Genomic DNA, 69,426 nt, shown 5'->3' with positions numbered 1-69,426 from the left:
CACCTCCTCCACTTACTCAACTTCTTGCAGTTCCTCCACTACCTCCACTTCATCAACTTCGTCCACAACCTCCACTTCGTCCACTTCGTCAACTTCGTTCACTTCGTCTACTTCCTCCACTTACTCCACTTCTTACAGTTCCTCCACTTCCTCCCCTTCCTCCACCTCCTTCACTTCCTCCACTTCCTCCACTTCCTCCACTTCCTCAACTTCGTCCACTTCCTCCACTTCCTACACTTCGTCCACTTCGTCCACTTCGTCCACTTCGTCCACTTCGTCCACTTCGTCCACTTCTTCCACTTCGTCAACTTTCTCCACTTCCTCCACTTCCTCCACTTCCTCCACTTCCTCCACTTCGTCTACTTCGTGCACTTCGTCTACTTCGTCAACTTCTTCCACTTCGTCAACTTCCTCCACTTCCTTCAATTCCTCCACTTCCTCTACTTCATCCACTTCGTCCATTTCCTCCACTTCCTTCAGTTCCTCCACTTCGTCCACTTCCTCCACTTCGTCCACTTCGTCCACTTCGTCCACTTCTTCCACTTCGTCCACTTCGTCCACTTCGTCCACTTCCTATCATTCGTCCACTTCATCCACTTCGTCCACTTCGTGAACTTCGTCCGTTTCGTCAACTTCGTCCATTTCGTCAACTTCGTCCACTTCCTTAACTTCCTTCACTTCCTCCACTTCGTTAACTTCCTCCACTTCCTCCACTTCCTCCACTTCCTCAACTTCCTCCACTTCCTGCATTTCCTACACTTCGTCCACTTCCCCCACTTCCTACACTTCGTCCTCTTCGTCCATTTGTTCCGTTTCGTCAACTTTCTCCACTTCGTCCACTTCCTCCACTTCGTCTGCTTCGTGCACTTCGTCTATTTCGTCCACTTAGTCAACTTCTTCCACTTCGTCAACTTCCTCCAATTCCTCCACTTCCTCTACTTCATCCACTTCGTCCACTTCCTCTACTTCATCCACTTCGTCCACTTCGTCCACTTCCTCCACTTCCTCCACTTCGTCAACTTCGTCCACTTCCTCCACTTCCTTCACTTCGTCCACTTCGTCCACTTCCTCCACTTCGTCCACTTCGTCCATTTCGTCCACTTCGTCAACTTCTTCCACTTCGTCAACTTCTTCCACTTCCTCCACTTCCTCCACTTCCTCCCCTTCGTCCACTTCGTCCATTTCGTCAACTTCGTCCACTTCGTCAACTTCGTCCACTTCGTCCACTTCGTCAACTTCGTCCACTTCGTCCACTTCCTCGACTTCCTTCACTTCCTCCACTTCGCAACTTCCTCCACTTCCTTCACTTCGTCCACTTCCTCCACTTCGTCCACTTCGTCAACTTTGTACACTTCGTCAACTTCGTCAACTTCGTCAACTTCGTCAACTTCCTCCACTTCCCCCACTTCGTCCACTTCGTAAGCTTCATCCACTTCCTCCACTTCCTCCACTTCGTCCACTTCGTCAACGTCGTCCTCTTCGTCCAGTGTGTCCACTTCGTCAACTTCTTCCACTTCGTCAACTTCGTCCCCTTCGTCCACTTCGTCCACTTCGTCCACTTCGTCCACTTCGTCAACTTCGTCCACTTCCTCCACTTAGTTCAATTCGTCCCCTTCCTGAACTTTGTCCACTTCGTCAACTTCGTCCATTTCCTCCACGTCGTCCACCTCGTTCATCTCGTCCACTTCCTCCACTTACTCCACTTACTCTACTTCTTCCACATCTTCCACTTCCTCCACTTTGATAACTTCGTCCAGTTCGTCCACTTCGTCAACTTTTTCAACTTCGTCCACTTTGTCCACCTCCTCCACTTCCTCCAATTACTCCACTTCTTCCACTTCGTCCACTTCGTCCACTTCGTCCACTTCGTCCACTTCGTCAACTTCGTGGATTTCCTCCACTTGAGTCCACTTCGTACACTTCCTCCACTTCGTCCACTTTTTCCACTTCTTTAACTTCGTTCACTTCGTCAACTTCCTCCACTTCCTCCACTTCCTCCACTTCTCCACTTCGTAAATTTCTTCCACTCCGTCCACTTCCTCCACTTCGTCCTCTTCATCCAGTGCGTCAACTTCCTCCTTTTCCTCCTCTTCCTCCATTTTCTCCACTTCCTCCACTTCCTCCACTTTGTCAACTTCGTCCAGCTCCTCCACTTACTCAACTTCTTGCAGTTCCTCCACTACCTCCACTTCGTCAACTTCATCCACTTCTTCCACTTCGTCCACTTCGTCAACTTCGTCCACTTCCTCCACTTCCTCCACTTCGTCCACTTCGTCGACCTCCTCCACTTCCTCCACTTCCTCCTCTTACTCCACTTCTTGCAGTTCCTCCACTTCCTCCACTTCGTCAACTTCGTCCACTTCCTCCACTTCGTCCACTTCGACCACTTCGTCCACTACCTCTACTTCCTCCACTTTCTCCAAATCGTCCACATCCTCCACTACCTCTACTTCCTCCACTTCCTCCACTTCCTCCATTTCGTCAACTTCGTCAACTTCCTCCATTTCGTCAACTTCGTCCACTTGCTCCACTTCGTCAACTTCTTCCACATCCTCCACTTCCTCCACTTCGTCCACTTCGTCCACTTACTCCACTTCATTAACTTCCTCCACTTCCTCCAAATCGTCCACATCCTCCACTACCTCTACTTCCTCCAATTCCTCCACTTCCTTCACTTCCTACACTACCTCCACTTCCTCCACTTCCTCCACTTCGTCAACTTCGTCCACTTCCTCCACTTCGTCAACTTCCTCCACATCCTCCACTTCCTCCACTTCGTCGACTTTGTCCACTTACTCCACTTCGTCCACTTCGTCAACTTCGTCCACTTCCTCCACTTAGTTCACTTCGTTCCCTTCCTGAACTTTGTCCACTTCTTCCACTTCGTCAACTTCGTCCATTTCCTCCACGTCGTCCACCTCGTCCAATTTGTCCACTTCCTCCACTTACTCCACTTACTCTACTTCTTCCACATATTCCACTTCCTCCACTTTGATAACTTCGTCCAGTTCATCCACTTCGTCCACTTTTTCAACTTCGTCCACTTTGTCCACCTCCTCCACTTCCTCCAATTACTCCACTTCTTCCACTTCGTCCACTTCGTCCACTTCGTCCACTTCGTCCACTTCGTCCACTTCGTCAACTTCATGGATTTCCTCCACTTGAGTCCACTTCGTACACTTCCTCCACTTCCTCGACTTTTTCCACTTCTTTAACTTCGTTCACTTTGGCAACTTCCTCCACTTCCTCCACTTCCTCCACTTCTCCACTTCGTAAATTTTTTCCACTCCGTCCACTTCCTCCACTTCGTCCTCTTCATCCAGTGCGTCAATTTCCTCCTTTTCCTCCTCTTCCTCCATTTTCTCCACTTCCTCCACTTTGTCAACTTCGTCCACCTCCTCCAGTTACTCAACTTCTTGCAGTTCCTCCACTACCTCCACTTCGTCAACTTCATCCACTTCTTCCACTTCGTCCACTTCGTCAACTTCGTCCACTTCGTCCACTTCGTCCACTTCGTCCACTTCGTCGACCTCCTCCACTTCCTCCACTTCCTCCACTTACTCCACTTCTTGCAGTTCCTCCACTTCCTCCACTTCGTGAACTTCGTCCACTTCGTCCACTTCCTCCACTTCGTCCACTTCGACCACTTCGTCCACTTTCTCAACTTCCTCCACTTTCTCCAAATTGTCCACATCCTCCACTACCTCTACTTCCTCCACTTCCTCCACTTCCTCCATTTCGTCAACTTCGTCAACTTCCTCCACTTCGTCAACTTCGCCCAATTCCTCCACTTCGTCAACTTCTTCCACATCCTCCACTTCCTCCACTTCGTCCACTTCGTCCACTTACTCCACTTCATTAACTTCCTCCACTTCCTCCAAATCGTCCACATCCTCCACTACCTCTACTTCCTCCAATTCCTCCACTTCCTTCACTTCCTCCACTACCTCCACTTCCTCCACTTCCTCCACTTCGTCAACTTCGTCCACTTCCTCCACTTCGTCAACTTCCTCCACATCCTCCACTTCCTCCACTTCCTCCACTTTGTCCACTTACTCCACTTCGTCCACTTCCTCAACTTCGTCCACTTCCTCCACTTAGTTCACTTCGTTCCTTTCCTGAACTTTGTCCACTTCGTCCACTTCGTCAACTTCGTCCATTTCCTCCACGTCGTCCACCTCGTCCACTTCCTCCACTGCCTCCACTTACTCCACTTACTCTACTTCTTCCACATATTCCACTTCCTCCACTTTGATAACTTCGTCCAGTTCATCCACTTCGTCCACTTTTTCAACTTCGTCCACTTTGTCCACCTCCTCCACTTCCTCCAATTACTCCACTTCTTCCACTTCGTCCACTTCGTCCACTTCGTCAACTTCGTGGATTTCCTCCACTTGAGTCCACTTCGTACACTTCCTCCACTTCGTCCACTTTTTCCACTTCTTTAACTTCGTTCACTTCGTCAACTTCCTCCACTTCCTCCACTTCTCCACTTCGTAAATTTCTTCCACTCCGTCCACTTCCTCCACTTCGTCCTCTTCATCCAGTGCGTCAACTTCCTCCTTTTCCTCCTCTTCCTCCATTTTCTCCACTTCCTCCACTTCCTCCACTTTGTCAACTTCGTCCACCTCCTCCACTTACTCAACTTCTTGCAGTTCCTCCACTACCTCCACTTCGTCAACTTCATCCACTTCTTCCACTTCGTCCACTTCGTCAACTTCCTCCACTTCCTCCACTTCCTCCACTTCGTCCACTTCGTCCACTTCGTCAACTTTGTCAAATTCGTCAACTTCGTCCACTTCGTCGACCTCCTCCACTTCCTCCACTTCCTCCACTTACTCCACTTCTTGCAGTTCCTCCACTTCCTCCACTTCGTCAACTTCGTCCACTTCCTCCACTTCCTCCACTTCGTCCACTTCGACCACTTCGTCCACTTTCTCAACTTCCTCCACTTTCTCCAAATCGTCCACATCCTCCACTACCTCTACTTCCTCCACTTCCTCCACTTCCTCCATTTCGTCAACTTCGTCAACTTCCTCCACTTCGTCAACTTCGTCCACTTCCTCCACTTCGTCAACTTCATCCACGTCCTCCACTTCCTCCACTTCCTCCACTTCGTCCACTTCCTCCAAATCGTCCACATCCTCCACTACCTCTACTTCCTCCAATTCCTCCACTTCCTTCACTTCCTCCACTACCTCCACTTCCTCCACTTCCTCCACTTCCTCCACTTCGTCAACTTCGTCCACTTCGTCCACTTCGTCAACTTCCTCCACATCCTCCACTTCCTCCACTTCGTCCACTTTGTCCACTTACTCCACTTCGTCAACTTCCTCCACTTCCTCCAAATCGTCCACATCCTCCACTACCTCTACTTCCTCCAATTCCACCACTTCCTCCACCTCCTCCACTACGTCCACTTCCTCTACTTTCTCCACTTCCTCCACTTCCTCCACTTCCTCCACTTCGTCAACTTCGTCCACTTCCTCCACTTCGTCAACTTCCTCCACTTCCTCCACTTCGTCCACTTTGTCCACTTACTCCACTTCGTCCACTTCGTCAACTTCCTCAACTTCCTCCAAATCGTCCACATCCTCCACTACCTCTACTTCCTCCAATTCCTCCACTTCCTCCACCTCCTCCACTACGTCCACTTCCTCCACTTTCTCCACTACCTCCGATTCCTCCACTTCGTCAACTTCGTCCAATTCCTCCACTTCGTCAACTTCCTCCACATCCTCCACTTCCTCCATTTCCTCCACTATTTCCACTTCCTCCACTTCGTCAACTTCGTTCACTTTCTCCACTTCGAGCACTTCGTCCACTTCGTACACTTCCTCCACTTCGTCAACTTCGCCCACTTCCTCCACTTTCTCCACGTCCTCCACTTCCTCCACTTCGGCAACTTCCTCCACTTCCTCCACTTCGACCACTTCGTCCGCTTCGTCCACACTCTCCACTTCGTCCACTTCTTTTAGTTCGTCAACTTTGTCCACTTTGTCAACTTCCTCCACTTCCTCCACTTCATCCACTTCCTCCACTTTGTCCCCTTCGTCAACTTCGTCCACTTCGACCACTTCCTCCACCTCCTCCACTTCGTCCACTTCCTCCACTTCGTCCACTTCCTCCACTTCCTCCACTTCGTCAACTTCGTCCACTTCCTCCAAATCGTCAACTTCCTCCACTACCTCCACATCGTCCACCTCCTCCACTACGTCCACTTCCTCCACTTGCTGCACTTCCTCCACTTCCTCCACTTCCTCCACTTCCTCCACTACCTCCACTTCCTCCACTTCCTCCACTTCGTCAACTTCTTCCACTTCTTCCACTTCGTCAACTTCCTCCACTTCCTCCACTTCGTCAACTTCGTCCTCTTCCTCCACTTCCTCCACTTCCTCCACTTCGTCCACTTCCTCCACTTCGTCAACTTCGTCCACTTCCTCCACTTCCTCTACTTCCTCCACTTCCTCCACTTGCTCCACTTCGTCCATTTTTTCCCCTTCGTCCAATTCGTCAACTTCGTCCACGTCCTCCACTTCCTCCGCTTCCTCCGCTTCCTCCACTTCCTCCACTTCCTCCACTTAGTCCACTTAGTCCACTTCGTCAACTTCGTCCACTTCCTACACTTCCTCCACTTCCTCAACTTCTTCCACTTCTTCCAATTCGTCAACTTCGTCCGCTTCGTCAACTTCGTCCACTTCCTCCACTTCGTCCACTTCGACCACTTCCTCCACTTCCTCCACTTCGTCCACTCTTCCACTTCGTCCACTTCATCAACATCGTCAACTTTGTCCATGTCCTCCACTTCCTCCTCTTCCTCCGCTTCCTCCACTTCGTCCACTTCCTCCACTTCGTCAACTTCGTCCACTTCCTCCACTTCGTCAACTTCGGCCACTGCGACCACTTCCTCTACTTCGACCACTTCGTCCAGTTCCTCTACTTCGTCCACTTCCTCCACTTCGTCCACTTCTTCAACTTCGTCAACTTCGTCCACTTCGTCCACTTCATCCACTTCCTTTACTTAGTACACTTTTCCACTCTATCCACTTCCTCCACTTCCTCCACTTCCTCCACTTCCTGCACTACCTCTACTTCGTCCACTTCTTCCACTTCGTCCACTTCGTGCACTTCGTCCAATTCGTCAACTTCCTCCACTTCTTCCACTTCCTCTACTTCGTGCACTTCCTCCACTTCCTCCATTTCGTCCACTTCCTCCACCTCGTAAACTTCGTCCACTGCCCCCACCGCCTCCACATCCTCCACTTCGCCCACTTTCTCCACTTCCTCCACTTCCTCCACTTCGTCAACTTCCTCCACTTCGACCACTTCGTGCACTTCCTCCACTTCGTCCAGTTCGTACACTTCCTCCACTTCTTCCACTTCCTCCACTTTGTCAACTTCGCCCACTTCCTCCACTTCGTCAACTTCGTCCACTTCGACCACTTCCTCCACTTCGTCCACTTTGTCAACTTCCTCCACTTCCTCCACTATTCCACTTCGTCCACTTCGTCAACTTCGTCCACTTCCTCCTCTTCCTCCACTTCCTTCACATCGTCCACTTCCTCCACTTCGTCAACTTCGTCCACTTCGTCCACTTCCACCACTTTGTCCACTTCGTCCAATTCGTCACCTTCGTCCACTTCCTCCACTTCCTCCACTTCCTCCACTTCCTCCACTTAGTCCACTTAGTCCACTTAGTCCACTTCGTCAACTTCGTCCCCTTCCTCCATATCCTCCACTTCCTCCACTTAGTCCACCTCGACCACTTCGTCACCTTCGTCCACTTCCTCCACTGCTCCACTTCCTCCACTACCCCCACTTCGTCAACTTCCTCCTCTTCCTCCACCTCCTCCACTTCGTCAACTTCTTCCACTTCCTCCACTTCGTCAACTTCGTCCACTTCGACCACTTCCACCACTACGTCCACTTCGTTCACATCCTCCAATTTTTCAACTTCCTCCACTTCATCCACTTCGTCCACTCTTCCACTTCGTCCACTTCCTCCGCTTCCTCCTCTTCCTCCACTTCGTCCACTTCCTCCACTTCGTCAACTTCGTCCATTTCGTCTACTTCCTCCAGTTCCTCCACTTCCTCCACTTCCTCTACTTCGTCCACTTCCTCCAATTCGTCCTCTTCCTCTAGTTTGTCCACTTTGTCCACTTCGTCCACTTCGTCAACTTCGTCCACTTCGTAAACTTTGTCCGGTTCCTCCACTTGCTCCACTTCCTGTACCTCCTCCACTTCCTCCACTTCGTCCTGTTTGTCCACTTCGTCCACTTCGTCCACTTCATCCACTTCCTCCACTTAGTCCACTTCTTCCACTTCGTCAACTACCTCCACTTCGTCCACTCTCTCCACTTCCTCCACTTCCTCCACTTCCTCCACTTCGTCAACTTCGTCCACTTCCTCCACTTTGTCAACTTCGTCCACTTCGTCCACTTCGACCACTTCCTCCATTTCCTCCACTTGTTGCTCTTCCTCCACTTCGTCCACTTCTTCAACTTCGTCCCCTTCCTCTACTTCGTAAACTTCGTCCTGTTTGTCCACTTCGTCAACTTCGTCCACTTCCTTCACTTCCTCCACTTCCTCCACTTCCTCCACTTCGTCAACTTCGTCCACTTCCTCCACTTGTTCCACTTCTTCCACTTCGTCAACTACCTCCACTTCCACCACTTCGTCCACTTCATCCACTTCCTCCACTTCGTCCACTTTCTCCACTTCGTCAACTTCCTCCACTTCCTCCACTTGGTCCACTTGGTCCACTTAGTCCACTTATCCACTTGCTCCACTACCTCCACTTGCTCCACTTTGGTCCACTTCGTCAACTTGCTCCACTTTCTCCACTTCCTCCACTGGAGGAGGTGGACGAATTTGACGAAGTTAAAGAAGTGGAGGAAGTGCAAGAAGTGGAGAAAGTGGAGGAAGTGGAGGAAGTGGAGCAATTGCAGGAAGTGGAGGAAATGGAGGAAGTGGAGGAAGTTGACGAAGTTGACGAAGTGGAAGAAGTGGAAGAAGTGGAAGAAGTGGAGGAATTGGAGGAAGTGGAGGATGTGGAGGAAGTGGAGGAAGTCGAGGGAAGTGGACGAAGATGACGAATTGGACGAAGTGGATGAAGTTGACAAAGTGGAGGAACTGGAGGAAGTTGAGGAAGTGGAGGAAGTAGAGGAAGTGGAGGAAGTGGAGGAAGTTGACGAAGTGGACGAAGTTGACGAAGTGGAGGAAGTGGAGGAAGTGGACGAAGTGGAGGAAAAGGATGAAGTGGATGAAGTGGACGAAGTTGACGAAGTTGACGAAGTTGACGAAGTTGAAGAAGTGGACGAAGTGGAAGAGTGGAGGAAGTGGAGGAAGTGGAGGAAGTGGAGGAAGTGGAGGAAATGGCGGAAGTGGATGAAGTTGACGAAGTGGACGTAGTCGATGAAGTTGAAGAAGTCGAAGAACTGGACGAAGTTGTCGAACTGGAGGAAGTGGAGGAAGTGGACGACGTGGAGGAAGTGGAAGAAGTGGAGGAAGTGGACGAATTGGACGAAGTTGACGAAGTGGACGAAGAGGAAGAAGTGGAAGAAGTGGACGGAGGAAGTGGAGGAAGTGGAGGAAGCGGAGGAAGTGGACAAAGTGGACGAATTTGACGAAGTGGAGGAAGCGGACAAAGTTGACAAAGTTGACGAAGTGGAGGAAGTGGATGAAGTGGAGGAAGTGGATGAACTTGAGCAACTGGACGAAGTGGAGGAAGTGGACGAAGTGGAAGAAGTGGACAAAGTGGACGAAGTTGACGAAGTGGAGGAATTGGAGGAAGTGGAGGAAGTGGAGGAAGTGGTCGAAGTGGACAAAGTTGACGAAGTGGACGAATTGGACGAAGTTGACAAAGTGGACGAAGTTGACGAAGTGGGGGAACTGGAGGAAGTGGAGGAAGTGGAGGAAGTGGACGAAGTTAACGAAGTGGACGAAGTTGACGAAGATGAAGAAGTGGACGAAGTGGACGAAGTGGAAGAAGTGGACGAAGTGGAGGAAGTGTACGAAGTGGGCGAAGTGGACGAACTGGAGGAAATGGACGAAGTGGAGGAAGTGCAAAAAGTTGACGAAGTGGAGGAGGTGGACCAACTTGACGAAGTGAAGAAAGTTGACGAAGTGGACAAAGTGGACAGAGTGGAGGAAGTGGAGGAAGTAGAGAAAGTGGAGGAAGTGGACGAAGTTGACGAAGTGGTCGAAGTGGTCGAAGTGGAGGAAGTGGACGAAGTGGACGAAGTGGAGGAAGTGGACGAAGTGGAGGAAGTGGACAAAGTGGACGAAGTTCACGAAGTGGAGGAAGTGGAGGAAGTGGAAGAAATTGAGGAAGTGGAGGAATTTGACGAATTGGACGAAGTTAACGAAGTGGACGAAGTGGACGAAGGGGACGAAGTGGAAGAAGTGGACAAAGTGGAGGAAGTGGAGGAAGTGCACGAAGTGGAGGAAGTGGAGGAAGTCGAAGAAGTTGAGGAAGTGGAGGAAGTTGACGAAGTGGATGAAGTTGACGAAGTGGAGAAAGTGGAGGGAGTGGACGAAGTTGACGAAGTGGACAAAGTGGAAGAAGTGGAAGAAGTGGAGGAAATGGAGGAAGTGGAGGAAGTTTACAAACTTGACGAAGTGGAGGAAGTGGAGCAAGTAGACGAAGTGGAACAAGTGGAGGAAGTGGAGGAAGTGGTGGAAGTGGACAAAGTTGAGGAAGTGGAGGAAGTTGAGAAGTGGACGAAGTTGACGAAGTGGAGAAAGTGGAGGGAGTGGACGAAGTGGACGAATTTTAACGAAGTTGAAGAAGTGGACGAAGTGGAAGAAGTGGACGAAGTGGTGGAAGTGGAGGAAGTGGACGAAGTGGAGGAAGTTTACAAACTTGACGAAGTGGAGGAAGTGGAGCAAGTAGACGAAGTGGAACAAGTGGAGGAAGTGGAGAACCTGGAGGAAGTGGAGGAAGTGGATGAAGTGGACGAATTGGACGAAGTGGACGAGTGGAGGAAGTGGACGAAGTGGAGGAAGTGGACGAAATGAAGGAAGTGGAGGAAGTAGACGAAGTGGAGGAAGTGGAGGAACTGGACGAAGTTGAGGAAGTGGAGGAAATAGAGGAAGTGGAGGAAGTGGAGGAAGTGGAGGAAGTGGACGAAGAGGAGGAAGTGGAGGAAGTGGAGGAAGTGGATGAAGTGGACGAAGTTGACGAAGTTGAAGAAGTGGAGCAACTGGAAGAGTGAAGGAAGTGGAGGAAGTTGAGGAAGTGGAGAAAGTGGACGAAGTGGAGGAAGTGGGGAAAGAGGTCGAAGTGGACGAAATTGACGAAGTGGAAGAAGTGGACGAAGTTGACGAAGTGGAGGAAGTGGACGAAGTTGACGAAGTGGAGGAAGTGGAGGAAGTGGAGGCAGTGGAGGAAGTGAACAAAGTGGACGAAGTTCACGAAAGTTCACGAAGTGGAGGAAGTGGAGGAAGTGGAGGAAGTGCACGAAGTGGAGGAATTGGAGGAAGTTGACGAATTGTACGAAATTGACGAAGTGGACTAAGTGGAAGAAGTGGATGAAGTGGAGGGAGGAAGTGGAGGAAGTAGAGGAAGTGGAGGAAGTGGAGGACGTGGACAAAGTGGACGAAGTGCATGAAGTGCAGGAAGTGGAGGAAGTGGACGAATTTGACGAAGTTGAAGCAGTGGAGGAAGTGGAAGAAGTGGAGGAAGTGCAGGAAGTGCAGGAAGTGCAGGAAGTGGACGAAATGGACGAAGTGGAGGACGAAGTGGAGGAAGTGCACGAAGTGGACGAAGTGGAGGAAGTGCACGAAGTGGACGAAGTTGACGAAGTGGAGGATTTGGAGGAAGTGGACGAAGTGGACGAAGTGGACGACGTGGTCGAAGTGGACGAAGTGGACGAAGTTGACGAAGTGGACGAAGTCGACGAAGTGGACGAAGTTGACGAAGTGGGGGAAGTGGACGAAGTGGAGGTAGTGGACGAAGTTGACGAAGTTGACGAAGTGGACGAAGTTAAAGAAGTGGAAGAAGTGGACGAAGTGGACGAAGTATACGAAGTGGACGAAGTGGAGGAAGGGGACGAAGTGGTCGAAGTGGAGGAAGTGGACAAAGTTGACGAAGTGGAGGAAGTGGACGAACTTGACGAAGTGGAGAAAGTGGATGAAGTTGACGAAGTGGACGAAGTGGACAGATACGACGAAGTGGAGGAAGTGGAGGAAGTTGACGAAGTGATCGAAGTGGAGGAAGTGGATGAAATTGACGAAGTGGAGGAAGTGGAGGAAGTGGACAAGGTGGACGAAGTTCACGAAGTTAAGGAAGTGGAGGAAATGGAGGAAGTGGAGGAATTGCACGAAGTGGAGGAAGTGGAAGAAATTGAGGAAGTTAACGAATTGGACGAAGTTGACGAAGTTGACGAAGTGGACGAAGTGGAAGAAGTGGAGGAAGTGAAGGAAGTGCACGAAGTGGAGGAAGTAGAGGAAGTGGAAGAAGTTGAGGAAGTTGACGAAGTGGAGGAAGTTGATGAAGTGGACGAAGTGGACGAAGTGGAGAAAGTGGAGGGAGTGGACGAAGTGGACCAAGTTGACGAAGTGGACGAAGTGGAAGAAGTGGAAGAAGTGGAGGAAATGGAGGAAGTGGACGAATTTCAACAAAGTTGAAGAAGTGGAAAAGTGGAAGAAGTGGACGAAGTGGTGGAAGTGGAGGAAGTGGACGAAGTTGACAAATTTGACAAAGTGGACGAAGTTGACAAAGTGGGGGAAGTGGACGAAGTGGAGGTAGTGGACGAAGTTGACGAAGGGGACGAAGTGGACGAAGTTGACGAAGTGGACGAAGTTGAAGAAGTGGAAGAAGTGGACGAAGTATACGAAGTGGACGAAGTGGAGGAAGGGGAGGAAGTGGTCGAAGTGGAGGAAGTGGACAAAGTTGACGAAGTGGAGGAAGTGGACCAACTTGACGAAGTGGAGAAAGTGGATGAAGTTGACGAAGTGGACGAAGTGGACAGATATGACGAAGTGGAGGAAGTGGACGAAGTTGAAGAAGTGGAAGAAGTTGACGAAGTGATCGAAGTGGAGGAAGTGGATGAAATTGACGAAGTGGAGGAAGTGGAGGAAGTGGAGGAAGTGGACAAAGTGGACGAAGTTCACGAAGTTAAGGAAGTGGAGGAAATGGAGGAAGTGGAGGAATTGCACGAAGTGGAGGAAGTGGAAGAAATTGAGGAAGTGGAGGAAGTTAACGAATTGGACGAAGTTGACGAAGTGGACGAAGTGGAAGAAGTGGATGAAGTGAAGGAAGTGGAGGAAGTGGAGGAAGTGGACAAAGTTGACGAAGTGGAGGCAGTGGATGAAGTGGAGGAAGTGGATGAACTGGAGCAACTGGACGAAGTGGAGGAAGTGGAGGAAGTGGACGAAGTGGAAGAAGTGGACGAAGTTGACAAAGTGGAGGAAGTGGAGGAAGTGGAGGAAGTGGTCGAAGTGGACGAAGTGGACAAAGTTGACGAAGTGGACGAATTGGACGAAGTTGACAAAGTGGACGAAGTTGACGAAGTGGGGGAACTGGAGGAAGTGGAGGAAGTGGAGGAAGTGGACGAAGTTAACGAAGTGGACGAAGTTGACGAAGATGAGGAAGTGGACGAAGTGGACGAAGTGGAAGAAGTGGACGAAGTGGAGGAAGTGTACGAAGTGGACGAAGTGGACGAACTGGAGGAAATGGACGAAGTGGAGGAAGTGCAAAAAGTTGACGAAGTGGAGGAGGTGGACCAACTTGACGAAGTGAAGAAAGTGGACAAAGTGGACAGAGTGGAGGAAGTGGAGGAAGTAGAGAAAGTGGAGGAAGTGGACGAAGTTGACGAAGTTGAAGAAGTGGAAGAAGTGGACGAAGTGGTCGAAGTGGAGGAAGTGGACGAAGTTGACGAAGTGGAGGAAGTGGACGAAGTGGACGAAGTTGAGGAAGTGGACAAAGTGGACGAAGTTCACGAAGTGGAGGAAGTGGAGGAAGTGGAAGAAATTGAGGAAGTGGAGGAATTTGACGAATTGGACGAAGTTAACGAAGTGGACGAAGTGGACGAAGGGGACGAAGTGGAAGAAGTGGACAAAGTGGAGGAAGTGGAGGAAGTGCACGAAGTGGAGGAAGTGGAGGAAGTCGAAGAAGTTGAGGAAGTGGAGGAAGTTGACGAAGTGGATGAAGTTGACGAAGTGGAGAAAGTGGAGGGAGTTGACGAAGTTGACGAAGTGGCAAAGTGGAAGAAGTGGAAGAAGTGGAGGAAATGGAGGAAGTGGAGGAAGTTTACAAACTTGACGAAGTGGAGGAAGTGGAGTAAGTAGACGAAGTGGAACAAGTGGAGGAAGTGGAGGAAGTGGAGGAAGTGGACAAAGTTGAGGAAGTGGAGGAAGTTGAGAAGTGGACGAAGTTGACGAAGTGGAGAAAGTGGAGGGAGTGGACGAAGTGGACCAAGTTGACGAAGTGGACGAAGTGGAAGAAGTGGAAGAAGTGGAGGAAATGGAGGAAGTGGACGAATTTTAACGAAGTTGAAGAAGTGGACGAAGTGGAAGAAGTGGACGAAGTGGTGGAAGTGGAGGAAGTGGACGAAGTGGAGGAAGTTTACAAACTTGACGAAGTGGAGGAAGTGGAGCAAGTAGACGAAGTGGAACAAGTGGAGGAAGTGGAGAACCTGGAGGAAGTGGATGAAGTGGACGAATTGGACGAAGTGGACGAGTGGAGGAAGTGGACGAAGTGGAGGAAGTGGACGAAATGAAGGAAGTGGAGGAAGTGGACGAAGTGGAGGAAGTGGAGGAACTGGAGGAAGTTGAGGAAGTGGAGGAAATAGAGGAAGTGGAGGAAGTGGAGGAAGTGGAGGAAGTGGACGAAGAGGAGGAAGTGGAGGAAGTGGAGGAAGTGGATGAAGTGGACGAAGTTGACGAAGTTGAAGAAGTGGAGCAACTGGAAGAGTGAAGGAAGTGGAGGAAGTTGAGGAAGTGGAGAAAGTGGACGAAGTGGAGGAAGTGGGGAAAGAGGTCGAAGTGGACGAAATTGACGAAGTGGAAGAAGTGGACGAAGTTTACGAAGTGGAGGAAGTGGACGAAGTTGACGAAGTGGAGGAAGTGGAGGAAGTGGAGGCAGTGGAGGAGGTGAACAAAGTGGACGAAGTTCACGAAAGTTCACGAAGTGGAGGAAGTGGAGGAAGTGCACGAAGTGGAGGAATTGGAGGAAGTTGACGAATTGTACGAAATTGACGAAGTGGACTAAGTGCAAGAAGTGGATGAAGTGGAGGGAGGAAGTGGAGGAAGTAGAGGACGTGGACAAAGTGGACGAAGTGCATGAAGTGCAGGAAGTGGAGGAAGTGGACGAATTTGACGAAGTTGAAGAAGTGAAGGAAGTGGAAGAAGTGGAGGAAGTGGAGGAAGTGCAGGAAGTGCAGGAAGTGCAGGAAGTGGACGAAATGGACGAAGTGGAGGAAGTGCACGAAGTGGACGAAGTGGAGGAAGTGCACGAAGTGGACGAAGTTGACGAAGTGGAGGAATTGGAGGAAGTGGAGGAAGTGGACGAAGTGGACGACGTGGTCGAAGTGGACGAAGTGGACGAAGTTCACGAAGTGGACGAAGTCGACGAAGTTGACGAATTGGGGGAAGTGGACGAAGTGGAGGTAGTGGACGAAGATGACGAAGTTGACGAAGTGGACGAAGTTAAAGAAGTGGAAGAAGTGGACGAAGTGGACGAAGTGGAGGAAGGGGACGAAGTGGTCGAAGTGGAGGAAGTGGACAAAGTTGACGAAGTGGAGGAAGTGGACCAACTTGACGAAGTGGAGAAAGTGGATGAAGTGGACGAAGTGGACGAAGTGGACAGATACGATGAAGTGGAGGAAGTGGAGGAAGTGGACGAAGTTGAAGAAGTGGAAGAAGTTGACGAAGTGATCGAAGTGGAGGAAGTGGATGAAATTGACGAAGTGGAGGAAGTGGAGGAAGTGGAGGAAGTGGACAAAGTGGACGAATTTGACGAAGTGGAGGAAGCGGACAAAGTTGACAAAGTTGACGAAGTGGAGGAAGTGGATGAAGTGGAGGAAGTGGATGAACTTGAGCAACTGGACGAAGTGGAGGAAGTGGACGAAGTGGAAGAAGTGGACAAAGTGGACGAAGTTGACGAAGTGGAGGAATTGGAGGAAGTGGAGGAAGTGGAGGAAGTGGTCGAAGTGGACGAAGTGGACAAAGTTGACGAAGTGGACGAATTGGACGAAGTTGACAAAGTGGACGAAGTTGACGAAGTGGGGGAACTGGAGGAAGTGGAGGAAGTGGAGGAAGTGGACGAAGTTAACGAAGTGGACGAAGTTGACGAAGATGAAGAAGTGGACGAAGTGGACGAAGTGGAAGAAGTGGAAGAAGTGGAGGAAGTGGAGGAAGTGCAGGAAGTGCAGGAAGTGCAGGAAGTGGACGAAATGGACGAAGTGGAGGAAGTGCACGAAGTGGACGAAGTGGAGGAAGTGCACGAAGTGGACGAAGTTGACGAAGTGGAGGAATTGGAGGAAGTGGAGGAAGTGGACGAAGTGGACGACGTGGTCGAAGTGGACGAAGTGGACGAAGTTCACGAAGTGGACGAAGTCGACGAAGTTGACGAATTGGGGGAAGTGGACGAAGTGGAGGTAGTGGACGAAGATGACGAAGTTGACGAAGTGGACGAAGTTAAAGAAGTGGAAGAAGTGGACGAAGTGGACGAAGTATACGAAGTGGACGAAGTGGAGGAAGGGGACGAAGTGGTCGAAGTGGAGGAAGTGGACAAAGTTGACGAAGTGGAGGAAGTGGACCAACTTGACGAAGTGGACGAAGTGGACGAAGTGGACAGATACGATGAAGTGGAGGAAGTGGAGGAAGTGGACGAAGTTGAAGAAGTGGAAGAAGTTGACGAAGTGATCGAAGTGGAGGAAGTGGATGAAATTGACGAAGTGGAGGAAGTGGAGGAAGTGGAGGAAGTGGACAAAGTGGACGAATTTGACGAAGTGGAGGAAGCGGACAAAGTTGACAAAGTTGACGAAGTGGAGGAAGTGGATGAACTTGAGCAACTGGACGAAGTGGAGGAAGTGGACGAAGTGGAAGAAGTGGACAAAGTGGACGAAGTTGACGAAGTGGAGGAATTGGAGGAAGTGGAGGAAGTGGAGGAAGTGGTCGAAGTGGACGAAGTGGACAAAGTTGACGAAGTGGACGAATTGGACGAAGTTGACAAAGTGGACGAAGTTGACGAAGTGGGGGAACTGGAGGAAGTGGAGGAAGTGGAGGAAGTGGACGAAGTTAACGAAGTGGACGAAGTTGACGAAGATGAAGAAGTGGACGAAGTGGACGAAGTGGAAGAAGTGGAAGAAGTGGAGGAAGTGGAGGAAGTGCAGGAAGTGCAGGAAGTGGACGAAATGGACGAAGTGGAGGAAGTGCACGAAGTGGACGAAGTGGAGGAAGTGCACGAAGTGGACGAAGTTGACGAAGTTGAGGAATTGGAGGAAGTGGAGGAAGTGGACGAAGTGGACGACGTGGTCGAAGTGGACGAAGTGGACGAAGTTCACGAAGTGGACGAAGTCGACGAAGTTGACGAATTGGGGGAAGTGGACGAAGTGGAGGTAGTGGACGAAGATGACGAAGTTGACGAAGTGGACGAAGTTAAAGAAGTGGAAGAAGTGGACGAAGTGGACGAAGTATACGAAGTGGACGAAGTGGAGGAAGGGGACGAAGTGGTCGAAGTGGAGGAAGTGGACAAAGTTGACGAAGTGGAGGAAGTGGACCAACTTGACGAAGTGGAGAAAGTGGATGAAGTTGACGAAGTGGACGAAGTGGACAGATACGATGAAGTGGAGGAAGTGGAGGAAGTGGACGAAGTTGAAGAAGTGGAAGAAGTTGACGAAGTGATTGAAGTGGAGGAAGTGGATGAAATTGACGAAGTGGAGGAAGTGGAGGAAGTGGAGGAAGTGGACAAAGTGGACGAATTTGACGAAGTGGAGGAAGCGGACAAAGTTGACAAAGTTGACGAAGTGGAGGAAGTGGATGAAGTGGAGGAAGTGGATGAACTTGAGCAACTGGACGAAGTGGAGGAAGTGGACGAAGTGGAAGAAGTGGACAAAGTGGACGAAGTTGACGAAGTGGAGGAATTGGAGGAAGTGGAGGAAGTGGTCGAAGTGGACGAAGTGGACAAAGTTGACGAAGTGGACGAATTGGACGAAGTTGACAAAGTGGACGAAGTTGACGAAGTGGGGGAATTGGAGGAAGTGGAGGAAGTGGAGGAAGTGGACGAAGTTAACGAAGTGGACGAAGTTGACGAAGATGAAGAAGTGGACGAAGTGGACGAAGTGGAAGAAGTGGACGAAGTGGAGGAAGTGTACGAAGTGGGCGAAGTGGACGAACTGGAGGAAATGGACGAAGTGGAGGAAGTGCAAAAAGTTGACGAAGTGGAGGAGGTGGACCAACTAGACGAAGTGAAGAAAGTTGACGAAGTGGACAAAGTGGACAGAGTGGAGGAAGTGGAGGAAGTAGAGAAAGTGGAGGAAGTGGACGAAGTTGACGAAGTGGTCGAAGTGGTCGAAGTGGACGAAGTGGAGGAAGTGGACGAAGTGGAGGAAGTGGACAAAGTGGACGAAGTTCACGAAGTGGAGGAAGTGGAGGAAGTGGAAGAAATTGAGGAAGTGGAGGAATTTGACGAATTGGACGAAGTTAACGAAGTGGACGAAGTGGACGAAGTGGAAGAAGTGGACAAAGTGGAGGAAGTGGAGGAAGTGCACGAAGTGGAGGAAGTGGAGGAAGTCGAAGAAGTTGAGGAAGTGGAGGAAGTTGACGAAGTGGATGAAGTTGACGAAGTGGAGAAAGTGGAGGGAGTGGACGAAGTTGACGAAGTGGACAAAGTGGAAGAAGTGGAAGAAGTGGAGGAAATGGAGGAAGTGGAGGAAGTTTACAAACTTGACGAAGTGGAGGAAGTGGAGCAAGTAGACGAAGTGGAACAAGTGGAGGAAGTGGAGGAAGTGGTGGAAGTGGACAAAGTTGAGGAAGTGGAGGAAGTTGAGAAGTGGACGAAGTTGACGAAGTGGAGAAAGTGGAGGGAGTGGACGAAGTGGACGAATTTTAACGAAGTTGAAGAAGTGGACGAAGTGGAAGAAGTGGACGAAGTGGTGGAAGTGGAGGAAGTGGACGAAGTGGAGGAAGTTTACAAACTTGACGAAGTGGAGGAAGTGGAGCAAGTAGACGAAGTGGAACAAGTGGAGGAAGTGGAGAACCTGGAGGAAGTGGAGGAAGTGGATGAAGTGGACGAATTGGACGAAGTGGACGAGTGGAGGAAGTGGACGAAGTGGAGGAAGTGGACGAAATGAAGGAAGTGGAGGAAGTAGACGAAGTGGAGGAACTGGAGGAACTGGAGGAAGTTGAGGAAGTGGAGGAAATAGAGGAAGTGGAGGAAGTGGAGGAAGTGGAGGAAGTGGACGAAGAGGAGGAAGTGGAGGAAGTGGAGGAAGTGGATGAAGTGGACGAAGTTGACGAAGTTGAAGAAGTGGAGCAACTGGAAGAGTGAAGGAAGTGGAGGAAGTTGAGGAAGTGGAGAAAGTGGACGAAGTGGAGGAAGTGGGGAAAGAGGTCGAAGTGGACGAAATTGACGAAGTGGAAGAAGTGGACGAAGTTGACGAAGTGGAGGAAGTGGACGAAGTTGACGAAGTGGAGGAAGTGGAGGAAGTGGAGGCAGTGGAGGAAGTGAACAAAGTGGAGGAAGTTCACGAAAGTTCACGAAGTGGAGGAAGTGGAGGAAGTGGAGGAAGTGCACGAAGTGGAGGAATTGGAGGAAGTTGACGAATTGTACGAAATTGACGAAGTGGACTAAGTGGAAGAAGTGGATGAAGTGGAGGGAGGAAGTGGAGGAAGTAGAGGAAGTGGAGGAAGTGGAGGACGTGGACAAAGTGGACGAAGTGCATGAAGTGCAGGAAGTGGAGGAAGTGGACGAATTTGACGAAGTTGAAGCAGTGGAGGAAGTGGAAGAAGTGGAGGAAGTGCACGAAGTGGACGAAGTGGAGGACGAAGTGGAGGACGAAGTGGAGGACGAAGTGGAGGACGAAGTGGAGGACGAAGTGGAGGACGAAGTGGAGGAAGTGCACGAAGTGGACGAAGTGGAGGAAGTGCACGAAGTGGACGAAGTTGACGAAGTGGAGGATTTGGAGGAAGTGGACGAAGTGGACGAAGTGGACGACGTGGTCGAAGTGGACGAAGTGGACGAAGTTGACGAAGTGGACGAAGTCGACGAAGTGGACGAAGTTGACGAAGTGGGGGAAGTGGACGAAGTGGAGGTAGTGGACGAAGTTGACGAAGTTGACGAAGTGGACGAAGTTAAAGAAGTGGAAGAAGTGGACGAAGTGGACGAAGTATACGAAGTGGACGAAGTGGAGGAAGGGGACGAAGTGGTCGAAGTGGAGGAAGTGGACAAAGTTGACGAAGTGGAGGAAGTGGACGAACTTGACGAAGTGGAGAAAGTGGATGAAGTTGACGAAGTGGACGAAGTGGACAGATACGACGAAGTGGAGGAAGTGGAGGAAGTTGACGAAGTGATCGAAGTGGAGGAAGTGGATGAAATTGACGAAGTGGAGGAAGTGGAGGAAGTGGAGGAAGTGGACAAAGTGGACGAAGTTCACGAAGTTAAGGAAGTGGAGGAAATGGAGGAAGTGGAGGAATTGCACGAAGTGGAGGAAGTGGAAGAAATTGAGGAAGTGGAGGAAGTTAACGAATTGGACGAAGTTGACGAAGTGGACGAAGTGGAAGAAGTGGAGGAAGTGAAGGAAGTGGAGGAAGTGGAGGAAGTGGAGGAAGTGCACGAAGTGGAGGAAGTAGAGGAAGTGGAAGAAGTTGAGGAAGTTGACGAAGTGGAGGAAGTTGATGAAGTGGACGAAGTTGACGAAGTGGAGAAAGTGGAGGGAGTGGACGAAGTGGACCAAGTTGACGAAGTGGACGAAGTGGAAGAAGTGGAAGAAGTGGAGGAAATGGAGGAAGTGGACGAATTTCAACGAAGTTGAAGAAGTGGAAAAGTGGAAGAAGTGGACGAAGTGGTGGAAGTGGAGGAAGTGGACGAAGTTGACAAATTTGACAAAGTGGACGAAGTTGACGAAGGGGACGAAGTGGACGAAGTTGACGAAGTGGACGAAGTTGAAGAAGTGGAAGAAGTGGACGAAGTATACGAAGTGGACGAAGTGGAGGAAGGGGAGGAAGTGGTCGAAGTGGAGGAAGTGGACAAAGTTGACGAAGTGGAGGAAGTGGACCAACTTGACGAAGTGGAGAAAGTGGATGAAGTTGACGAAGTGGACGAAGTGGACAGATATGACGAAGTGGAGGAAGTGGACGAAGTTGAAGAAGTGGAAGAAGTTGACGAAGTGATCGAAGTGGAGGAAGTGGATGAAATTGACGAAGTGGAGGAAGTGGAGGAAGTGGAGGAAGTGGACAAAGTGGACGAAGTTCACGAAGTTAAGGAAGTGGAGGAAATGGAGGAAGTGGAGGAATTGCACGAAGTGGAGGAAGTGGAAGAAATTGAGGAAGTGGAGGAAGTTAACGAATTGGACGAAGTTGACGAAGTGGACGAAGTGGAAGAAGTGGATGAAGTGAAGGAAGTGGAGGAAGTGGAGGAAGTGGAGGAAGTGGAGGAAGTGGACAAAGTTGACGAAGTGGAGGCAGTGGATGAAGTGGAGGAAGTGGATGAACTGGAGCAACTGGACGAAGTGGAGGAAGTGGAGGAAGTGGACGAAGTGGAAGAAGTGGACGAAGTTGACAAAGTGGAGGAAGTGGAGGAAGTGGAGGAAGTGGTCGAAGTGGACGAAGTGGACAAAGTTGACGAAGTGGACGAATTGGACGAAGTTGACAAAGTGGACGAAGTTGACGAAGTGGGGGAACTGGAGGAAGTGGAGGAAGTGGAGGAAGTGGACGAAGTTAACGAAGTGGACGAAGTTGACGAAGATGAAGAAGTGGACGAAGTGGACGAAGTGGACGAAGTGGAAGAAGTGGACGAAGTGGAGGAAGTGTACGAAGTGGACGAAGTGGACGAACTGGAGGAAATGGACGAAGTGGAGGAAGTGCAAAAAGTTGACGAAGTGGAGGAGGTGGACCAACTTGACGAAGTGAAGAAAGTTGACGAAGTGGACAAAGTGGACAGAGTGGAGGAAGTGGAGGAAGTAGAGAAAGTGGAGGAAGTGGACGAAGTTGACGAAGTTGAAGAAGTGGAAGAAGTGGACGAAGTGGTCGAAGTGGAGGAAGTGGACGAAGTTGACGAAGTGGAGGAAGTGGACGAAGTGGACGAAGTTGAGGAAGTGGACAAAGTGGACGAAGTTCACGAAGTGGAGGAAGTGGAGGAAGTGGAAGAAATTGAGGAAGTGGAGGAATTTGACGAATTGGACGAAGTTAACGAAGTGGACGAAGTGGACGAAGGGGACGAAGTGGAAGAAGTGGACAAAGTGGAGGAAGTGGAGGAAGTGCACGAAGTGGAGGAAGTGGAGGAAGTCGAAGAAGTTGAGGAAGTGGAGGAAGTTGACGAAGTGGATGAAGTTGACGAAGTGGAGAAAGTGGAGGGAGTTGACGAAGTTGACGAAGTGGCAAAGTGGAAGAAGTGGAAGAAGTGGAGGAAATGGAGGAAGTGGAGGAAGTTTACAAACTTGACGAAGTGGAGGAAGTGGAGTAAGTAGACGAAGTGGAACAAGTGGAGGAAGTGGAGGAAGTGGACAAAGTTGAGGAAGTGGAGGAAGTTGAGAAGTGGACGAAGTTGACGAAGTGGAGAAAGTGGAGGGAGTGGACGAAGTGGACCAAGTTGACGAAGTGGACGAAGTGGAAGAAGTGGAAGAAGTGGAGGAAATGGAGGAAGTGGACGAATTTTAACGAAGTTGAAGAAGTGGACGAAGTGGAAGAAGTGGACGAAGTGGTGGAAGTGGAGGAAGTGGACGAAGTGGAGGAAGTTTACAAACTTGACGAAGTGGAGGAAGTGGAGCAAGTAGACGAAGTGGAACAAGTGGAGGAAGTGGAGAACCTGGAGGAAGTGGATGAAGTGGACGAATTGGACGAAGTGGACAAGTGGAGGAAGTGGACGAAGTGGAGGAAGTGGACGAAATGAAGGAAGTGGAGGAAGTGGACGAAGTGGAGGAAGTGGAGGAACTGGAGGAAGTTGAGGAAGTGGAGGAAATAGAGGAAGTGGAGGAAGTGGAGGAAGTGGAGGAAGTGGACGAAGAGGAGGAAGTGGAGGAAGTGGAGGAAGTGGATGAAGTGGACGAAGTTGACGAAGTTGAAGAAGTGGAGCAACTGGAAGAGTGAAGGAAGTGGAGGAAGTTGAGGAAGTGGAGAAAGTGGACGAAGTGGAGGAAGTGGGGAAAGAGGTCGAAGTGGACGAAATTGACGAAGTGGAAGAAGTGGACGAAGTTTACGAAGTGGAGGAAGTGGACGAAGTTGACGAAGTGGAGGAAGTGGAGGAAGTGGAGGCAGTGGAGGAGGTGAACAAAGTGGACGAAGTTCACGAAAGTTCACGAAGTGGAGGAAGTGGAGGAAGTGCACGAAGTGGAGGAATTGGAGGAAGTTGACGAATTGTACGAAATTGACGAAGTGGACTAAGTGCAAGAAGTGGATGAAGTGGAGGGAGGAAGTGGAGGAAGTGGAGGACGTGGACAAAGTGGACGAAGTGCATGAAGTGCAGGAAGTGGAGGAAGTGGACGAATTTGACGAAGTTGAAGAAGTGGAGGAAGTGGAAGAAGTGGAGGAAGTGGAGGAAGTGCAGGAAGTGCAGGAAGTGCAGGAAGTGGACGAAATGGACGAAGTGGAGGAAGTGCACGAAGTGGACGAAGTTGAGGAAGTGCACGAAGTGGACGAAGTTGACGAAGTGGAGGAATTGGAGGAAGTGGAGGAAGTGGACGAAGTGGACGACGTGGTCGAAGTGGACGAAGTGGACGAAGTTCACGAAGTGGACGAAGTCGACGAAGTTGACGAATTGGGGAAGTGGACGAAGTGGAGGTAGTGGACGAAGATGACGAAGTTGACGAAGTGGACGAAGTTAAAGAAGTGGAAGAAGTGGACGAAGTGGACGAAGTATACGAAGTGGACGAAGTGGAGGAAGGGGACGAAGTGGTCGAAGTGGAGGAAGTGGACAAAGTTGACGAAGTGGAGGAAGTGGACCAACTTGACGAAGTGGAGAAAGTGGATGAAGTTGACGAAGTGGACGAAGTGGACAGATACGATGAAGTGGAGGAAGTGGAGGAAGTGGACGAAGTTGAAGAAGTGGAAGAAGTTGACGAAGTGATCGAAGTGGAGGAAGTGGATGAAATTGACGAAGTGGAGGAAGTGGAGGAAGTGGAGGAAGTGGAGGAAGTGGACGAAGTTCACGAAGTTAAGGAAGTGGAGGAAATGGAGGAAGTGGAGGAATTGCACGAAGTGGAGGAAGTGGAACAAATTGAGGAAGTGGAGGAAGTTAACGAATTGGACGAAGTTGACGAAGTGGACGAAGTGGAAGAAGTGGAGGAAGTGAAGGAAATGGAGGAAGTGGAGGAAGTGGAGGAAGTGCACGAAGTGGAGGAAGTAGAGGAAGTGGAAGAAGTTGAGGAAGTTGACGAAGTGGAGGAAGTTGATGAAGTGGACGAAGTTGACGAAGTGGAGAAAGTGGAGGGAGTGGACGAAGTGGACCAAGTTGACGAAGTGGACGAAGTGGAAGAAGTGGAAGAAGTGGAGGAAATGCAGGAAGTGGACGAATTTCAACAAAGTAGAAGAAGTGGACGAAGTGGAAGAAGTGGACGAAGTGGTGGAAGTGGAGGAAGTGGACGAAGTTGACAAATTTGACAAAGTGGACGAAGTTGACAAAGTGGGGGAAGTGGACGAAGTGGAGGTAGTGGACGAAGTTGACGAAGTGGACGAAGTTGACGAAGTGGACAGATACGACGAAGTGGAGGAAGTGGAGGAAGTGGACGAAGTTGAAGAAGTGGAAGAAGTTGACGAAGTGATCGAAGTGGTGGAAGTGGATGAAATTGACGAAGTGGAGGAAGTGGAGGAAGTGGACGAAGTGGACGAAGTTCACGAAGTTAAGGAAGTGGAGGAAATGGAGGAAGTGGAGGAATTGCAGGAAGTGGAGGAAGTGGAAGAAATTGAGGAAGTGGAGGAAGTTAACGAATTGGACGAAGTTGACGAAGTGGACGAAGTGGAAGAAGTGGAGGAAGTGAAGGAAGTGGAGGAAGTGGAGGAAGTGGAGGAAGTGGAGGAAGTGCACGAAGTGGAGGAAGTAGAGGAAGTGGAAGAAGTTGAGGAAGTTGACGAAGTGGAGGAAGTTGATGAAGTGGACGAAGTTGACGAAGTGGAGAAAGTGGAGGGAGTGGACGAAGTGGACCAAGTTGACGAAGTGGACGAAGTGGAAGAAGTGGAAGAAGTGGAGGAAATGGAGGAAGTGGACGAATTTCAACGAAGTTGAAGAAGTGGACGAAGTGGAAGAAGTGGACGAAGTGGTGGAAGTGGAGGAAGTGGAGGAAGTTTACACACTTGACGAAGTGGAGGAAGTCAGGCAAGTAGACGAAGTGGAATAAGTGGAGGAAGTGGAGGAAGTGGAGGAAGTGAACGAAGTGGACGAAGTGGACGAAGTTGACAAATTTGACAAAGTGGACGAAGTTGACAAAGTGGAGGAAGTGGAGGGAGTGGAGGAAGTGGAGAAAGTAAAGGAAGTGGAGGAAGTGGAGGAAGTGGAGGAAGTGGACGAAGTGGACGAAAAGGAGGAAGTGGAGGAGGTTGAGGAAGTTGACGAAGTTGAAGAAGTGGAGCAACTAGAAGAGTGGAGGAAGTTGAGGAAGTGGAGAAAGTGGAGGAAGTGGGGAAAGAGGAGGAAGTGGACGAAATTGACGAAGTGGAAGAAGTGGACGAAGTTGACGAAGTGGAAAAAGTGGGCGAAGTGGAGGAAGTGGAGGAAGTTGACGAAGTTGAAGAAGTTGAAGAAGTGGTCGAAGTGGAGGAAGTGGACGAAGCTGACGAAGTGGAGGAAGTGCACGAAGTGGAGGCAGTGGAGGAAGTTGACTAATTGAACGAAATTGACGAAGTGGACAAAGTGGAAGAAGTGGAAGAAGTGGAGGGAGGAAGTGGAGGAAGTAGAGGAAGTGGAGGAAGTGGAGGAATAGGACAAAGTGGATGAAGTTGACGAAGTGGAGAAAGTGGATGAATTGGAGGAAGTGCATGAAGTGCAGGAAGTGGAGGAAGTGGAGGAAGTGGACGATTTGACGAAGTTGAAGAAGTTGAGGAAGTTGAAGAAGTGGAGGAAGTGGAGGAAGTGTAGGAAGTGCAGGAAGTGCAGGAAGTGGAGGAAGTGGAAGAAGTGGAGGAAGTCGAGGAAGTGGACGAAGTGGAGGAAGTGCACGAAGTGGACGAAGTTGACGAAGTGGAGGAATTGGAGGAAGTGGAGGAAGTGGACGAAGTGGACGACGTGGTCGAAGTGGACGAAGTGGACGAAGTTGACGAAGTGGACGAAGTGGACGAAGTGGACGAAGTGGACGAAGTTGACGAAGTGGGGGAAGTGGACGAAGTGGAGGTAGTGGACAAAGTTGACGAAGTGGACGAAGTTGACGAAGTGGACGAAGTTGAAGAAGTGGAAGAAGTGGACGAAGTGGAAGAAGTGGACGAAGTGTACGAAGTGGACGAAGTGGACGAAGTGGACGAAGTGGACGAAGTGGACGAAGTGGTCGAAGTGGAGGAAATGGACAAAGTTGACGAAGTGGAGGAAGTGGACCAACTGGACGAAGTAGAGAAAGTGGATGAAGTTGACGAAGGGGACAGATACGACGAAGTGGAGGAAGTGGAGGAAGTGGACGAAGTTGAAGAAGTGGAAAAAGTTGACGAAGTGATCGAAGTGGACGAAGTTGACGAAGTGGAGGAAGTGGAGGAAGTGGACAAAGTGGACGAAGTTCACGAAGTTAAGGAAGTGGAGGAAATGGAGGAAGTGGAGGAAGTGGAGGAATTGCACGAAGTGGAGGAACTGGAAGAAATTGAGGAAGTGGAGGCAGTTAACGAATTGGACGAAGTTGACGACGTGGGCGAAGTGGAAGAAGTGGAGGAAGTGAAGGAAGTGGAGGAAGTGGAGGAAGTGGAGGAAGTGGAGGAAGTGCACGAAGTGGAGGAAGTAGAGGAAGTGGAAGAAGTTGAGGAAGTTGACGAAGTTGAGGAAGTGGAGGAAGTTGACGAACTGGAGAAAGTGGAGGGAGTGGACGAAGTGGACCAAGTTGACGAAGTGGACGAAGTGGAAGAAGTGGAGGAAATGGAGGAAGTGGACGAATTTTAACGAAGTTGAAGAAGTGGACGAAGTGGAAGAAGTGGAGGAAGTGGTGGAAGTGGAGGAAGTTGAGCAAGTAGACGAAGTGAAATAAGTGGAGGAAGTGGACGAAGTGGACGAAGTTGACAAATTGGACAAAGTGGACGAAGTTGACAAAGATGAGGAAGTGGAGGGAGTGGAGGAAGTGGAGGAAGTAAAGGAAGTGGAGGAAGTGGACGAAGTTGACGAAGAGGAGGAAGTGGAGGAGGTGGAGGAAGTGGATGAAGTGGACGAAGTTGAAGAAGTTGAGCAACTGGAAGAGTGGAGGAAGTGGAGGAAGTTGAGGAAGTGGACGAAGTGGAGGAAGTGGGGAAAGAGGAGGAAGTGGACGAAATTGACGAAGTGGAAGAAGTGGACGAAGTGGAAAAAGTGGGCGAAGTGGAGGAAGTGGAGGAAGTGGAGGAAGTTTACGAAGTTGAAGAAGTCTAAGAAGTGGTCGAAGTGGAGGAAGGGGACGAAGCTGACGAAGTGGAGGAAGTGGAGGAAGTGGAGGCAGTGGAGGAAGTGAATAAAGTGGACGAAGTTCACGAAGTGGAGTAAGTGGAAGAAATGGAGGAAGTGGAGAAAGTTGAGGAAGTGCACGAAGTGGAGGAAGTGGAGGAAGTTGACGAATTGGACGAAGTTGACGAAGTGGACTAAGTGGAAGAAGTGGAAGAAGTGGAGGGAGGAAGTGGAGGAACTGGAGGACGTGCACAAAAAGGACGAAGTTGACGAAGTGGAGAAAGTGGAGGAAGTGGACGAATTTGACGAAGTTGAAGAAGTGGAGGAAGTGGAAGAAGTGGAGGAAGTGCAGGAAGTGGAGGAAGTGGAAGAACTTGACGAAGTGGAGGAAGTGGAGGAAGTGGAGGAAGTGGAGGAAGTGGACGAAGTTCACGAAGTTAAGGAAGTGGAGGAAATGGAGGAAGTGGATGAAGTGGAGGACTTGCACGAAGTGGAGGAAGTGGAAGAAATTGAGGAAGTGGAGCAAGTTGACGAATTGGACGAAGATCACGAAGTGGTGGAAGTGGAGGAAGTGGAGGAAGTCTACAAACTTGACGAAGTGGAGGAAGTGGAGCAAGTAGACGAAGTTGAACAAGTGGGGGAAGTGGAGGAAGTGGAGGAAGTGGAGGAAGTGGAGGAAGTGGACGAAGTTGACGAATTGGACAAAGTGGACGAAGTTGACAAAGTGGAGGAAGTGGAGGAAGTCGAGGAAGTGGAGGAAGTAGAGGAAGTGGAGGAAGTGGAGGAAGTGGAGGAAGTGGAGGAAGTGGAGGAAGTGGAGGAAGTGGAGGAAATGGACGAAGTTGACGAAGAGGAGGAAGTGGAGGAAGTGGATGAAGTGGACGAAGTTGAAGAAGTTGAAGAAGTGGAGCAAGTGGAAGAGTGAAGGAAGTGGAGGCAGTGGAGGAAGTTGAGGAAGTGGAGAAAGTGGACAAAGTGGAGGAAGTAGGGAAAGAGGTCGAAGTGGACGAAATTGACGAAGTGGAAGAAGTGGACGAAGCTGACGAAGTATAAAAAGTTGGCGAAGTGGAGGAAGTGGAGGAAGTTGACGAAATTGAAGAAGTTGAAGAAGTGGAGGAAGTGGAGGAAGTGGTCGAAGTGGAGGAAGTGGACGAAGTTGACGAAGTGTAGGAAGTGGAGGAAGTGGAGGAAGTGGAGGAAGTGGAGGCAGTGGAGGAAGTGAAAAAAGTGGACGAAGTTCACGAAGTGGAGGAAATGGAAGAAATGGAGGACGTGAAGGAAGTTCACGAAGTGGAGGAAGTGGAGGAAGTTGACGAATTGGACGAAGTTGACGAAGTGGTCTAAGTGGAAGAAGTGGAGGGAGGAAGTGGAGGAAGTAAAGGAAGTGGAGGAAGTGGAGGAAGTGGAGGACGTGGACAAAGTGGACGAAGTTGACGAAGTGGAGAAAGTGGAGGAATTGGGCGAAGTGAATGAAGTGCAGGAAGTGGAGGAAGTGGAGGAAGTGGACCAATTTGACGAAGTTGAAGAAGTGGAGGAAGTGGAAGAAGTGGAGGAAGTGGAGGAAGTGCAGGAAGTGGAGGAAGTGGAAGAACTTGACGAAGTGGAGGAAGTGGAAGAACTTGACGAAGTGGAGGAAGTGGAAGAAGTGGAGGAAGTGGAAGAAGTGGAGGAAGTGGGGGAAGTTGACGAGTTGGACGAAGTGGACGAAGTCGAAGAAGTGGACGGAGGAAGTGGAGGAAGTGGAGGAAGTGGATAAAGTGGACAAAGTACACGAAGTGGACGAAGTGGACGAATTTGACGAAGTGCAGGAAGTGGACGAAGTTGACGAAGTTGAGGAAGTGGACGAAGTGGATGAAGTGCAGGAAGTGGAGGAAGTGAAGGAAGTGGACGAGTTTGACGAAGTGGAAGCACTGGACGAAGTGGAAGAAGTGGACGAAGTGGAGGAAGTGGAGGAAGTGGATTAAGTGGAGGAAGTTGAGCAACTGGAAGAAGTTGACGAAGTGGACGAAGTTGACGAAGTGGATGAAGTAGATGAAGTGGACGAAGTTGACGAAGTGGAGGAAGTGGAGGAAGTGGACGAAGTTGAGGAAGTGGACGCAGTGGACAAAGTGGACGAAGTTCACAAAGTGGAGGAAGTGGAGGAAGTGGAGGAAGTGCACGAAGTGGAGGAAGTGGAGGAAGTGGAAGAAATTGAGGAAGTGGAGGAAGTTGACGAATTGGACGAAGTGGACGAAGTCGAAGAAGTGGAGGAAGTGGAGGAAGTGGAGGAAGTGGAGGAAGGGGAGGAAGGGGAGGAAGTGGAGGAAGTGGAGGAAGTGGACAAAGTTGACGAAGTGGAGGAAGTGGACCAACTTGACGAAGTGGAGAAAGTGGACGAAGTTAACGAAGTGGACGAAGTTAACGAAGTGGTAGAAGTGGAGGAAGTGGAGGAAGTCTACAAACTTGACGAAGTGGAGGAAGTGGAGCAAGTAGACGAAGTTGAACAAGTGGGGGAAGTGGAGGAAGTGGAGGAAGTGGACGAAGTGGAGGAAGTGGACGAAGTTGACGAATTGGACAAAGTGGACGAAGTTGACAAAGTGGAGGAAGTGGAGGAAGTCGAGGAAGTGGAGGAAGTAGAGGAAGTGGGGGAAGTGGAGGAAGTGGAGGAAGTGGAGGAAGTGGAGGAAGTGGAGGAAATGGACGAAGTTGACGAAGAGGAGGAAGTGGAGGAAGTGGATGAAGTGGACGAAGTTGACGAAGTTGACGAAGTTGAAGAAGTGGAGGCAGTGGAGGAAGTTGAGGAAGTGGAGGCAGTGGAGGAAGTTGAGGAAGTGGAGAAAGTGGACAAAGTGGAGGAAGTAGGGAAAGAGGTCGAAGTGGACGAAATTGACGAAGTGGAAGAAGTGGACGAAGCTGACGAAGTATAAAAAGTTGGCGAAGTGGAGGAACTGGAGGAAGTTGACGAAATTGAAGAAGTTGAAGAAGTGGAGGAAGTGGAGGAAGTGGTCGAAGTGGAGGAAGTGGTCGAAGTGGAGGAAGTGGACGAAGTTGACAAAGTGTAGGAAGTGGAGGAAGTGGAGGAAGTAGAGGAAGTGGAGGAAGTGGAGGCAGTGGAGGAAGTGAAAAAAGTGGACGAAGTTCACGAAGTGGAGGAAGTGGAAGAAATGGAGGAAGTGAAGGAAGTTCACGAAGTGGAGGAAGTGGAGGAAGTTGACGAATTGGACGAAGTCGACGAAGTGGTCTAAGTGGAAGAAGTGGAGGGAGGAAGTGGAGGAAGTAAAGGAAGTGGAGGAAGTGGAAGAAGTGGAGGACGTGGACAAAGTGGACGAAGTGGAGAAAGTGGAGAAAGTGGAGGAAGTGGACGAAGTGAATGAAGTGCAGGAAGTGGAGGAAGTGGACCAATTTGACGAAGTTGAAGAAGTGGAGGAAGTGGAAGAAGTGGAGGAAGTGGAGGAAGTGCAGGAAGTGGAGGAAGTGGAAGAACTTGACGAAGTGGAGGAAGTTGACGAAGTGGAGGAAGTGGAGGAAGTGGAAGAAGTGGAGGAAGTGGAAGAAGTGGAGGAAGTGGGGGAAGTTGACGAGTTGGACGAAGTGGACGAAGTGGAAGAAGTGGACGGAGGAAGTGGAGGAAGTGGATAAAGTGGACAAAGTACACGAAGTGGACGAAGTGGACGAATTTGACGAAGTGCAGGAAGTGGACGAAGTTGACGAAGTTGAGGAAGTGGACGAAGTGGATGAAGTGCAGGAAGTGGAGGAAGTGAAGGAAGTGGACGAATTTGATTAAGTTGAAGCACTGGACGAAGTGGAAGAAGTGGACGAAGTGGAGGAAGTGGAGGAAGTGGATTAAGTGGAGGAAGTGGAGCAACTGGACGAAGTTGACGAAGTGGACGAAGTTGACAAAGTGGACGAAGTGGACGAAGTGGACGAAGTTGACGAAGTGGATGAAGTGGATGAAGTGGACGAAGTTGACGAAGTGGAGGAAGTGGAGGAAGTGGACGCAGTGGACAAAGTGGACGAAGTTCACAAAGTGGAGGAAGTGGAGGAAGTGGAGGAAGTGGAGGAAGTGGAAGAAGTGGAGGAAGTGGAGGAAGTGGAGGAAGTGGAGGAAGTGGAGGAAGTGGAGGAAGTGGAGGAAGGGGAGGAAGTGGACGAAGTGGAGGAAGTGGACGAAGTGGAGGAAGTGCAGGAAGTGGAGGAAGTGGACAAAGTTGACGAAGTGGAGGAAGTGGACCAACTTGACGAAGTGGAGAAAGTGGACGAAGTTAACGAAGTGGACGAAGTGGACAAAGTGGACGAAGTGGTGGAATTGCACGAAGTGGAGGAAGTGGAAGAAATTGCGGAAGTGGAGCAAGTTGACGAATTGGACGAAGTTCACGAAGTGGAGGAAGTGGAGGAAGTGGAAGAAGTGGAAGAAGTGGAGGAAGTGGAGGAAGTGGAGGAAGTGGAGGAAGTGGAGGAAGTGGAGGAAGTGGAGGAAGGGGAGGAAGTGGACGAAGTGGAGGAAGTGCAGGAAGTGGAGGAAGTGGACAAAGTTGACGAAGTGGAGGAAGTGGACCAACTTGACGAAGTGGAGAAAGTGGACGAAGTTAACGAAGTGGACGAAGTGGACAAAGTGGACGAAGTGGTGGAATTGCACGAAGTGGAGGAAGTGGAAGAAATTGCGGAAGTGGAGTAAGTTGACGAATTGGACGAAGTTCACGAAGTGGAGGAAGTGGAGGAAGTCTACAAACTTGACGAAGTGGAGGAAGTGGAGCAAGTAGACGAAGTTGAACAAGTGGGGGAAGTGGAGGAAGTGGAGGAAGTGGACGAAGTGTAGGAAGTGGAAGAAGTTGACGAATTGGACAAAGTGGACGAAGTTGACAAAGTGGAGAAAGTGGAGGAAGTGGAGGAAGTGGAGGAAGTGGACGAAGTTGACGAAGAGGTGGAAGTGGAAGAAGTGGACGAAGTTGACGAAGTTGAAGAAGTGGAGCAAGTGGAAGAGTGAAGGAAGTGGAGGCAGTGGAGGAAGTTGAGGAAGTGGAGAAAGTGGACAAAGTGGAGGAAGTAGGGAAAGAGGTCGAAGTGGACGAAATTGACGAAGTGGAAGAAGTGGACGAAGCTGACGAAGTGGAAAAAGTTGGCGAAGTGGAGGAAGTGGAGGAAGTTGACGAAATTGAAGAAGTTGAAGAAGTGGAGGAAGTGGAGGAAGTGGTCGAAGTGGAGGAAGTGGACGAAGTTGACGAAGTGTAGGAAGTGGAGGAAGTGGAGGAAGTAGAGGAAGTGGAGGAAGTGGAGGCAGTGAAAGAAGTGAAAAAAGTGGACGAAGTTCACGAAGTGGAGGAAGTGGAAGAAATGGAGGAAGTGAAGGAAGTTCACGAAGTGGAGGAAGTGGAGGAAGTTGACGAATTGGACGAAGTTGACGAAGTGGACTAAGTGGAAGAAGTGGAGGGAGGAAGTGGAGGAAGTAAAGGAAGTGGAGGAAGTGGAGGACGTGGACAAAGTGGACGAAGTTGACGAAGTGGAGAAAGTGGAGAAAGTGGAGGAAGTGGACGAAGTGAATGAAGTGCAGGAAGTGGAGGAAGTGGAGGAAGTGGACCAATTTGACGAAGTGGACGAAGTTGACGAAGTTGACGAAGTTGAAGAAGTGGACGAAGTGGAAGAGGGGAGGAAGTGGAGGAAGTGGAGGAAGTGGAGGAAATGGCGGAAGTGGATGAAGTTGACGAAGTGGACGTAGTCGATGAAGTTGAAGAAGTCGAAGAACTGGACGAAGTTGTCGAGCTGGAGGAAGTGGAGCAAGTGGACGACGTGGAGGAAGTGGAAGAAGTGGAGGAAGTGGACGAATTGGACGAAGTTGACGAAGTGGACGAAGAGGAAGAAGTGGAAGAAGTGGACGGAGGAAGTGGAGGAAGTGGAGGAAGCGGAGGAAGTGGACAAAGTGGACGAATTTGACGAAGTGGAGGAAGCGGACAAAGTTGACAAAGTTGACGAAGTGGAGGAAGTGGATGAAGTGGAGGAAGTGGATGAACTTGAGCAACTGGACGAAGTGGAGGAAGTGGAGGAAGTGGACGAAGTGGAAGAAGTGGACAAAGTGGACGAAGTTGACGAAGTGGGGGAACTGGAGGAAGTGGAGGAAGTGGAGGAAGTGGACGAAGTTAACGAAGTGGACGAAGTTGACGAAGATGAAGAAGTGGACGAAGTGGACGAAGTGGAAGAAGTGGAAGAAGTGGAGGAAGTGGAGGAAGTGCAGGAAGTGCAGGAAGTGCAGGAAGTGGACGAAATGGACGAAGTGGAGGAAGTGCACGAAGTGGACGAAGTGGAGGAAGTGCACGAAGTGGACGAAGTTGACGAAGTGGAGGAATTGGAGGAAGTGGAGGAAGTGGACGAAGTGGACGACGTGGTCGAAGTGGACGAAGTGGACGAAGTTCACGAAGTGGACGAAGTCGACGAAGTTGACGAATTGGGGGAAGTGGACGAAGTGGAGGTAGTGGACGAAGATGACGAAGTTGACGAAGTTAAAGAAGTGGAAGAAGTGGACGAAGTATAAAGAAGTGGAAGAAGTGGACGAAGTGGACGAAGTATACGAAGTGGACGAAGTGGAGGAAGGGGACGAAGTGGTCGAAGTGGAGGAAGTGGACAAAGTTGACGAAGTGGAGGAAGTGGACCAACTTGACGAAGTGGAGAAAGTGGATGAAGTTGACGAAGTGGACGAAGTGGACAGATACGATGAAGTGGAGGAAGTGGAGGAAGTGGACGAATTTGACGAAGTTGAAGCAGTGGAGGAAGTGGAAGAAGTGGAGGAAGTGCAGGAAGTGCAGGAAGTGCAGGAAGTGGACGAAATGGACGAAGTGGAGGACGAAGTGGAGGAAGTGCACGAAGTGGACGAAGGGGAGGAAGTGCACGAAGTGGACGAAGTTGACGAAGTGGAGGATTTGGAGGAAGTGGACGAAGTGGACGAAGTGGACGACGTGGTCGAAGTGGACGAAGTGGACGAAGTGGACGAAGTCGACGAAGTGGACGAAGTTGACGAAGTGGGGGAAGTGGACGAAGTGGAGGTAGTGGACGAAGTTGACGAAGTTGACGAAGTGGACGAAGTTAAAGAAGTGGAAGAAGTGGACGAAGTGGACGAAGTATACGAAGTGGACGAAGTGGAGGAAGGGGACGAAGTGGTCGAAGTGGAGGAAGTGGACAAAGTTGACGAAGTGGAGGAAGTGGACGAACTTGACGAAGTGGAGAAAGTGGATGAAGTTGACGAAGTGGACGAAGTGGACAGATACAACGAAGTGGAGGAAGTGGACGAAGTTGAAGAAGTGGAAGAAGTTGACGAAGTGATCGAAGTGGAGGAAGTGGATGAAATTGACGAAGTGGAGGAAGTGGAGGAAGTGGAGGAAGTGGACAAAGTGGACGAAGTTCACGAAGTTAAGGAAGTGGAGGAAATGGAGGAAGTGGAGGAAGTGGAGGAAGTGCACGAAGTGGAGGAAGTAGAGGAAGTGGAAGAAGTTGAGGAAGTTGACGAAGTGGAGGAAGTTGATGAAGTGGACGAAGTTGACGAAGTGGAGAAAGTGGAGGGAGTGGACGAAGTGGACCAAGTTGACGAAGTGGACGAAGTGGAAGAAGTGGAAGAAGTGGAGGAAATGGAGGAAGTGGACGAATTTCAACGAAGTTGAAGAAGTGGAAAAGTGGAAGAACTGGACGAAGTGGTGGAAGTGGAGGAAGTGGACGAAGTTGACAAATTTGACAAAGTGGACGAAGTTGACAAAGTGGGGGAAGTGGACGAAGTGGAGGTAGTGGACGAAGTTGACGAAGGGGACGAAGTGGACGAAGTTGACGAAGTGGACGAAGTTGAAGAAGTGGAAGAAGTGGACGAAGTATACGGAGTGGACGAAGTGGAGGAAGGGGACGAAGTGGTCGAAGTGGAGGAAGTGGACAAAGTTGACGAAGTGGAGGAAGTGGACCAACTTGACGAAGTGGAGAAAGTGGATGAAGTTGACGAAGTGGACGAAGTGGACAGATATGACGAAGTGGAGGAAGTGGACGAAGTTGAAGAAGTGGAAGAAGTTGACGAAGTGATCGAAGTGGAGGAAGTGGATGAAATTGACGAAGTGGAGGAAGTGGAGGAAGTGGAGGAAGTGGACAAAGTGGACGAAGTTCACGAAGTTAAGGAAGTGGAGGAAATGGAGGAAGTGGAGGAATTGCACGAAGTGGAGGAAGTGGAAGAAATTGAGGAAGTGGAGGAAGTTAACGAATTGGACGAAGTTGACGAAGTGGACGAAGTGGAAGAAGTGGATGAAGTGAAGGAAGTGGAGGAAGTGGAGGAAGTGGAGGAAGTGGACAAAGTTGACGAAGTGGAGGAAGTGGATGAAGTGGAGGAAGTGGATGAACTGGAGCAACTGGACGAAGTGGAGGAAGTGGAGGAAGTGGACGAAGTGGAAGAAGTGGACGAAGTTGACAAAGTGGAGGAAGTGGAGGAAGTGGAGGAAGTGGTCGAAGTGGACGAAGTGGACAAAGTTGACGAAGTGGACGAATTGGACGAAGTTGACAAAGTGGACGAAGTTGACGAAGTGGGGGAACTGGAGGAAGTGGAGGAAGTGGAGGAAGTGGACGAAGTTAACGAAGTGGACGAAGTTGACGAAGATGAAGAAGTGGACGAAGTGGACGAAGTGGACGAAGTGGAAGAAGTGGAGGAAGTGTACGAAGTGGACGAAGTGGACGAACTGGAGGAAATGGACGAAGTGAAGGAAGTGCAAAAAGTTGACGAAGTGGAGGAGGTGGACCAACTTGACGAAGTGAAGAAAGTTGACGAAGTGGACAAAGTGGACAGAGTGGAGGAAGTGGAGGAAGTAGAGAAAGTGGAGGAAGTGGACGAAGTTGACGAAGTTGAAGAAGTGGAAGAAGTGGACGAAGTGGTCGAAGTGGAGGAAGTGGACGAAGTTGACGAAGTGGAGGAAGTGGAGGAAGTGGACGAAGTTGAGGAAGTGGACGAAGTTCACGAAGTGGAGGAAGTGGAGGAAGTGGAAGAAATTGAGGAAGTGGAGGAATTTGACGAATTGGACGAAGTTAACGAAGTGGACGAAGTGGACGAAGGGGACGAAGTGGAAGAAGTGGACAAAGTGGAGGAAGTGGAGGAAGTGCACGAAGTGGAGGAAGTGGAGGAAGTCGAAGAAGTTGAGGAAGTGGAGGAAGTTGACGAAGTGGATGAAGTTGACGAAGTGGAGAAAGTGGAGGGAGTTGACGAAGTTGACGAAGTGGCAAAGTGGAAGAAGTGGAGGAAGTGGAGGAAATGGAGGAAGTGGAGGAAGTTTACAAACTTGACGAAGTGGAGGAAGTGGAGCAAGTAGACGAAGTGGAACAAGTGGAGGAAGTGGAGGAAGTGGAGGAAGTGGACAAAGTTGAGGAAGTGGAGGAAGTTGAGAAGTGGACGAAGTTGACGAAGTGGAGAAAGTGGAGGGAGTGGACGAAGTGGACCAAGTTGACGAAGTGGACGAAGTGGAAGAAGTGGAAGAAGTGGAGGAAATGGAGGAAGTGGACGAATTTTAACGAAGTTTAAGAAGTGGACGAAGTGGAAGAAGTGGTGGAAGTGGAGGAAGTGGACGAAGTGGAGGAAGTTTACAAACTTGACGAAGTGGAGGAAGTGGAGCAAGTAGACGAAGTAGAACAAGTGGAGGAAGTGGAGAACCTGGAGGAAGTGGATGAAGTGGACGAATTGGACGAAGTGGACGAGTGGAGGAAGTGGACGAAGTGGAGGAAGTGGACGAAATGAAGGAAGTGGAGGAAGTGGACGAAGTGGAGGAAGTGGAGGAACTGGAGGAAGTTGAGGAAGTGGAGGAAATAGAGGAAGTGGAGGAAGTGGAGGAAGTGGAGGAAGTGGACGAAGAGGAGGAAGTGGAGGAAGTGGAGGAAGTGGATGAAGTGGACGAAGTTGACGAAGTTGAAGAAGTGGAGCAACTGGAAGAGTGAAGGAAGTGGAGGAAGTTGAGGAAGTGGAGAAAGTGGACGAAGTGGAGGAAGTGGGGAAAGAGGTCGAAGTGGACGAAATTGACGAAGTGGAAGAAGTGGACGAAGTTTACGAAGTGGAGGAAGTGGACGAAGTTGACGAAGTGGAGGAAGTGGAGGAAGTGGAGGCAGTGGAGGAGGTGAACAAAGTGGACGAAGTTCACGAAAGTTCACGAAGTGGAGGAAGTGGAGGAAGTGGAGGAAGTGCACGAAGTGGAGGAATTGGAGGAAGTTGACGAATTGTACGAAATTGACGAAGTGGACTAAGTGCAAGAAGTGGATGAAGTGGAGGGAGGAAGTGGAGGAAGTAGAGGAAGTGGAGGAAGTGGAGGACGTGGACAAAGTGGACGAAGTGCATGAAGTGCAGGAAGTGGAGGAAGTGGACGAATTTGACGAAGTTGAAGAAGTGGAGGAAGTGGAAGAAGTGGAGGAAGTGGAGGAAGTGCAGGAAGTGCAGGAAGTGCAGGAAGTGGACGAAATGGACGAAGTGGAGGAAGTGCACGAAGTGGACGAAGTGGAGGAAGTGCACGAAGTGGACGAAGTTGACGAAGTGGAGGAATTGGAGGAAGTGGAGGAAGTGGACGAAGTGGACGACGTGGTCGAAGTGGACGAAGTGGACGAAGTTCACGAAGTGGACGAAGTCGACGAAGTTGACGAATTGGGGGAAGTGGACGAAGTGGAGGTAGTGGACGAAGATGACGAAGTTGACGAAGTGGACGAAGTTAAAGAAGTGGAAGAAGTGGACGAAGTGGACGAAGTATACGAAGTGGACGAAGTGGAGGAAGGGGACGAAGTGGTCGAAGTGGAGGAAGTGGACAAAGTTGACGAAGTGGAGGAAGTGGACCAACTTGACGAAGTGGAGAAAGTGGATGAAGTTGACGAAGTGGACGAAGTGGACAGATACGATGAAGTGGAGGAAGTGGAGGAAGTGGACGAAGTTGAAGAAGTGGAAGAAGTTGACGAAGTGATCGAAGTGGAGGAAGTGGATGAAATTGACGAAGTGGAGGAAGTGGAGGAAGTGGAGGAAGTGGACAAAGTGGACGAAGTTCACGAAGTTAAGGAAGTGGAGGAAATGGAGGAAGTGGAGGAATTGCACGAAGTGGAGGAAGTGGAGGAAGTTAATGAATTGGACGAAGTTGACGAAGTGGACGAAGTGGAAGAAGTGGAGGAAGTGAAGGAAATGGAGGAAGTGGAGGAAGTGGAGGAAGTGGAGGAAGTGCACGAAGTGGAGGAAGTAGAGGAAGTGGAAGAAGTTGAGGAAGTTGACGAAGTGGAGGAAGTTGATGAAGTGGACGAAGTTGACGAAGTGGAGAAAGTGGAGGGAGTGGACGAAGTGGACCAAGTTGACGAAGTGGACGAAGTGGAAGAAGTGGAAGAAGTGGAGGAAATGCAGGAAGTGGACGAATTTCAACGAAGTAGAAGAAGTGGACGAAGTGGAAGAAGTGGACGAAGTGGTGGAAGTGGAGGAAGTGGACGAAGTTGACAAATTTGACAAAGTGGACGAAGTTGACAAAGTGGGGGAAGTGGACGAAGTGGAGGTAGTGGACGAAGTGGACGAAGTTGACGAAGTGGACGAAGTGGACGAAGTGGACGAAGTTGACGAAGTGGACGAAGTTGAAGAAGTGGAAGAAGTGGACGAAGTGGACGAAGTATACGAAGTGGACGAAGTGGAGGAAGGGGACGAAGTGGTCGAAGTGGAGGAAGTGGACAAAGTTGACGAAGTGGAGGAAGTGGACCAACTTGACGAAGTGGAGAAAGTGGATGAAGTTGACGAAGTGGACGAAGTGGACAGATACGACGAAGTGGAGGAAGTGGAGGAAGTGGACGAAGTTGAAGAAGTGGAAGAAGTTGACGAAGTGATCGAAGTGGTGGAAGTGGAGGAAGTGGATGAAGTGGACGAAGTGGACGAAGTTCACGAAGTTAAGGAAGTGGAGGAAATGGAGGAAGTGGAGGAATTGCACGAAGTGGAGGAAGTGGAAGAAATTGAGGAAGTGGAGGAAGTTAACGAATTGGACGAAGTTGACGAAGTGGACGAAGTGGAAGAAGTGGAGGAAGTGAAGGAAGTGGAGGAAGTGGAGGAAGTGGAGGAAGTGGAGGAAGTGCACGAAGTGGAGGAAGTAGAGGAAGTGGAAGAAGTTGAGGAAGTTGACGAAGTGGAGGAAGTTGATGAAGTGGACGAAGTTGACGAAGTGGAGAAAGTGGAGGGAGTGGACGAAGTGGACCAAGTTGACGAAGTGGACGAAGTGGAAGAAGTGGAAGAAGTGGAGGAAATGGAGGAAGTGGACGAATTTCAACGAAATTGAAGAAGTGGACGAAGTGGAATAAGTGGAGGAAGTGGAGGAAGTGGAGGAAGTGAATGAAGTGGACGAAGTGGACGAAGTTGACAAATTTGACAAAGTGGACGAAGTTGACAAAGTGGAGGAAGTGGAGGGAGTGGAGGAAGTGGAGAAAGTAAAGGAAGTGGAGGAAGTGGAGGAAGTGGAGGAAGTGGACGAAGTGGACGAAAAGGAGGAAGTGGAGGAAGTTGAGGAAGTTGACGAAGTTGAAGAAGTGGAGCAACTAGAAGAGTGGAGGAAGTTGAGGAAGTGGAGAAAGTGGAGGAAGTGGGGAAAGAGGAGGAAGTGGATGAAATTGACGAAGTGGAAGAAGTGGACGAAGTTGACGAAGTGGAAAAAGTGGGCGAAGTGGAGGAAGTGGAGGAAGTTGACGAAGTTGAAGAAGTTGAAGAAGTGGTCGAAGTGGAGGAAGTGGACGAAGCTGACGAACTGGAGGAAGTGCACGAAGTGGAGGAAGTGGAGGAAGTTGACTAATTGAACGAAATTGACGAAGTGGACAAAGTGGAAGAAGTGGAAGAAGTGGAGGGAGGAAGTGGAGGAAGTAGAGGAAGTGGAGGAAGTGGAGGAAGTGGAGGAATTGGACAAAGTGGATGAAGTTGACGAAGTGGAGAAAGTGGATGAATTGGAGGAAGTGCATGAAGTGCAGGAAGTGGAGGAAGTGGAGGAAGTGGACGAATTTGACGAAGTTGAAGAAGTTGAGGAAGTTGAAGAAGTGGAGGAAGTGGAGGAAGTGTAGGAAGTGCAGGAAGTGCAGGAAGTGGAGGAAGTGGAAGAAGTGGAGGAAGTCGAGGAAGTTGACGAAGTGGAGGAAGTGCACGAAGTGGACGAAGTTGACGAAGTGGAGGAATTGGAGGAAGTGGAGGAAGTGGAGGAAGTGGACGACGTGGTCGAAGTGGACGAAGTGGACGAAGTTGACGAAGTGGACGAAGTGGACGAAGTGGACGAAGTGGACGAAGTTGACGAAGTGGGGGAAGTGGACGAAGTGGAGGAAGTGGACAAAGTGGACGAAGTGGACGAAGTTGACGAAGTGGACGAAGTTGAAGAAGTGGAAGAAGTGGACGAAGTGGACGAAGTGGAAGAAGTGGACGAAGTGTACGAAGTGGACGAAGTGGACGAAGTGGACGAAGTGGACGAAGTGGTCGAAGTGGAGGAAATGGACAAAGTTGACGAAGTGGAGGAAGTGGACCAACTGGACGAAGTAGAGAAAGTGGATGAAGTTGACGAAGGGGACAGATACGACGAAGTGGAGGAAGTGGACGAAGTTGAAGAAGTGGAAAAAGTTGACGAAGTGATCGAAGTGGAGGAAGTGGACGAAGTTGACGAAGTGGAGGAAGTGGAGGAAGTGGACAAAGTGGACGAAGTTCACGAAGTTAAGGAAGTGGAGGAAATGGAGGAAGTGGAGGAAGTGGAGGAATTGCACGAAGTGGAGGAACTGGAAGAAATTGAGGAAGTGGAGGAAGTTAACGAATTGGACGAAGTTGACGACGTGGGCGAAGTGGAAGAAGTGGAGGAAGTGAAGGAAGTGGAGGAAGTGGAGGAAGTGGAGGAAGTGGAGGAAGTGCACGAAGTGGAGGAAGTAGAGGAAGTGGAAGAAGTTGAGGAAGTTGACGAAGTTGAGGAAGTGGAGGAAGTTGACGAACTGGAGAAAGTGGAGGGAGTGGACGAAGTGGACCAAGTTGACGAAGTGGACGAAGTGGAAGAAGTGGAGGAAATGGAGGAAGTGGACGAATTTTAACGAAGTTGAAGAAGTGGACGAAGTGGAAGAAGTGGAGGAAGTGGTGGAAGTGGAGGAAGTTGAGCAAGTAGACGAAGTGAAATAAGTGGAGGAAGTGGACGAAGTGGACGAAGTGGACGAAGTTGACAAATTGGACAAAGTGGACTAAGTTGACAAAGATGAGGAAGTGGAGGGAGTGGAGGAAGTGGAGGAAGTAAAGGAAGTGGACGAAGTGGACGAAGTTGACGAAGAGGAGGAAGTGGAGGAAGTGGAGGAGGTGGAGGAAGTGGATGAAGTGGACGAAGTTGAAGAAGTTGAGCAACTGGAAGAGTGGAGGAAGTGGAGGAAGTTGAGGAAGTGGACGAAGTGGAGGAAGTGGGGAAAGAGGAGGAAGTGGACGAAATTGACGAAGTGGAAGAAGTGGACGAAGTGGAAAAAGTGGGCGAAGTGGAGGAAGTGGAGGAAGTTTACGAAGTTGAAGAAGTCTAAGAAGTGGTCGAAGTGGAGGAAGGGGACGAAGCTGACGAAGTGGAGGAAGTGGAGGAAGTGGAGGCAGTGGAGGAAGTGAATAAAGTGGACGAAGTTCACGAAGTGGAGTAAGTGGAAGAAATGGAGGAAGTGGAGAAAGTTGAGGAAGTGCACGAAGTGGAGGAAGTGGAGGAAGTTGACGAATTGGACGAAGTTGACGAAGTGGACTAAGTGGAAGAAGTGGAAGAAGTGGAGGGAGGAAGTGGAGGAACTGGAGGACGTGCACAAAAAGGACGAAGTGGACGAAGTTGACGAAGTGGAGAAAGTGGAGGAAGTGGACGAATTTGACGAAGTTGAAGAAGTGGAGGAAGTGGAAGAAGTGGAGGAAGTGCAGGAAGTGGAGGAAGTGGAAGAACTTGACGAAGTGGAGGAAGTGGACGAAGTGGAGGAAGTGGAGGAAGTGGAGGAAGTGGAAGAAGTGGAGGAAGTGGACGAAGTTCACGAAGTTAAGGAAGTGGAGGAAATGGAGGAAGTGGATGAAGTGGAGGACTTGCACGAAGTGGAGGAAGTGGAAAAAATTGAGGAAGTGGAGCAAGTTGACGAATTGGACGAAGATCACGAAGTGGTGGAAGTGGAGGAAGTGGAGGAAGTCTACAAACTTGACGAAGTGGAGGAAGTGGAGCAAGTAGACGAAGTTGAACAAGTGGGGGAAGTGGAGGAAGTGGAGGAAGTGGAGGAAGTGGACGAAGTTGACGAATTGGACAAAGTGGACGAAGTTGACAAAGTGGAGGAAGTGGAGGAAGTCGAGGAAGTGGAGGAAGTAGAGGAAGTGGAGGAAGTGGAGGAAGTGGAGGAAGTGGAGGAAGTGGAGGAAGTGGAGGAAGTGGAGGAAATGGACGAAGTTGACGAAGAGGAGAAAGTGGAGGAAGTGGATGAAGTGGACGAAGTTGAAGAAGTTGAAGAAGTGGAGCAAGTGGAAGAGTGAAGGAAGTGGAGGCAGTGGAGGAAGTTGAGGAAGTGGAGAAAGTGGACAAAGTGGAGGAAGTAGGGAAAGAGGTCGAAGTGGACGAAATTGACGAAGTGGAAGAAGTGGACGAAGCTGACGAAGTATAAAAAGTTGGCGAAGTGGAGGAAGTGGAGGAAGTTGACGAAATTGAAGAAGTTGAAGAAGTGGAGGAAGTGGAGGAAGTGGTCGAAGTGGAGGAAGTGGACGAAGTTGACGAAGTGTAGGAAGTGGAGGAAGTGGAGGAAGTGGAGGAAGTGGAGGCAGTGGAGGAAGTGAAAAAAGTGGACGAAGTTCACGAAGTGGAGGAAATGGAAGAAATGGAGGATGTGAAGGAAGTTCACGAAGTGGAGGAAGTGGAGGAAGTTGACGAATTGGACGAAGTTGACGAAGTGGTCTAAGTGGAAGAAGTGGAGGGAGGAAGTGGAGGAAGTAAAGGAAGTGGAGGAAGTGGAGGAAGTGGAGGACGTGGACAAAGTGGACGAAGTTGACGAAGTGGAGAAAGTGGAGGAATTGGGCGAAGTGAATGAAGTGCAGGAAGTGGAGGAAGTGGAGGAAGTGGACCAATTTGACGAAGTTGAAGAAGTGGAGGAAGTGGAAGAAGTGGAGGAAGTGGAGGAAGTGCAGGAAGTGGAGGAAGTGGAAGAACTTGACGAAGTGGAGGAAGTGGAAGAACTTGACGAAGTGGAGGAAGTGGAAGAAGTGGAGGAAGTGGAAGAAGTGGAGGAAGTGGGGGAAGTTGACGAGTTGGACGAAGTGGACGAAGTCGAAGAAGTGGACGGAGGAAGTGGAGGAAGTGGAGGAAGTGGATAAAGTGGACAAAGTACACGAAGTGGACGAAGTGGACGAATTTGACGAAGTGCAGGAAGTGGACGAAGTTGACGAAGTTGAGGAAGTGGACGAAGTGGATGAAGTGCAGGAAGTGGAGGAAGTGAAGGAAGTGGACGAGTTTGACGAAGTTGAAGCACTGGACGAAGTGGAAGAAGTGGACGAAGTGGAGGAAGTGGAGGAAGTGGATTAAGTGGAGGAAGTGGAGCAACTGGAAGAAGTTGACGAAGTGGACGAAGTTGACGAAGTGGATGAAGTAGATGAAGTGGACGAAGTTGACGAAGTGGAGGAAGTGGAGGAAGTGGACGAAGTTGAGGAAGTGGACGCAGTGGACAAAGTGGACGAAGTTCACAAAGTGGAGGAAGTGGAGGAAGTGGAGGAAGTGCACGAAGTGGAGGAAGTGGAGGAAGCGGAAGAAATTGAGGAAGTGGAGGAAGTTGACGAATTGGACGAAGTGGACGAAGTCGAAGAAGTGGAGGAAGTGGAGGAAGGGGAGGAAGTGGAGGAAGGGGAGGAAGTGGACGAAGTGGAGGAAGTGGAGGAAGTGGACAAAGTTGACGAAGTGGAGGAAGTGGACCAACTTGACGAAGTGGAGAAAGTGGACGAAGTTAACGAAGTGGTAGAAGTGGAGGAAGTGGAGGAAGTCTACAAACTTGACGAAGTGGAGGAAGTGGAGCAAGTAGACGAAGTTGAACAAGTGGGGGAAGTGGAGGAAGTGGAGGAAGTGGACGAAGTGGAGGAAGTGGACGAAGTTGACGAATTGGACAAAGTGGACGAAGTTGACAAAGTGGAGGAAGTGGAGGAAGTCGAGGAAGTGGAGGAAGTAGAGGAAGTGGGGGAAGTGGAGGAAGTGGAGGAAGTGGAGGAAGTGGAGGAAGTGGAGGAAATGGACGAAGTTGACGAAGAGGAGGAAGTGGAGGAAGTGGATGAAGTGGACGAAGTTGACGAAGTTGAAGAAGTGGAGGCAGTGGAGGAAGTTGAGGAAGTGGAGGTAGTGGAGGAAGTTGAGGAAGTGGAGAAAGTGGACAAAGTGGAGGAAGTAGGGAAAGAGGTCGAAGTGGACGAAATTGACGAAGTGGAAGAAGTGGACGAAGCTGACGAAGTATAAAAAGTTGGCGAAGTGGAGGAAGTGGAGGAAGTTGACGAAATTGAAGAAGTTGAAGAAGTTGAAGAAGTGGAGGAAGTGGAGGAAGTGGTCGAAGTGGAGGAAGTGGTCGAAGTGGAGGAAGTGGACGAAGTTGACAAAGTGTAGGAAGTGGAGGAAGTGGAGGAAGTAGAGGAAGTGGAGGAAGTGGAGGCAGTGGAGGAAGTGAAAAAAGTGGACGAAGTTCACGAAGTGGAGGAAGTGGAGGAAGTTCACGAAGTGGAGGAAGTGGAGGAAGTTGACGAATTGGACGAAGTCGACGAAGTGGTCTAAGTGCAAGAAGTGGAGGGAGGAAGTGGAGGAAGTAAAGGAAGTGGAGGAAGTGGAGGAAGTGGAGGACGTGGACAAAGTGGACGAAGTTGACGAAGTGGAGAAAGTGGAGAAAGTGGAGGAAGTGGACGAAGTGAATGAAGTGCAGGAAGTGGAGGAAGTGGAGGAAGTGGACCAATTTGACGAAGTTGAAGAAGTGGAGGAACTGGAAGAAGTGGAGGAAGTGGAGGAAGTGCAGGAAGTGGAGGAAGTGGAAGAACTTGACGAAGTGGAGGAAGTTGACGAAGTGGAGGAAGTGGAAGAAGTGGAGGAAGTGGAAGAAGTGGAGGAAGTGGGGGAAGTTGACGAGTTGGACGAAGTGGACGAAGTGGAAGAAGTGGACGGAGGAAGTGGAGGAAGTGGATAAAGTGGACAAAGTACACGAAGTGGACGAAGTGGACGAATTTGACGAAGTGCAGGAAGTGGACGAAGTTGACGAAGTTGAGGAAGTGGACGAAGTGGATGAAGTGCAGGAAGTGGAGGAAGTGAAGGAAGTGGACGAATTTGATTAAGTTGAAGCACTGGACGAAGTGGAAGAAGTGGAGGAAGTGGAGGAAGTGGAGGAAGTGGATTAAGTGGAGGAAGTGGAGCAACTGGACGAAGTTCACGAAGTGGACGAAGTTGACAAAGTGGACGAAGTTGACGAAGTGGACGAAGTTGACGAAGTGGATGAAGTGGATGAAGTGGACGAAGTTGACGAAGTGGAGGAAGTGGAGGAAGTGGACGCAGTGGACAAAGTGGACGAAGTTCACGAAGTGGAGGAAGTGGAGGAAGTGCACGAAGTGGAGGAAGTGGAGGAAGTGGAAGAAGTGGAGGAAGTGGAGGAAGTGGAGGAAGTGGAGGAAGTGGAGGAAGTGGAGGAAGGGGAGGAAGTGGACGAAGTGGAGGAAGTGCAGGAAGTGGAGGAAGTGGACAAAGTTGACGAAGTGGAGGAAGTGGACCAACTTGACGAAGTGGAGAAAGTGGACGAAGTTAACGAAGTGGACGAAGTGGACAAAGTGGACGAAGTGGTGGAATTGCACGAAGTGGAGGAAGTGGAAGAAATTGCGGAAGTGGAGCAAGTTGACGAATTGGACGAAGTTCACGAAGTGGAGGAAGTGGAGGAAGTCTACAAACTTGACGAAGTGGAGGAAGTGGAGCAAGTAGACGAAGTTGAACAAGTGGGGGAAGTGGAGGAAGTGGAGGAAGTGGACGAAGTGGAGGAAGTGGAAGAAGTTGACGAATTGGACAAAGTGGACGAAGTTGACAAAGTGGAGAAAGTGGAGGAAGTGGAGGAAGTGGAGGAAGTGGAGGAAGTGGACGAAGTTGACGAAGAGGTGGAAGTGGAAGAAGTGGACGAAGTTGACGAAGTTGAAGAAGTGGAGCAAGTGGAAGAGTGAAGGAAGTGGAGGCAGTGGAGGAAGTTGAGGAAGTGGAGAAAGTGGACAAAGTGGAGGAAGTAGGGAAAGAGGTCGAAGTGGACGAAATTGACGAAGTGGAAGAAGTGGACGAAGCTGACGAAGTGGAAAAAGTTGGCGAAGTGGAGGAAGTGGAGGAAGTTGACGAAATTGAAGAAGTTGAAGAAGTGGAGGAAGTGGAGGAAGTGGTCGAAGTGGAGGAAGTGGACGAAGTTGACGAAGTGTAGGAAGTGGAGGAAGTGGAGGAAGTAGAGGAAGTGGAGGAAGTGAAAGAAGTGAAAAAAGTGGACGAAGTTCACGAAGTGGAGGAAGTGGAAGAAATGGAGGAAGTGAAGGAAGTTCACGAAGTGGAGGAAGTGGAGGAAGTTGACGAATTGGACGAAGTTGACGAAGTGGACTAAGTGGAAGAAGTGGAGGGAGGAAGTGGAGGAAGTAAAGGAAGTGGAGGAAGTGGAGGACGTGGACAAAGTGGACGAAGTTGACGAAGTGGAGAAAGTGGAGAAAGTGGAGGAAGTGGACGAAGTGAATGAAGTGCAGGAAGTGGAGGAAGTGGAGGAAGTGGACCAATTTGACGAAGTTGAAGAACTGGAGGAAGTGGAAGAAGTGGAGGAAGTGGAGGAAGTGCAGGAAGTGGAGGAAGTGGAAGAACTTGACGAAGTGGAGGAAGTGGAGGAAGTGGAGGAAGTGGAGGAAGTGGAAGAAGTGGAGGGAGGAAGTGGAGGAAGTGGATAAAGTGGACAAAGTACACGAAGTGGACGAATTTGACGAGGTGCAGGAAGTGGACGAAGTTGACGAAGTGGAGGAAGTGGACGAAGTGGATGAAGTGCAGGAAGTGGAGGAAGTGAAGGAAGTGGACGAGTTTGACGAAGTTGAAGCACTGGACGAAGTGGAAGAAGTGGACGAAGTGGACGAAGTGGAGGAAGTGGATTAAGCGGAGGAAGTGGAGCAACTGGAAGAAGTTGACGAAGTGGATGAAGTAGATGAAGTGGACGAAGTTGACGAAGTTGACGAAGTGGAGGAAGTGGACGAAGTTGAGGACGTGGACGCAGTGGACAAAGTGGACGAAGTTCACAAAGTGGAGGAAGTGGAGGAAGTGGAGGAAGTGCACGAAGTGGAGGAAGTGGAGGAAGTGGAAGAAATTGAGGAAGTGGAGGAAGTTGACGAATTGGACGAAGTGGACGAAGTCGAAGGAAGTGGAGGAAGTGGAGGAAGTGGAGGAAGTGGAGGAAGGGGAGGAAGTGGACGAAGTGGAGGAAGTGCAGGAAGTGGAGGAAGTGGACAAAGTTGACGAAGTGGAGGAAGTGGACCAACTTGACGAAGTGGAGAAAGTGGACGAAGTTAACGAAGTGGACGAAGTTAACGAAGTGGACGAAGTTCACGAAGTGGTGGAAGTGGAGAAAGTGGAGGAAGTGGAGCAAGTAGACGAAGTTGAACAAGTGGGGGAAGTGGAGGAAGTGGAGGAAGTGGACGAACTGGAGGAAGTGGACGAAGTTGACGAATTGGACAAAGTGGACGAAGTTGACAAAGTGGAGGAAGTGGAGGAATTGGAGGAAGTAGAGGAAGTGGAGGAAGTGGAGGAAGTGGACGAAGTGGACGAAATGGAGGAAGTGGAGGAAGTGGAGGAAGTGGAGGAAGTGGACGAAGTTGACGAAGAGGAGGAAGTGGAGGAAGTGGAAGAAGTGGACGAAGTTGACGAAGTTGAAGAAGTGGAGCAAGTGGAAGAGTGAAGGAAGTGGAGGCAGTGGAGGAAGTTGAGGAAGTGGAGAAAGTGGACAAAGTGGAGGAAGTAGGGAAAGAGGTCGAAGTGGACGAAATTGACGAAGTGGAAGAAGTGGACGAAGCTGACGAAGTATAAAAAGTTGGCGAAGTGGAGGAAGTGGAGGAAGTTGATGAAATTGAAGAAGTTGAAGAAGTGGAGGAAGTGGAGGAAGTGGTCGAAGTGGAGGAAGTGGACGAAGTTGACGAAGTGTAGGAAGTGGAGGAAGTGGAGGAAGTAGAGGAAGTGGAGGAAGTGGAGGCAGTGGAGGAAGTGAAAAAAGTGGACGAAGTTCACGAAGTGGAGGAAGTGGAAGAAATGGAGGAATTGAAGGAAATTCACGAAGTGGAGGAAGTGGAGGAAGTTGACGAATTGGACGAAGGTGACGAAGTGGACTAAGTGGAAGAAGTGGAGGGAGGAAGTGGAGGAAGTAAAGGAAGTGGAGGAAGTGGAGGACGTGTACAAAGTGGACGAAGTTGACGAAGTGGAGAAAGTGGAGAAAGTGGAGGAAGTGGACGAAGTGAATGAAGTGCAGGAAGTGGAGGAAGTGGAGGAAGTGGACCAATTTGACGAAGTTGAAGAAGTGGAGGAAGTTGAAGAAGTGGAGGAAGTGGAGGAAGTGGAGGAAGTGGAGGAAGTGGAAGAACTTGACGAAGTGGAGGAAGTGGACGAAGTGGAGGAAGTGGAGGAAGTGGAAGAACTTGACGAAGTGGAGGAAGTGGACGAAGTGGAGGAAGTGGAGGAAGTGGAAGAAGTGGAGGAAGTGGAAGAAGTGGAGGAAGTGGGGGAAGTTGACGAGTTGGACGAAGTGGACGAAGGGGAAGAAGTGGAGGGAGGAAGTGGAGGAAGTGGAGGAAGTGGATAAAGTGGACAAAGTACACGAAGTGGACGAAGTGGACGAATTTGACGAAGTGCAGGAAGTGGACGAAGTTGACGAAGTTGAGGAAGTGGACGAAGTGGATGAAGTGCAGGAAGTGGAGGAAGTGAAGGAAGTGGACGAATTTGACTAAGTTGAAGCACTGGACGAAGTGGAAGAAGTGGACGAAGTGGAGGAAGTGGAGGAAGTGGAGGAAGTGGATTAAGTGGAGGAAGTGGAGCAACTGGACGAAGTTGACGAAGTGGACGAAGTTGACGAAGTGGATGAAGTGGATGAAGTAGACGAAGTTGACGAAGTGGAGGAAGTGGACGAAGTTGAGCAAGTGGACGCAGTGGACAAAGTGGACGAAGTTCAAAAAGTGGAGGAAGTGGAGGAAGTGCACGAAGTGGAGGAAGTGGAAGAAATTGAGGAAGTGGAGGAAGTTGACGAATTGGTCGAAGTGGACGAAGTGGAAGAAGTGGAGGAAGTGGAGGAAGTGGAGGAAGTGGAGGAAGTGGAGGAAGGGGAGGAAGTGGACGAAGTGGAGGAAGTGCAGGAAGTGGAAGAAGTGGACAAAGTTGACGAAGTGGAGGAAGTGGACCAACTTGACGAAGTGGAGAAAGTGGACAAAGTTAACGAAGTGGACGAAGTGGACGAAGTGGACAAAGTGGACGAAGTGGACAAAGTGGAGGAAGTGGAGGAAGTGGTCGAAGTTGACGAAGTGGACGAAGTTGAAGAAGTGGAAGAAGTGGACGAAGTGGAGGAAGTGGAGGAAGTGGACGAAGTCGACGAAGTTGACGAAGTGGACGAAGTTGAAGAAGTGGAAGAAGTGGACGAAGTGGTCGAAGTGGAGGAAGTGGACGAAGTTGACGAAGTGGAGGAAGTAGACGAAGTTGACGAAGTGGAAGAAGTGGAGGCAGTGGACAAAGTGGACGAAGTTCACGAAGTGGAGGAAGTGGAGGAAGTGCACGAAGTGGAGGAAGTGGAGGAAGTGGAAGAAATTGAGGAAGTGGAGGAAGTTGACGAATTGGACGATGTTGACGAAGTGGACGAAGTGGAAGAAGTGGAGGAAGTGGAGGAAGTGGAGGAAGTGAAGGAAGTGGAGGAACTGGACAAAGTTGACGAAGTGGAGAAAGTGGACGAAGTTAACGAAGTGGACGAAGTGGACAGAGTGGACGAAGTGGAAGAAGTGGGTGAATTGCAGGAAGTGGAGGAAGTGGAGGAAGTGCACGAAGTGGAGGAAGTGGAAGAAGTTGAGGGAGTGGACTAAGTGGAGGAAGTGGAGGAAGTGGATGAAGTGGAGGATGTTGACGAATTGGACGAAGTGGACGAAGTGGAGGGAGGAAGTGGAGGAAGTGGAGGATGTGGATGAAGTGGACAAAGTGCACGAAGTGGACGAAGTCGACGAATTTGAGAAGTGGAGGAAGTGGAGGAAGTGGACGAAGTTGACGAAGTGGACGAAGTGGACGAAGTTGACGAAGTGGACGAAGTGGACGAAGTGCAGGAAGTGGAGGAAGTGAAGGAAGTGGACGAAGTCGACGAAGTTGACGAAGTGGACGAAATGGATGAAGTGCAGGAAGTGGAGGAAGTGAAGGAAGTGAACGAATTTGACGAAGTTCAAGCAGTGGACGAAGTGGAAGAAGTGGACGAAGTGAAGGAAGTGGAGGAAGTTGATTAAGTGGAGGAAGTGGATCAACTAGAAGAAGTTGACGAAGTGAATGAAGTGGACGAAGTGGAGGAAGTGGAGGAAGTGGAGGAAGTGGAGGAAGTGCACGAAGTGGAGGAAGTGCACGAAGTTGACGAAGTGGAGGAATTGGAAGAAGTGGAGGAAGTGGACGAAGTGGACGACATGGTCGAAGTGGACGAAGTGGTTGAAGTGGACGAAGTTGACGAAGTGGACCAAGTTGATGAAGTTGACGAAGTGGGGGAAGTGGATGAAGTGGAGGTAGTAGACGAAGTTGACGAAGTGGACGAAGTGGACGAAGTCGACGAAGTGGAGAAAGTGAAGGAAGTGGACGAAGTCGACGAAGTTGACGAAGTGGATGAAGTGCAAGAAGTGGATGAAGTGGACGAAGTGGAGGAAGTTGACGAAGTGGACGAAGTTGAAGAAGTGGGCGAAGTTGAGGAAGTGGCGGAAGTGGGGGAAGTGGACAAACTGGAGGCAGTGGAAGAAGTGGAAGTGGAGGAAGTGGAAGAAGTGGAAGAAGTGGACGAAGTAGACGAAGTGGAGGAAGTGGAGGCAGTGGAGGAAGTGGACAAAGTGGACGAAGTTCACGAATTGGAGGAAATAGAGGAAGTGGAGGAAGTGGAGGAAGTGGAGGAAGTGGAGGAAGTGGAAGAAGTGGAGGAAGTGGAGGAAGTGGAGGAAGTTGACGAGTTGGACGAAGTTGACGAAGTGGAGGAAGTGGAAGAAGTGGAGGGAGGAAGTTGAGGAAGTGGAGGAAGTGGAGGAAGTGGACAAAGTGGACGAAGTGGACGAATTTGACGAAGTGGAGGAAGCGGATGAAGTGCAGGATGTGGAGGAAGTGGAGGAAGTGTACGAATTTGACGAAGTTGAAGCAGTGGAAGAAGTGGACGAAGTGGAGGAAGTGGATTAACTGGAGCAAGTGGAGCAACTGGACGAAGTGGACGAAGTTGACGAAGTGGAGGAAGTGGAGGAAGTGGAGGAAGTGGAGGCAGTGGACGAAGTTCACGAAGTGGAGGAAGTGGAGGAAGCGGATTAAGTGCAGCAAGTGGAGCAACTGGACGAAGTGGACGAAATTGAAGAAGTGGACGAAGTTGACGAAGTGGACGAAGTGGACGAAGTGAAAGAAGTGGACGAAGTGGAGGAAGTGGAGGATGTCGAGGAAGTGGAGGAAGTACACGAAGTGGAGGAAGTGGAAGAAATTTAGGAAGTGGAGGAAGTTGACGAATTGGACGAAGTTGACGAAGTGGACGAAGTGGAAGAAGTGGAGGAAGTGGAGGAACTGGAGGAAGTGGAGGAAGTGCACGAAGTGGAGGAAGTGGAAGAAGTTGAGGAAGTGGAGGAAGTTGACGAATTGGACGAAGTTGACGATGTAGACGTGGAAGAAGTGGAGGAAGTGGAGGAAGTGGACGAAGTTGACAAAGTTGTCGAAGTGGAGAAAGTGGAGGATGTGGACGAAGTCAACGAAGTGGAAGAAGTTGACGAAGTGGACGAAGTGGATGAAGTGCAGGCAGTGGAGGAGGCTGAGGAAGTGGACGACTTTTGAGGAAGTTGAAGAACTGGAGGAAGTGGAAGAAGTGGAGGAAGTGGAGGAATTGGACGAAGTGGAGGAAGTCGAGGAAGAGGACGAAGTTGACGAACTGGTCGAAGTGGAGGAAGTGGACGAGGTGGAGGAAGTGGAGAAAGTGGACGAAGTTCACGAAGTTGAAGAAGTGGACGAAGTGGAAAAGTGGAGGAAGTGGAGGAAGTGGACGAAGTGGAGGAAGTGGCGGAAGTGGTCGAAGTGGACGAAATTGACGAAGTGGAAGAAGTGGACGAAGTTGACAAAGTGGAGGAAGTGGACGAAGTGGAAGAAATTGAGGAAGTGGAGGAAGTTGACGAATTGGACGAAGTTGACCAAGTGGACGAAGTGGACGAAGTGGACGAAGTGGAAGAAGTGGATGTAGTGGAGGAAGTGGAGGAAGTGGATGAAGTGGATGAAGTGGACGAAGTTGACAAAGTTGAAGAAGTCGACGAAGTGGAAGAGTGGAGGAAGTGGAGGAACTGGAGGAAGTTGAGGAAGTGGAGGAAGTGGACGCAGTGGAGGAAGTGGCGGAAGTGGTCGAACTCGACGAAGTGGACGAAATTGACGAAGTGGAAGAAGTGGACGAAGTGGACGAAGTGGACGAAGTGGAGGAAGTGGAAGAAGTTGAGGAAGTGGAGGAAGTTGACGAATTGGACGAAGTTGACGAAGTGGACGAAGTCGAAGAAGTGGAGGAAGTGGAGGAAGTGGAGGACTTGGAGGAAGTGGACGAAGTTGACGAAGTGGAGAAAGTGGAGCAAGTGGACGAAGTGGACGAAGTGGACGAAGTTGACGAAGTGGACGAAGTGGATGAAGTGCAGGAAGTGGAAGAAGTGGACGAAGTGGAGGAAGTTGACGAAGTTGACGAAGTTGAAGAAGTGGAGGAAGTTTTGGAAGTGGAGGAAGTAGACGAAGTTGACGAAGTTGAAGAAGTGGAGGCAGTGGTCGAAGTGGAGGAAGTGGAAAAAGTTGACGAAGTGGAGGAAGTGGACGAAGTGGAGGAAGTGGAGGTAGTGGACGAAGTTCACGAAGTGGAGGAAGTGGAGGAAATGGAGGAAGTGGAGGTAGTGGAGGAAGTGGCCGAAGTGGAGGAAGTGGACAAAGTTGACGAATTGGACGAACTTGACGAAGTAGATGAAGTGGAAGAAGTCAAGAAGTGGAGGGAGGAAGTGGAGGAAGTGGACGAATTTGACGAAGTGGAGGAAGTGGAGGAAGTGGACAGAGTGGACGAAGTGGAGGAAGTGGACGAAGTGGACGAAGTTGAAGAAGTGGAGGAAGCGGACGAAGTTGACGAAGTGGAGGAAGTGGAGGAAGTGGAGGCAGTGGAGGAAGTGGAGGAGGTGGAGGAAGTGGAGGAAGTAGGGGAAGTGGAAGAAGTTGAGGGAGTGGAGGAAGTTGACGAATTGGACGAAGTTGACGAAGTGGACGAAGTGGAAGAAATGGAGGAAGTGGAGGAAGTGGAGGAAGTGGACAAAGTGGACGAAGTTGACGAAGTGGAGAAAGTGAAGGAAGTGGACGAAGTTGACGAATTGGACGAAGTGGATGAAGTGCAAGAAGTGGACGAAGTGGAGGAAGTTGACGAAGTGGACGAAGTGCACGAAGTTGAAGAAGTGGACGAAGTTGAGGAAGTGGAGGAAGTGGGGAAGTGGACAAAGTGGAGGCAGTGGAAGAAGGGGAGGACGTGGAGGAAGTGGAGGAAGTGGAGGACTGGGAGGAAGTGGACGAAGTTGACGAAGTGGAGAAAGTGGAGGAAGTGGACGAAGTGGACGAAGTTGACGAAGTGGACGAAGTGGATGAAGTGCAGGAAGTGGAGGAAGTGGACGAAGTGGACGAAGTGGAGGAAGTTGACGAAGTGGACGAAGTGGACGAAGTTGAAGAAGTGGAGGAAGTTTAGGAAGTGGAGGAAGTAGACGAAGTTGACGAAGTTGAAGAAGTGGAAGAAGTGGAGGCAGTGGTCGAAGTGGAGGAAGTGGAAGAAGTTGACGAAGTGGACGAAGTGGACGAAATGGAGGAAGTGGAGGAAGTGGAGGCAGTGGAGGAAGTGGACAAAGTGGACGAAGTTCACGAAGTGGAGGAAGTGGAGGAAATGGAGGAAGTGGAGGAAGTCGAGGAAGTGGCCGAAGTGGAGGAAGTGGACGAAGTTGACGAATTGGACGAAGTTGACGAAGTGGACGAAGTGGACGAAGTGGAAGAAGTGGAGGGAGGAAGTGGAAGAAGTGGAAGAAGTGGAGGGAGGAAGTGGAGGAAGTGGAGGAAGTGGACGAATTTGACGAAGTGGACGAAGTTGACGAAGTGGACAAAGTGGACAGAGTGGACGAAGTGGAGGAAATGGAGGAAGTGGACGGAGTTGAAGAAGTGCAAGAAGTGGTCGAAGTGGAGGAAGTGGACGAAGTTGACGAAGTGGAGGAAGTTGACGAAGTGGAGGAAGTGGAGGAAGTGGAGGCAGTGGAGGAAGTGGAAGAGGTGGAGGAAGTGGAGGAAGTAGAGGAAGTGGAAGAAGTTGAGGAAGTGGAGGAAGTTGACGAATTGGACGAAGTGGAAGAAATGGAGGAAGTGGAGGAACTGGAGGAAGTGGAGGAAGTGGACAAAGTGGACGAAGTGGACGAAGTTGACGAAGTGGAGAAAGTGAAGGAAGTGGACGAAGTTGACGAAGTGCACGAAGTGGAGGAAGTTGACGAAGTGGACGAAGTTGAAGAAGTGGACGAAGTTGAGGAAGTGGGGGAAGTGGACATAGTGGAGGCAGTGGACGAAGTGAAAGAAGTGGAGGAAGTGGACAAAGTGGAGGAAGTCGAGGAAGTGGTGGAAGTGGACAAAGTGGACGAAGTTCACGAAGTGGAGGAAATAGAGGAAGTGGAGGAAGTAGACGAAGTGGAGGAAGTGGAGCAAGTAGAAGAAGTGGAGGAAGTGGAAGAAGTGGAGGAAGTGGAGGAAGTGGAAGTGGAAGAAGTGGAGGGAGTGGAAGAAGTGGAGGGAGGAAGTTGAGGAAGTTGAGGAAGTGGACGAAGTGGAGGAAGTGGACAAAGTGGACGAATTTGACGAAGTGGAGGAAGTGGATGAAGTGCAAGATGTGGAGGAAGTGGAGGAAGTGGAGGAAGTGGAGGCATTGGACAAAGTTGACGAAGTTGACGAAGTTCACGAAGTGGAGGAAGTGCACGAAGTGGAGGAAGTGGAGGAAGTGGAAGAAATTGAGGAAGTGGAGGAAGTTGACGAATTGGACGAAGTGGACGAAGTGGACGAAGTGAAAGAAGTGGAGGAAGTGGAGGAAGTGGAGGAAGTGGAGGAAGTGCACGAAGTGGAGGAAGTGGAGGAAGTAGAAGAAGTTGAGGAAGTGGAGGAAGTTGACGAATTGGACGAAGTTGACGATGTGGACGACGTCGTAGAAGTGGAGGAAGTGGAGGAAGTGGAGAAAGTGGACAAAGTGGACGAAGTTCACGAAGTGGAGGAAGTGGAGGAAATGGAGGAAGTGGAGGAAGTGGAGGAAGTGGCCGAAGTGGAGGAAGTGGACGAAGTTGACGAATTGGACGAAGTTGACGAAGTAGACTAAGTGGAAGAAGTGCAAGAAGTGGAGGGAGGAAGTGGAGGAAGTGGACGAATTTGACGAAGTGGAGGAAGTGGACGAAGTTACAAAGTGGACGAAGTGGACAGAGTGGACGAAGTGGACGAAGTGGACGAAGTTGAAGAAGTGCAAGAAGTGGACGAAGTGGTCGAAGTGGAGGAAGTGGACGAAGTTGACGAAGTGGAGGAAGTTGACGAAGTGGAGGATGTGGAGGAAGTGGAGGCAGTGGAGGAAGTGGAGGAGGTGGAGGAAGTGGAGGAGGTGGAGGAAGTGGAGGAAGTAGAGGAAGTGGAAGAAGTTGAGGAAGTGGAGGAAGTTGACGAATTGGACGAAGTGGAAGAAATAGAGGAAGTGGAGGAAGTGGAGGAAGTGGACAAAGTGGACGAAGTGGACGAAGTGGACGAAGTGGAGAAAGTGAAGGAAGTGGACGAAGTTGACGAAGTGCACGAAGTGGATGAAGTGCAAGAAGTGGACGAAGTGGAGGAAGTTGACGAAGTGGACGAAGTTGAAGAAGTGGACGAAGTTGAGGAAGTGGAGGAAGTGGGGGAAGTGGACAAAGTGGAGGCAGTGGACGAAGTGGAAGAAGTGGAAGAAGTGGAAGAAGTGGAGGAAGTGGACAAAGTGGAAGAAGTCGAGGCAGTGCAGGAAGTGGACAAAGTGGACGAAGTTCACGAAGTGGAGGAAATAGAGGAAGTGGAGGAAGTAGAGGAAGTGGAGGAAGTGGAGGAAGTAGAGGAAGTGGAGGAAGTGGAAGAAGTGGAGGAAGTGGAGGAAGTGGAAGTGGAAGAAGTGGAGGGAGTGGAAGAAGTGGAGGGAGGAAGTTGAGGAAGTTGAGGAAGTGGAGGAAGTGGAGGAAGTGGAGGAAGTGGAGGAACTGGAGGAACTGGAGGAAGTGGAGGAAGTGCACGAAGTGGAGGAAGTGGAAGAAGTTGAGGAAGTGGAGGAAGTTGACGAATTGGACGAAGTTGACGATGTAGACGTGGAAGAAGTGGAGGAAGTGGAGGAAGTGGACGAAGTTGACAAAGTTGTCGAAGTGGAGAAAGTGGAGGATGTGGACGAAGTCAACGAAGTGGAAGAAGTGGACGAAGTGGACGAAGTGGATGAAGTGCAGGCAGTGGAGGAGGCTGAGGAAGTGGACGACTTTTGAGGAAGTTGAAGAACTGGAGGAAGTGGAAGAAGTGGAGGAAGTGGAGGAATTGGACGAAGTGGAGGAAGTCGAGGAAGAGGACGAAGTTGACGAACTGGTCGAAGTGGAGGAAGTGGACGAGGTGGAGGAAGTGGAGAAAGTTGACGAAGTTGAAGAAGTGGACGAAGTGGAAAAGTGGAGGAAGTGGAGGAAGTGGACGAAGTGGAGGAAGTGGCGGAAGTGGTCGAAGTGGACGAAATTGACGAAGTGGAAGAAGTGGACGAAGTTGACAAAGTGGAGGAAGTGGACGAAGTGGAAGAAATTGAGGAAGTGGAGGAAGTTGACGAATTGGACGAAGTTGACCAAGTGGACGAAGTGGACGAAGTGGATGTAGTGGAGGAAGTGGAGGAAGTGGATGAAGTGGACGAAGTTGACAAAGTTGAAGAAGTCGACGAAGTGGAAGAGTGGAGGAAGTGGAGGAACTGGAGGAAGTTGAGGAAGTGGAGGAAGTGGACGCAGTGGAGGAAGTGGCGGAAGTGGTCGAACTCGACGAAGTGGACGAAATTGACGAAGTGGAAGAAGTGGACGAAGTGGACGAAGTGGACGAAGTGGAGGAAGTGGAGGAAGTGGAAGAAGTTGAGGAAGTGGAGGAAGTTGACGAATTGGACGAAGTTGACGAAGTGGACGAAGTCGAAGAAGTGGAGGAAGTGGAGGAAGTGGAGGACTTGGAGGAAGTGGACGAAGTTGACGAAGTGGAGAAAGTGGAGCAAGTGGACGAAGTTGACGAATTGGACGAAGTGGATGAAGTGCAGGAAGTGGAAGAAGTGGACGAAGTGGAGGAAGTTGACGAAGTTGACGAAGTTGAAGAAGTGGAGGAAGTTTTGGAAGTGGAGGAAGTAGACGAAGTTGACGAAGTTGAAGAAGTGGAGGCAGTGGTCGAAGTGGAGGAAGTGGAAAAAGTTGACGAAGTGGAGGAAGTGGACGAAGTGGAGGAAGTGGAGGTAGTGGACGAAGTTCACGAAGTGGAGGAAGTGGAGGAAATGGAGGAAGTGGAGGTAGTGGAGGAAGTGGCCGAAGTGGAGGAAGTGGACGAAGTTGACGAATTGGACGAACTTGACGAAGTAGATGAAGTGGAAGAAGTCAAGAAGTGGAGGGAGGAAGTGGAGGAAGTGGACGAATTTGACGAAGTGGAGGCAGTGGAGGAAGTGGACAGAGTGGACGAAGTGGAGGAAGTGGACGAAGTTGACGAAGTTGAAGAAGTGGAGGAAGCGGACGAAGTTGACGAAGTGGAGGAAGTGGAGGAAGTGGAGGCAGTGGAGGAAGTGGAGGAGGTGGAGGAAGTGGAGGAAGTAGGGGAAGTGGAAGAAGTTGAGGGAGTGGAGGAAGTTGACGAATTGGACGAAGTTGACGAAGTGGACGAAGTGGAAGAAATGGAGGAAGTGGAGGAAGTGGAGGAAGTGGACAAAGTGGACGAAGTTGACGAAGTGGAGAAAGTGAAGGAAGTGGACGAAGTTGACGAATTGGACGAAGTGGATGAAGTGCAAGAAGTGGACGAAGTGGAGGAAGTTGACGAAGTGGACGAAGTGCACGAAGTTGAAGAAGTGGACGAAGTTGAGGAAGTGGAGGAAGTGGGGAAGTGGACAAAGTGGAGGCAGTGGAAGAAGGGGAGGACGTGGAGGAAGTGGAGGAAGTGGAGGACTGGGAGGAAGTGGACGAAGTTGACGAAGTGGAGAAAGTGGAGGAAGTGGACGAAGTGGACGAAGTTGACGAAGTGGACGAAGTGGATGAAGTGCAGGAAGTGGAGGAAGTGGACGAAGTGGACGAAGTGGAGGAAGTTGACGAAGTGGACGAAGTTGAAGAAGTGGAGGAAGTTTAGGAAGTGGAGGAAGTAGACGAAGTTGACGAAGTTGAAGAAGTGGAAGAAGTGGAGGCAGTGGTCGAAGTGGAGGAAGTGGAAGAAGTTGACGAAGTGGACGAAGTGGACGAAATGGAGGAAGTGGAGGAAGTGGAGGCAGTGGAGGAAGTGGACAAAGTGGACGAAGTTCACGAAGTGGAGGAAGTGGAGGAAATGGAGGAAGTGGAGGAAGTCGAGGAAGTGGCCGAAGTGGAGGAAGTGGACGAAGTTGACGAATTGGACGAAGTTGACGAAGTGGACGAAGTGGACGAAGTGGAAGAAGTGGAAGAAGTGGAGGGAGGAAGTGGAAGAAGTGGAAGAAGTGGAGGGAGGAAGTGGAGGAAGTGGAGGAAGTGGACGAATTTGACGAAGTGGACGAAGTTGACGAAGTGGACAAAGTGGACAGAGTGGACGAAGTGGAGGAAATGGAGGAAGTGGACGGAGTTGAAGAAGTGCAAGAAGTGGTCGAAGTGGAGGAAGTGGACGAAGTTGACGAAGTGGAGGAAGTTGACGAAGTGGAGGAAGTGGAGGAAGTGGAGGCAGTGGAGGAAGTGGAAGAGGTGGAGGAAGTGGAGGAAGTAGAGGAAGTGGAAGAAGTTGAGGAAGTTGACGAATTGGACGAAGTGGAAGAAATGGAGGAAGTGGAGGAACTGGAGGAAGTGGACAAAGTGGACGAAGTGGACGAAGTTGACGAAGTGGAGAAAGTGAAGGAAGTGGACGAAGTTGACGAAGTGCACGAAGTGGAGGAAGTTGACGAAGTGGACGAAGTTGAAGAAGTGGACGAAGTTGAAGAAGTGGGGGAAGTGGACATAGTGGAGGCAGTGGACGAAGTGAAAGAAGTGGAGGAAGTGGACAAAGTGGAGGAAGTCGAGGAAGTGGTGGAAGTGGACAAAGTGGACGAAGTTCACGAAGTGGAGGAAATAGAGGAAGTGGAGGAAGTAGACGAAGTGGAGGAAGTGGAGCAAGTAGAAGAAGTGGAAGAAGTGGAGGAAGTGGAGGAAGTGGAAGTGGAAGAAGTGGAGGGAGTGGAAGAAGTGGAGGGAGGAAGTTGAGGAAGTTGAGGAAGTGGACGAAGTGGAGGAAGTGGACAAAGTGGACGAAGTGGACGAATTTGACGAAGTGGAGGAAGTGGATGAAGTGCAAGATGTGGAGGAAGTGGAGGAAGTGGAGGAAGTGGAGGCATTGGACAAAGTTGACGAAGTTGACGAAGTTCACGAAGTGGAGGAAGTGGAGGAAGTGCACGAAGTGGAGGAAGTGGAAGAAATTGAGGAAGTGGAGGAAGTTGACGAATTGGACGAAGTGGACGAAGTGGACGAAGTGAAAGAAGTGGAGGAAGTGGAGGAAGTGGAGGAAGTGCACGAAGTGGAGGAAGTGGAGGAAGTAGAAGAAGTTGAGGAAGTGGAGGAAGTTGACGAATTGGACGAAGTTGACGATGTGGACGATGTCGTAGAAGTGGAGGAAGTGGAGGAAGTGGAGAAAGTGGACAAAGTGGACGAAGTTCACAAAGTGGAGGAAGTGGAGGAAATGGAGGAAGTGGAGGAAGTGGCCGAAGTGGAGGAAGTGGACGAAGTTGACGAATTGGACGAAGTTGACGAAGTAGACTAAGTGGAAGAAGTGCAAGAAGTGGAGGGAGGAAGTGGAGGAAGTGGACGAATTTGACGAAGTGGAGGAAGTGGACGAAGTTACGAAGTGGACGAAGTGGACAGAGTGGACGAAGTGGACGAAGTGGACGAAGTTGAAGAAGTGCAAGAAGTGGACGAAGTGGTCGAAGTGGAGGAAGTGGACGAAGTTGACGAAGTGGAGGAAGTTGACGAAGTGGAGGATGTGGAGGAAGTGGAGGCAGTGGAGGAAGTGGAGGAGGTGGAGGAAGTGGAGGAGGTGGAGGAAGTGGAGGAAGTAGAGGAAGTGGAAGAAGTTGAGGAAGTGGAGGAAGTTGACGAATTGGACGAAGTGGAAGAAATAGAGGAAGTGGAGGAAGTGGAGGAAGTGGAGGAAGTGGACAAAGTGGACGAAGTGGACGAAGTGGACGAAGTGGAGAAAGTGAAGGAAGTGGACGAAGTTGACGAAGTGCACGAAGTGGATGAAGTGCAAGAAGTGGACGAAGTGGAGGAAGTTGACGAAGTGGACGAAGTTGAAGAAGTGGACGAAGTTGAGGAAGTGGAGGAAGTGGGGGAAGTGGACAAAGTGGAGGCAGTGGACGAAGTGGAAGAAGTGGAAGAAGTGGAAGAAGTGGAGGAAGTGGACAAAGTGGAAGAAGTCGAGGCAGTGCAGGAAGTGGACAAAGTGGACGAAGTTCACGAAGTGGAGGAAATAGAGGAAGTGGAGGAAGTGGAGGAAGTGGAGGAAGTGGAGGAAGTAGAGGAAGTGGAGGAAGTGGAAGAAGTGGAGGAAGTGGAGGAAGTGGAAGAAGTGGAGGGAGTGGAAGAAGTGGAGGGAGGAAGTTGAGGAAGTTGAGGAAGTGGAGGAAGTGGAGGAAGTGGACGAAATTGACGAAGTGGAGGAAGTGGAGGAAGTGGAGGGAAGTAGAGGAAGTGGAGGCAGTGGACAAAGTGGACGAAGTTCATGAAGTGGAGGAAGTGGAGGAAGTGCACGAAGTGGAGGAAGTGGAGGAAGTGTAAGAAATTGAGGAAGTGGAGGAAGTTGACGAATTGGACGAAGTTGACGAAGTGGACGAAGTGAGAGAAGTGGAGGAAGTGGAGGAAGTGCACGAAGTGGAGGAAGTGGGGGAAGTGGAGGTAGTGGACGAGTTTGACAGAGTTGAAGCAGTGGACGAAGTGGAAGAAGTGGACGAAGTGGAGGAAGTTTACGAAGTGGACGAAGTGGACGAACTGGTCGAAGTGGAGGAAGTGGACAAAGTTCACGAAGTGGAGGAAGTGGACCAACTTGACGAAGTGGATAAAGTGGACGAAGTTAACGAAGTGGGCGAAGTGGACAGAGTGGACGAAGTGGAGGAAGTGGAGGAAGTGGACGAAATGGACGAAGTTGAAGAACTGCAAGAAGTGGACGAAGTGGTTGAAGTGGAGGAAGTGGACGAAGTTGACGAAGTGGAGGAAGTGGAGGAAGTGGACGAAGTGGAGGAAGTGGAGGCAGTGACAAAGTTGACGAAGTTCACGAAGTGGAGGAAGTGGAGGAAGTGGAGGAAGTGCACGAAATGGAGGAAGTGGAGGAAGTTGACCAATTGGACGAAGTTGACGAAGTGGACGAAGTGGACGAAGTGGACGAAGTGAAAGAAGTGGAGGAAGTGGAGGAAGTGGAGGAAGTGCACGAAGTGGAGGAAGTGGAGGAAGTAGAAGAAGTTGAGGAAGTGGAGGAAGTTGACGAATTGGACGAAGTTGACGATGTGGACGACGTCGTAGAAGTGGAGGAAGTGGAGGAAGTAGAGAAAGTGGAGAAAGTGGACGAAGTTCACGAAGTGGAGGAAATGGAGGAAGTGGAGGAAGTGGAGGAAGTGGCCGAAGTGGAGGATGTGGACGAAGTTGACGAATTGGACGAAGTTAACGAAGTAGACGAAGTGGAAGAAGTGAAAGAAGTGGAGGGAGGAAGTCGAGGAAGTGGAGGAAGTGTACGAATTTGACGAAGTGGAGGAAGTGGACGAAGTGGACGAAGTGGACAGAGTGGACGAAGTGGAGGAAGTGGACGAAGTGGACGAAGTTGAAGAAGTGCAAAGAGTGGACGAAGTGGTCGAAGTGGAGGAAGTGGACGAAGTTGACGAAGTGGAGAAAGTTGACGAAGTGGAGGATGTGGAGGCAGTGGAGGAAGTGGAGGAGGTGGAGGAAGTGGAGGAAGTAGAGGAAGTGGAAGAAGTTGAGGAAGTGGAGGAAGTTGACGAATTGGACGAAGTGGAAGAAATGGAGGAAGTTGAGGAAGTGGAGGAAGTGGACAATGTGGACGAAGTTGACGAACTGGAGAAAGTGAAGGAAGTGGACGAAGTGGATGAAGTGCAAGAAGTGGACGAAGTGGAGGAAGTTGACGAAGTGGACGAAGTTGAAGAAGTGGACGAAGTTGACGAAGTGGAGGAAGTGGGGGAAGTGGACAAAGTGGAGGCAGTGGACGAAGTGGAAGAAGTGGAAGAAGTGGAGGAAGTGGACAAAGTGGAGGAAGTCGAGGCAGTGGGGGAAATGGACAAAGTGGACGAAGTTCAAGAAGTGGAGGAAATAGAGGAAGTGGAGAAAGTAGAGGAAGTGGAGGAAGTGGAGGAAGTAGAGGAAGTGGAGTAAGTGGAGGCAGTGGACAAAGTTGACGTAGTTCACGAAGTGGAGGTAGTGGAGGAAGTGCACGAAGTGGAGGAAGTGGAAGAAATTGAGGAAGTGGAGGAAGTTGACGAATTGGACGAAGTTGACGAAGTGGACGAAGTGAAAGAAGTGGAGGAAGTGGAGGAAGTGCACGAAGTGGAGGAAGTGGAGGAAGTGGAGGAAGTGGACGAGTTTGACAGAGTTGAAGCATAGGACGAAGTGGAAGAAGTGGACGAAGTGGAGGAAGTTTACGAAGTGGACGAAGTAGACGAACTGGTCGAAGTGGAGGAAGTGGATAAAGTTGACGAAGTGGAGGAAGTGGACCAACTTGACGAAGTGGATAAAGTGGACGAAGTTAACGAAGTGGGCGAAGTGGACAGAGTGGATGAAGTGGAGGAAGTGGAGGAAGTGGACGAAGTTGAAGAAGTACAAGAAGTGGACGAAGTGGTTGAAGTGGAGGAAGTGGACGAAGTTGACGAAGTGGAGGAAGTGGACGCAGTGGAGGAAGTGGAGGAAGTGGAGGCAGTGGACAAAGTTGACGAAGTTCACGAAGTGGAGGAAGTGGAGGAAGTGGAGGAAGTTTACAAACTAGACGAAGTGGAGGAAGTGGAAGAAGTAGACGAAATTGACGAAGTTGACGAAGTGGAAAAAGTGGAAAAAGTGGAAGAAGTGGAGGAAGTGGGGGAAGTGGAGGAAGTGGAGGAAGTCGAGGAAGTGGACGAAGTTGACGAATTGGACAAAGTGGACGAAATTGACAAAGTGGAGGAAGTGGAGGAAGTGGACGAAGTTGACGAAGAGGAGGAAGTGGAGGAAGTGGATGAAGTGCACGAAGTTGAAGAAGTGGACGAAGTGGAAGAGTGAAGGTAGTTGAGGAAGTGGAGGAAGTTGAGGAAGTGGGTGAAGTAGAGGAAGTGGAGGAAATCCAGGAAGTTGACGAAGTGGAAAAAGTGGAAGAAGTGGAGGAAGTGGGGGAAGCGGAGGAACTGGACGAAGTGGAGGAAGTCGAGGAAGTGGACGAAATTGACGAATTGGACAAAGTGGACGAAATTGACAAAGTGGAGGAAGTGGAGGAAGTGGAGGAAGTGGAGTAAGTGGATGAAGTGGACGAAGTTGACGAAGTTGAAGAAGTGGACGTTGTGAAAGAGTGAAGGAAGTTGAGGAAGTCGAGGAAGTTGAGGAAGTGGACGAAGTGGGGGAAGTGGTCGAAGTGGACTAGGTGGACGAAATTGACGAAGTGGAGGAAGTGGACGAAGTGGAGGAAGTGGATGAAGTGGAGGAAGTGGAGGAAGTGGACAAAGTGGACGAAGTTAAAGAAGTTGAGGAAGTGGAGGAAATGGAGGAAGTGGAGGAAGTGCACGAAGTGGAGGAGGTGGAGGAAGTGGAGGCAGTGGACGAAGTTCACGAAGTGGAGGAAGTAGAGGAAGTGGATTAAGTGGAGCAACTGGAGGAAGTGGAAAAAGTGGAAGAAGTGGAGGAAGTGGGGGAAGTGGAGGAAGTCGAGGAAGTGGAGGTAGTGGACGAAGTGGACGAAGTTGACGAATTGGACAAATTGGACGAAATTGACAAAGTGGAGGAAGTGGATGAAGTGCACGAAGTTGACGAAGTTGAAGAAGTGGACGAAGTGGAAGAGTGAAGGTAGTTGAGGAAGTGGAGGAAGATGAGGAAGTGGGGGAAGTTGAGGAAGTGGGGGAAGTAGAGGAAGTGGAGGAAGTCCAGGAAGTTGACGAAGTGGAAAAAGTGGAAGAAGTGGAGGAAGTGGGGGAAGTGGAGGAACTGGACGAAGTGGAGGAAGTCGAGGAAGTGGACGAAATTGACGAATTGGACAAAGTGGACGAAATTGACAAAGTGGAGGAAGTGGAGAAAGTGGACGAAGTAGACGAAGTTTACGAAGAGGATGAAGTGGAGGAAGTGGAGTAAGTGGATGAAGTGGACGAAGTTGACGAAGTTGAAGAAGTGGACGTTGTGAAAGAGTGACGGAAGTTCAGGAAGTGGAGGAAGTTGAGGAAGTGGACGAAGTGGGGGAAGTGGTCGAAGTGGACGAGGTGGACGAAATTGACGAAGTGGACGAAGTTGACGAAGTGGAGAAAGTGGAGGAAGTGGACGAAGTTGACGAAGTGGACGAAGTGCACGAAGTGGACGAAGTGGATGAAGTGCAGGAAGTGGAGGAAATGGAGAAAGTGGAGGAAGTGGAGGAAGTTGACGAAGTGGACGAAGTGGACGAAGTTGACGAAGTTGAAGAAGTGGACGTTGTGAAAGAGTGAAGGAAGTTGAGGAAGTGGAGGAAGTTGAGGAAGTGGACGAAGTGGGGGAAGTGGTCGAAGTGGACGAGGTGGACGAAATTGACGAAGTGGAGGAAGTGGACGAAGTGGAGGAAGTGGATGAAGTGGACGAAGTGGACGAAGTGGACAAAGTGTACGAAATTCACGAAGTTGAGGAAGTGGAGGAAATGGAGGAAGTGGAGGAAGTGGAGGAAGTGGAGGAAGTGCACGAAGTGGAGGAGGTGGAGGAAGTTGACGAAGTGGACGAAGTGGAAGAAATGGGAGAAATGGAGGGAGGAAGTGGAGGAATTGGACAAAGTGGACGAAGCGGACGAATTTGACGAAGTGGAGGAAGTGGATGAAGTTGACGAAGTGGAGGAAGTGGATGAAATGCAGGAAGTGGAGCAAGTGAAGGAAGTGGACGAATTTGACGAAGTTGAAGCAGTGGACGAAGTGGAAGAAGTGGACGAAGTGGAGGAAGTGCAGGAAGTGGATTGAGTGGAGGAAGTGGAGCAACTGGAAGAAGTTGACGAAGTGGACGAAGTGGACGAAGTGCACGAAGTGGAGGAAGTGGACGAAGTTAACGAAGTGGAGGAATTGGACGAAGTGGAGGAAGTGGACGACATGGTCGAAGTGGACGAAGTGGTTGAAGTGGACGAAGTTGACGAAGTTGACAAAGTTGACGAAGTGGGGGAAGTGGACGAAGTGGACGAAGTGGAGGAAGTAGAGGAAGTTGACGAAGTGGACGAAGTGGACAAAGGTGAAGAAGTTGAAGAAGTGGACGAAGTGGAAGAAGTGGACGAAGTGGAGGAAGTGTAGGAAGTGGACGAAGTGGACGAAGGGGACGAAGTGGTCGAAGTGGAGGAAGTGGACAAAGTTGACGAAGTAGAGGAAGTTGACCAACTTGACGAATTGGAGAAAGTGGATGAAGTTGATGAAGTGGACGAAGTGGAACTATAGGAGGAAGTGGAGGAAGTGGACGAAGTTGAAGAAGTGGAAGTAGTTGACGAAGTGATCGAAGTGGAGGAAGTGGACGAAGTTGACGAAGTGGACGAAGTGGAGGAAGTGGAGGAAGTGGAGGAAGTGGACAAAGTGGACGAAGTTAAGGAAGTGGAGGAAATGGTGGAAGTGGAGGAAGTGAAGGAATTGAGGAAGTGGAGGAAGTTGACGAATTGGACGAAGTTCACGAAGTGGACGAAGTGGAAGAAGTGGAGGAAGTGGAGGAAGTGGAGGAAGTGGAGGAAGTGGAGGAGGTGGAGGACGTGGAGGAAGTGCACGAAGTGGAGCAAGTAGAGGAAGTGGAAGAAGTTGAGGAAGTGGAGGAAGTTGACCAATTGCACGAAGTTGACGAAGTGGACGAAGTGGAACAAATGGAGGAAGTGGAGGAAGTGGAGGAAGTGGACAAAGTGGACGAAGTGGACGAAGTTGACGAAGTGGAGAAAGTGAAGGAAGTGGACGAAGTCGACGCAGTCGACGAAGTGCACGAAGTGGATGAAGTGCAAGTGGACGAAGTGGACGAAGTGGAGGAAGTTGACGAAGTGGACGAAGTGGACGAAGTTGAAGAAGTGGACGAATTTGAGGAATTGGAGGAAGTGGGGGAAGTGGACAAAGTGGAGGCAGTGGACAAAGTGGAAGAAGTGGAAGAAGTGGAAGAAGTGGACGAAGTGGAGGATATGGAGGCAGTGGAGGAAGTGGACAAAGTGGACGAAGTTCACGAAGTGGAGGAAATAGAGGAAGTGGAGCAAGTGGAGGAAGTGGAGGAAGTGGAGGAAGTGGAAGAAGTGGAGGAAGTGGAGGAAGTTGACGAATTGGACGAAGTTGACGAAGTGGAGGAAGTGGAAGAAGTGGAGGGAGGAAGTGGAGCAAGTGGAGGAAGTGGACAAAGTGAACGAAGTGGACGAATTTGACGAAGTGGAGGAGGTGGAGGAAGTGCAGGATGTGGAGGAAGTGGAGGAAGTGGACGAATTTGACGAAGTTGAAGCAGTGGACGAAGTGGATGAAGTGGATGAAGTGGATGAAGTGGAGGAAGTGGATTAAGTGGAGCAAGTGGAGCAACTGGACGAAGTGGACGAAGTGGACGAAGTGGTCGAAGTGGAAGAAGTGGACGAAGTGGACGAAGTGGACGAAGTGGACGAAGTGGACGAAGTGGACGAAGTTGACGAAGTGGACGAAGTGGACGAAGTGGACGAAGTGGACGAAGTGGACGAAGTGGACGAAGTGGACGAAGTGGACGAAGTGGACGAAGTTGACGAAGTGGACGAAGTGGACGAAGTGGACGAAGTGGACGAAGTGGACGAAGTGGACGAAGTGGACGAAGTGGACGAAGTGGACGAAGTGGACGAAGTGGACGAAGTGGACGAAGTGGACGAAGTGGACGAAGTGGACGAAGTAGACGAAGTTCACGAAGTTGACGAAGTTCACGAAGTTGACGAAGTTGAAGAAGTAGAAGAAGTGGACGAAGTGGAAGAAGTAAACGAAGTGGACGAACTGGTCGAAGTGGAGGAAGTGGACAAAGTTGACGAAGTGGAGGAAGTGGACCAACTTGACGAAGTGAAGAAAGTGGACGAAGTTAACGAAGTGGACGAAGTGGACAGAGTGGACGAAGTGGAGGAAGTGGAGGAAGTGGACGAAGTTGACGAAGTGGACGAAGTTGAAGCACTGGAAGAAGTGGACGAAGTGGAGGAAGTGGACGAAGTTGACGAAGTGGAGGAAGTGGAGGAAGTGGAGGAAGTGGAGGCAGTGGACGAAGCTCACGAAGTGGAGGAAGTGGAGGAAGTGGATTAAGTGGAGGAAGTGGAGCAACTGGACGAAGTGGACGAAGTGGACGAAGTGGACGAAGTAGACGAAGTGGACGAAGTGAAAGAAGTGGAGGAAGTGGAGGAAGTGGAAGAAATTGAGGAAGTGGAGGAAGTTGACGAATTGGACGAAGTTGACGAAGTGGACAAAGTGGAAGAAGTGGAGGAAGTGGGGGATGTGGAGGAAGTGGAGGAAGTGGAGGAAGTGGACGAAATGGACGAAGTTGACGAAGAGGAGGAAGTGGAGGAAGTGGAGGAAGTGGACGAAGTGGACGAAGTGGACGAAGTTGAAGAAGTGGACGAAGTGGAAGAGTGAAGGTAGTTGAGGAAGTGGAGGAAGTTGAGGAAGTGGGGGAAGTGGAGGAAGTCCAGGAAGTTGACGAAGTGGAAAAAGTGGAAGAAGTGGAGGAATTGAGGGAAGTGGAGGAACTGGAGGAAGTCGAGGATGTGGACGAAATTGACGAATTGGACAAAGTGGACGAAGATGACAAAGTGGAGGAACTGGACGAAGTAGTGGAAGAGTGAAGGAAGTTGAGGAAGTGGAGGAAGTGGACGAAGTTGACGAAGTGGACGAAGTTGAAGCAGTGGAAGAAGTGGACGAAGTGGAGGAAGTCGACGAAGTGGAGGAAGTGGAGGAAGTGGAGGAAGTGGACGAAGTTGACGAAGTGGACGAAGTTGAAGCAGTGGAAGAAGTGGAGGAAGTGGAGGAAGTGGACGAAGTTGACGAAGTGGAGGAAGTGGAGGAAGTGGAGGAAGTGGAGGAAGTGGATTAAGTGGAGCAAGTGGAGCAACTGGACGAAGTGGACGAAGTGGACGAAGTGGACGAAGTGAAAGAAGTGGAGGAAGTGGAGGAAGTGGAGG

Source organism: Vigna umbellata, chromosome 7 (assembly GCF_029865625.1).
Source record: "Vigna umbellata cultivar VRB3 chromosome 7, Vumbellata_1.0, whole genome shotgun sequence".
Classification (NCBI taxonomy): domain Eukaryota; kingdom Viridiplantae; phylum Streptophyta; class Magnoliopsida; order Fabales; family Fabaceae; genus Vigna; species Vigna umbellata.
This window is presented reverse-complemented; position numbering follows the sequence as displayed.